Source organism: Manacus vitellinus, unplaced genomic scaffold (assembly GCF_001715985.3).
Source record: "Manacus vitellinus isolate BGI_N305 unplaced genomic scaffold, ASM171598v3 scaffold_34_pilon, whole genome shotgun sequence".
NCBI classification, from domain to species: domain Eukaryota; kingdom Metazoa; phylum Chordata; class Aves; order Passeriformes; family Pipridae; genus Manacus; species Manacus vitellinus.
Window position 1 is genome coordinate 1 of NW_021940488.1, and position 66347 is coordinate 66347.

At 39.8% G+C, this 66347-nt stretch overlaps 2 protein-coding genes across 2 annotated transcripts in view; both read right to left on the reverse strand.

Moving 5' to 3' along the window:
- Window positions 1-332: 332 nt before the first annotated feature.
- LOC115307631 (myosin-7B-like) lies at window positions 333-23275 on the reverse strand (the record flags this gene model as incomplete). Its single annotated transcript, XM_029961450.1, has 23 exons — window positions 23182-23275; window positions 22022-22125; window positions 21352-21495; window positions 19508-19664; window positions 18056-18083; window positions 17190-17283; window positions 15981-16001; window positions 15282-15374; window positions 13797-13860; window positions 13606-13704; window positions 11645-11748; window positions 11082-11220; window positions 10373-10491; window positions 9152-9301; window positions 8116-8286; window positions 6899-7078; window positions 5476-5608; window positions 3625-3692; window positions 2540-2627; window positions 2193-2310; window positions 1781-1904; window positions 969-1105; window positions 333-588 (listed from the first exon to the last, which is right to left on the reverse strand). Coding segments are annotated over exons 1-23 (2685 nt in total), but the record flags the coding sequence as incomplete, so codon positions are not given.
- Window positions 23276-47362: 24087 nt separating this feature from the next.
- The window catches only part of CIP2A (cell proliferation regulating inhibitor of protein phosphatase 2A), a 22947-nt gene continuing 3962 nt past the window's right edge, over window positions 47363-66347 (reverse strand). Inside the window, 18 exon segments of the mRNA XM_029961424.1 lie at window positions 47363-48064; window positions 49155-49294; window positions 49785-49867; window positions 51658-51771; window positions 53597-53793; window positions 54549-54659; window positions 54743-54817; window positions 57001-57193; window positions 59228-59346; window positions 60222-60321; window positions 61083-61226; window positions 62049-62206; window positions 62562-62789; window positions 63826-63901; window positions 64601-64746; window positions 64898-65020; window positions 65177-65273; window positions 65907-66047. Coding sequence (XP_029817284.1) covers window positions 47894-48064; window positions 49155-49294; window positions 49785-49867; window positions 51658-51771; window positions 53597-53793; window positions 54549-54659; window positions 54743-54817; window positions 57001-57193; window positions 59228-59346; window positions 60222-60321; window positions 61083-61226; window positions 62049-62206; window positions 62562-62789; window positions 63826-63901; window positions 64601-64746; window positions 64898-65020; window positions 65177-65273; window positions 65907-66047 — 2416 coding nt within the window. The 3' untranslated portion in view covers window positions 47363-47893.

Sequence of the window (66347 nt, forward strand, 5' to 3'; positions counted from 1 at the left end):
CCTGATCCAACGCTACAGAGCAGTATAAGGAAAATTTCCTACTCTTGGTTTCAGAAGACAAGTAATTAATGAAGCAGGATGAGACTATGGTAACATGACTAGTCATGTATGGGACAACTTCCACTTCCTGGAAGTTGGACAGTGCCTTTGTACAGAACCTCTTACCATTTGTTATATGCTAAACCATTAGATTTTCTATCCACTCTAATTTTTGGCAAGACTCTGATGAGATCAACAGCTTATTTTAATTAAATTGTACTAATACTCTGGTCCGTAAAACCTTGAGTTTCAAAGAACATCTAATAAGTATATGAATCTATGTGTCTACTCACAGCTTGGAGCTGGAGAAGCAGATCATTTTTTTCCTGAACTAAAGAAACTTGCTTTTCTTCAAGTTCCTTTCTCCGGGCTTCAGATTTTTCCAGGGCCTCCTTCAGTTTCAAGAATTCTTCCTTCATATTGGCCATCTCCTTTTCAGTTTCTGCAGTCTTCAGAAGAGGTTTGATCTTAAAGAAAAGCTTCATCCAGGGCCAGTTCTTGACAGCCATAAAAGCACGGATGTTCCACTGAATTACAAGAAGAGCATCCCTGGTTTAAGAGAAAACAAACAAAATTCCCTAAACCTCAGCCTGAATTGAAAAAGTGAGGTTTTTTTTTTTTTCAGTTTCAGTCAGTTTCGTGGCTTTGTTCTGAGCAATATTAGGAACTTGTACTAGATTCCAAGAGATACAAGAAACTTCCTCCACATTTTCAGAGACACAAAAAATTTCCAAATCTGATTTTTACCAGAGCTTCAGGCAACTAATATACAGTTTTGTTTTATGCAGTTATTTTCATCATACATCCACTTTAAGCCTTTAATTTAGGGTTATCTATAGCCTTAGGGACCATAATTAATGGCTCTATTCAACTTATAATTAAATGGTAATTACTATTGTCTGCTAAGATTTAAGGGGGTGCCTTCATACCTGCGCTCCACTATCTTCTGAAACTCAATCCTCATCAGTCTGCCGCGTGCTCTTGCCTGGATCATCGTCAAGATTTTTGCAAGTCTCTCATCCCTCATCTCTTCTAGATGGCCCAGGAGACCAGCCTTGAAGAACACCTGGTACATGCACAGATGTCATTTCACCATGACAAAGGATTTTATTTCAGAGTTACACAGACCTTACTGAAATAGTTCAGGATGGTATTTTTGTTGACACATTATAAACTATACAAGTAAGGAAGGCCAAATACTACTTGCATCAGGGACTGCATCGTACAGTTCCAGAGTTGTTTTAAAACTGGGGTTTATCTCCCCAGTTTTGAATAGGCCAAACTACTGTATTGCCACAGTACCTTTCAGCTGTGGCAGGGTTCTAAGTAGGTCAGCTGAACCACAACTTCTGACTCCCAGAAATCCCTGCTAATGGGATCATGTCAGAATTGTACATGGCCTCATTTCAAAGGCTGCAGTTGATCTTGTGGTCCATCTCTGTTTGAATGTACATATATTATATTAAATAAGCTACTGTTTTACTGAGGGGCATAGAGCATCAGCTGCTGCTGTGTCCACTTGTATTGCTGTAATAAAAGCTTTGTGGGAGCTTGACCCAGAGAAATAATGTTCCTTTAAGAACAGCTTAAAACCTACTATCACTGTGCTGCTATTTTGCTGGTTTCTTGTATTATTAAGTCTCCATTAATCGGCACCACCAGAAAGTGCATAGTGTCCTATTCTGAAAATTAAATATTAGATTTTCTCTTTACATAAACAGTGATGATCTTTTCTAGTTACCTTGGTGTGTCCAAAACGATATTGGGTATGGTCAACATCTAAAGATGCCATCAGTTTTTCAGCAGCTTTTCTGCTATCCACAAACTTGTCCTCTGGGATTGCACCTGGATTCAGAATGCGGTACCTGTTAATAACAGATGAGCAATGAGTAAAATTGGCCTAATTCTCCTTTGGTTTTTCTTTCCTCTTCCCCCAAAACTTTAAGAAAAAAAAAATAAAATCACCCAGGGTAATTTTCTACTTTGCATCTACACAGACACAAGGAAGAGCAGAATTCTGTATTCTGTGTTCAGGCAAACTGAATGGAAAATAAACTTGAAAGGAATAAAATACCTCAAATAAAAATAAGAAGACATGTTTCGCCTATTTTGAGTGATGCATTAGGATAGGAGACAGCATAGCTCTGCATTACCTTTGTTTGAAGTCAGCATAAAGCACCCTGTTTGGGAAACCCTTACGGCAAATGCGGATGCCTTCCAGGACACCATTACAGCGGAGCTGATGCAAGACAAGGAATGCATCCATTTCACCTGCAGGGGAAAACCAAGGTTAAATTAAATTGAGTTTCTCCATAGGGCTTCATCTTCACCTCCCTGAGGAAATAGGAAAATATGAGACGTCATCTCCTGAAAGAGCAATATCATTGAATAAGGTGAACAGCACAAACAGTATTTAAGTACTATCTGGTGACTTAGAAGTAAGTAATAGAATGACAGAGTTAAATATACTAAAATTCTAAGACTGTTGTGTTTTCCATACCTGGAGTTTTTGATTCATTGGGGATAATGCATCGTACAAAGTGAGGGGCTGTAGATTTTAGGTTAGTCATCAGCTTATTTAAATTTTCCTAGAACAAACACATTAAAAACACAATTAGCTTTACCAGTTTAGTGGAATTCCAATCACTTATTTCTCTCTTTGGTTTGTTGCTTGTTAGGCTTACTAAGGTCATATTTCTAAAAAATCTCCAACTAAGTTGTAAGCTTGCCAAAATTATTACAGAGAAATATGTTCAAATAAACCTAAGTAACTTTATTATAGGATTCCACTCAGTTGTGGTAAAGTCTTAAGAAGTCATATGTTTTACTTGGAAGCCCAGAAATCTCAAAAACAAGATGAGCAGCAAGCAAGATGTTGTATCATCCTGTGGAGCATTTCTGTAAAACCAGCTGCATTTTCGCCTCGTCACTTCCCCACTCATGATCCTGAAGAGTACCTCCAAACAAGATAAAGTGACGTCACAAGGGGGGGTCACTGCGTTCTTCTGTCTTAGGTTTTCCTACATTAGAGCTTCCTCAATGTTACCCATAAGAAATGGTAAAAATGATAAACCACAGGACCCATTTTTCCCCAGGCATGATCCTAGTGGCAGCTTCCACCAGGAGCACATGCCAATCCCAGCAGAAGTGGATAACTGAAGAAAGAAGAGACTATCTACCACTTTGTTCAACCACAACTGCTTTAACCCTAGGATCCAATTCCAAGCAGTAATAAAACAGACATTAGCAAATTATTCGTAATCAGTTCCTGTTCCAAAGGCAGGCATGAAGCTGTAACCTACAAAATAGGTGATAAAATTTGTTCTCAACATTTTGTGATACTTTCTCAAACAAAATAAAAAACCCACTTAATCTCATGATTGCTCAAAGATGATCAAATGCAGCAGCTCCTGACACACAAAATTTTAATAGCAATGTATTCCCTTAGCCAAGATCAATAACCCAGTCTCCAAATCAAATTCCAGCATTTGAATTTCATTTTTTTCTTGCCCATTACAATCCTTAGCATTCTTCTTCAAAGCATTGTCTTAACTGAAACCATCAGGTGAGGAGAGATAAGCAAACCTTGTGCAACGATGACACCGTTTGAAAAGAAGCACCTTTCTTGCGTTTCTTTTCTCCACCCTGGTCACCTAAGGGGAACAAAGAAACATAAAACAATCTGTATCTCAGTAAGAGATGCGGGCAGGATGTGGGAAACAGGCAGACCATTTTAATAGCACTACTCCCTTTGACTGAAAGGCATAGCTAATGACCTGATAGCTCTGATTGAGCACATCATGTGTGATACATCAGAAATTTGCAGCTCTCTGTCCATATTTAGGATTTTTGTCAAAGACCACTGCAAGTTTTCTGGATTGCATTTGCATTTCAGATCTATACCGCATTCTTGTTATGCAGAAAGTCCATAAATATGAATAAGGCAGAAAAATAACTTTTAACAAAAGTCATTTGCAGTTTGTTGAAAGCTCCATAGGGTGAGATGATGTAGAAAAAGAAAAACTTAAATAAAAATAATGCTTAAGGAAAATGTATACTGTACATTGTACTGTATAGGCACTGATTCTCACATGTCTGCTATGCAGACACTGACCTTGTGCAAGTAACATTTGTCTAGAATAGAGGGAAATAACTATTTTTAATTTTAGATAAAGTAGCTTTGCATCCCCTGAATTTTGCTTAAAGCTTGGAAGTCAAAATCACTCAGATCCTCCCAAGGAATGCTGGATTCTGACAAGCCCTTTACAAAGTTTCACAAGTTTCAAACATGACCCAAAAATGTACAGCAGTTGCTGCAGCTTTCTAAACAGTGGACCATTAGACCATTCCCAGGAGGTCTGGCATTCCGTCACCTGTCAACAATAGTCAACATAAACGGAGAAATGGAGAGTGCAACGTGCTTGATGGAATTATCCACAGCCTTTCCCCCTTCAGAAAGCGACACTGTTGAGACTGGAAAAGGCTAATCTGGACAGGCTGTTCCTTTCTCCTGACACCTAAGAAAAGCGAGGTAGGATTCTGACAGACAGGAATATCCACAGGCAAACAGGCAGTTAGTAATTTGCAAGGATTTGCTAGTGGTAGGATTTTTGTTATGTATGTTCAGGTCCATCTCATTCCATTATGAAGCCTTCAGCCTGCTTGCTTCCTCAGGAAGTGTCTTGTGATTCATGACAACAACATCTACTGAAATGAGGTGAGTAAAAAACAGGCTATAAGTGATTGCAACTTCAGGACATAGGAGCTACATCTTTGTAATGAATACCAGTTATTTACTTAAGAGCAATTTGCTGGATGTTTACTACTTGTCTTCTCACAAATAAAACAGTTCCGTGTAAAAGACAGAGATTAAATACATCCTCGGATGTATATTAGTCTTGTCAAACAAAAAAACAACAGCAAACAAAAGGAAGACATATTGCCAAAGTCTTCTACTTTGGCCAGTATGAAATGGTGTTCCTGTACCTTCAGTATCTACTTGCCACTAATCCAACAAAATATTCCAATACTCTTTCTTAAACTTGGTATTTCTTATTTACTTCAGGGTTGGGAGCAAGGACGATTATAGCATGGGAAAGAAGAGCTGTTCTTGTTCAGAGGTATTTTATGTACACAATTTTTTGTGTGACACTTGGCTGCATATCTCAACACTTGCATGCCTAAACTCCCACTGGAGTGTTCACAACACACAGATTTCCTTGCCAAAATTGCTCAGAGATATTACACATTCAAACTAGCTGACTTAATGGTCTCCTTGCTATTACTGGCAAACTCCTACAGATGCTGTGCGCATCTAACTAATTAGTCACTGCCTCATCTAACATTGAGACAATTGCATTTGAGAGAATTGCTTTGTTTCTGAAATTCAGACATCCCAAAACCCAAAGAAAACCCATGTGAGCTGTTTCTGCTTACCGCTGTCAGCGCCAACGTAGCTTTCAAACAAGCTCGCCAGGAGTTTGTTGGATGATTTTTGGAAAATACCTACTACGGTTTCATTAAGTGGGTCTTTGTTCTTCTCAAGCCATCCAATGATGTTGTAGGGAACCTACAGCAAGGCATTGAAAACAAACCAGAGGTTGCAAATGTTCCTCGCCAGAGCAGCCAGGAGCTCTTTATGGTTTGGCTTGAAGCCAGTGACTCCTTGTGAAGTGCTGTGCTTAGTGCAGTACCAGCTGCCCAGTTTTTTTATCGCTCCCCCTCCAGTTCTCTGCTTCCTAGCACCCAAACCTCTCTTTCTAATAATTACCATCAGAATCCCATGCACCCCTTCCAAACTATCTGGTCCCTACATTTCCCATGGACTCCATGTGGTTGTAGAGATACCACGTCGTCGGTGGCCCAGAAACCCTACTAATAAGTGCTGAAGTATAAACCACACAAGTAATTATTTAACTTCAAAATAGCATGCTACACTGAAATAATTAGGGTTTTCTGACAGAAATATAATGATTAAAAATCTGACTCCAGGACTTTACCACAGCTCTATTTAGTGTGAAAATATGTTCCATTATGAATAGCATAACGGAATAGAAGTTCTAAATTTCTTTGCATAATACATTAACAACTACAATAAAGACCAAGATGGGAATTATTTCTTTTAATAAATAAAAAATGAGCTTAATGCTCAATTATAATTTGAAATTAACAGCGTCAGGTAAATTCCAGCTCTACTGTGCTGAGGCTGGAATTATCATCTGTAAAAAATGTCCTGTGCCCCTCTCAAATTCTTCCTGCCTATCTGGTCTGAAAACAAAGTTTTGAAACTGGGCAAGTTTTGGCTCAGGTTTCACAGCACTGAATTACATTGTTGTTCACCCCAGCATCAGCAGACCTGTTAATTAAACCCCCACAGCAGAGTTAACCACTCTTCCTTTTGCGACTTTGACACAGTGGTCCTAGTATGAGTAAAAACTGATGTTAAATATTTTGTTTTGTTTTTTTTTTCTTTTTTAAAACCCTCCTGAAGTTAGGCAGAAATTTATCAGTTCATTTGTTCAGGAAATGAAGGTGAAGAGTTAGATGCTGTTGCTGCTGTTTAATCACTAGTCTTAATCTGACTATAGGAAAAATGAAAAGGGCAAGGCATATTTTCAGCAGAAGCACTGTTAGCCTTCCTCAGTTTTTTTCATTCTATTTGTGCATCCAAGGACCAGATGTCCTGGAGTCTAGTGGCATCTAACCGTGCTGCAATACTTGTACAGAGACAGTAGGGTACCTGCTTTTACTCCTCACTGTTCCTTTCTTCCCCTCTTCATCCTTCCCACCCTCTCTTGTTGTGTGCTATGGCCAAAGCCCACCTGGAAGACCTCTAATACAAGGCAGCAGAGGAACTTACTGCACCAGCGTAATGAAGGAGTTCAAAGTGAGCTTCGTACTTCCTCTTCTTGTCAGGTCTGGGCTTCTGTAAATTAGGTGACTTGCCAAGATGGTTGTCATAGAGTTTAGATTTGAACGTCATATCTGTAGCTTTCGGGAACATGCATTCCTCTTCAAGGATAGACAGGATTCCCAATGGCTGTGGATTGAGGAACATCTTTGTTGGAAAATGTTTAGGCTGCCTGCTTTCAGTAGCTGTGCAGTTTGTAAGTTTTATCTGATGGAATTTTAAGCCTGCAAAATTTTTTCTCATCCTGAGGAGGAAGCCTTTGCCTATTCAGTATGTCAGTTGTGCCTTAGGAGACCTTATGATGGCTTCCAGAAAGGGTTTGATTTATCTTTCAGGGCAATTGGACCAACTGCATTTTATCATTCTTGTTTCAGGAAAAGATGAACCAACCTCCTAGCGGTGGACAGATTTTTTATGAGGGACTACAATCATACACAGATATCCTGGCCCTGCAGAAGAAAGTGATTAAGTAGAACACCTAATAATCAGCCTTTCTACTCCAGCTCTTCCAAATGTCCTGATAGTGCAAAATGCAAAATTTCATGTTTCCTTTCAGATCAGCAGGGATAGATGCTGTGCCATAAAACATGGCAGAGAGATACAAAGGGAGATGTGGCTAGGGACAGCTGTGCCCACCAGGACCACACTATACTCACAAAGGAGGGAAAAGGAAAGGCATATCCCATGCTGGGGAAGTGGTGAGAGGTTTCTACCCTTTCCAGGAAAGAAAGAGCACAAAGCATTTTGTACATCAACATGTAATGTGAGAAACAGGAGTCTCACAGGGAGAGGTACAGGGCATGAGACTGAAGCATGGCATTTACCCTGAAAAGCTGACAAGTTTGATGTTAAGTATATGTGGAACAAACTAAATGGAAGAACAGCAGGGACAGAGAAAGACAAAAGTGCAAATCGGGGAAGGTTATACAGCTGTACAAATTACCAGTTACAGCTTGTGGTTACAGTTCACTCTGTAATGCAGACTTACAGAGGTAAAACTGAGTAGCCACAAATACTGATTTTCCTTTGATTCTATACTGTGTGTAGCAAGGCAAGAAACTTGTTCTGCTGTTTATCCTACTCTGTTCACTGGGCCATGAAGACATATCCAAGGGAGTATCATGATTAAAACCAATTCAGTAAGTATTCCTTAGCACTGTACATACCTTCTCAATCAAATCAATGCAGGCCTGCAGGTCCATGCCAAAATCAATGAATACCCAGTCAATGCCTTCCTTCTTATACTCCTCTTGCTCCAGGACAAACATGTGATGATTGAAAAACTGCTGCAGTTTCTCATTAGTGTAATTGATGCACAATTGCTCAAAGCTGTTAAACTGCAGAAAGAGATAAAAAAAAGAAGCATTTGCATTGCAGTTAACAGTGGAACAGCAAGAAGGAAACTGTTTACATCTAAAACCTTCTAAAGAGTAACTGGTTGAGAAACTACTGAGCATAAGACCGAAGGCAAGGGAGGAGGGAGTTCAATATCAGACAGTCAGCAGCCCACATTTGTTCACGTCTCTCAGGATGCACATGCCTTTCCTTCAGCAGCATGCCACACCAGTCCTGTAAAGCACAGCAACACATTTTTTGCTCTGCATGTATGGAGAGCAACATGTAGCAGCAACAGCATTAAGCACTTATCTTCAGGAATGGATTCCGAGAAACAAGAGCTGTGACATGCCTTTCTCACATACACTCCTGTACAACAATGATAGAACAACAGAACAACCCAGATTGGAAGGAAACCCTGTGATATGGCCTGTTGAAAACCTCCAGTGACAGGGGTTCTACCAAGCCCTGGGGAGGCTGTTTCAGTGCATGATTGTTCCCAGTGTAAAAACTTTTTCTTACGTTGATATGAAGATATATTGAGATACAAAGAGAAAGGAATATCAAACTCTATAAAAGATGCTTTCTCTAAAAAAGAAAGAATGGGAACAATACATTCTCCTAAAAATAACTCAAAGCATGTGAGATGTTGTCCCCAGGAACTACTGGTGAGTCCAGCTGTCTAAATGCTGAGTGGTTTTTACATTTGTTAATAAAAAAACCCATATAAAATCATATACACTATATGCTTTATGGCTTTCTCAGCACTTTGCCTCCTGTTCATTTAGAAAAAGGAATACCCACCCAGGAGCTATCGTTTGACATCTTTTATGTCCTTCCACCAAGTCCTCACACATTAATACTCACATCAAAGATTTCAAAGCCAGCAATATCCAGGACTCCAATGAAGAACTGTCTTGGCAGCTTAGTGTCCAAGGTCTTGTTGATACGGACCACCAGCCATTTGAACATTCGATCATACACTGCCTTAGATAAGGCGCCAACAGCATACAAAACCTAAAAGACATGTTTCAAAATACCACTGTGTGAGACAAAATCCACTGTGGAAAACAAGGATTTCAGTGCAGTAGCCTGTTTCCACGTCTGCTTACAGGTTAAATGAAATTTCACAATGGTTCTTATAATCACCAGGGCATACTTAATACAACACGCAGCTTCTCCTATTATATCTGCTGAATTTTTTTCAAATTATTGCTATGTATATATGTGTGTATACTAACGTACATAAAGTGCTCTTAAAGCACCTCTTTGGAATAAGCTGGACAGCAAGTTGCAAATGATTTATTCACTTATACTTCTGGAAGTTAGCTATCAGAAAGCTCACTTGCCAGATGCCAGCCATGATGTCCAGAGCTACTGCCAGAATAGGGGGTGAGGTCTGCGCTCAGGTTGATCACTGCCATTTGCTTCTAATTTTTGAGGGATGCAACAGCGTGAGCAATAGGAAAAGAGTGTCTAAAGTCTCTTCTTTAGCCTATGTATAACTACACCATTAGGACAGACCTCTCTGAAGCAGTTTTATAGTTTCTCAGCCTGTCTTCAAACAACAACTTTTATTGTAACCAAAATGCTGCAGTATCTTCTACAGCTGCAGCAGTGCTAACCAAGGACTTTTTTCGCCTCCCTAAATTAAGAGATACCTTTAAGTGGATATTGCCTTTAGCTGATTGAGGTCACACGGAGCTTAAAATTACATTAATAATGAATGAGTGATGAGTGAATAAATAATCCATGTCTCAACTCTTCCAGGTAACTATTCGCATCCAGAATTAGATATAAATACCCATGTGGTTTTACTGCACCTGGTTTCCTAGAGTGGCTGCTACTTACACATCAGAAAAACAATCCTATCAAAGGCAGTGCTGGCCACTATTCTTTTGTCAGTCTCTTTACCAGATTCCCTCACTTTCACTGTCTATTCCACCAAGTTTGGGGATATAAAATGAGAACAGGTACTAGAGGCTCATGTTAATATTTCTAGCAGTTTTCTGTCTCTGTAAGATCAAGCAGATGAATTCTGAAGGCTTGCAGGGCAGGTTTCCAAGTATCCTGAAAGCTTCACCTTACCTGTTCAACACTTTGACCTTTGGTCACATACTCGTTGCCAACTTTCACTCTAGGGTGCAACAAACCCTTAATCAAATCTGAGGAGTTGATTCCCATCAGGTAGGCAGCTTTGTCAGCACCTGGTCAAGAAAAACAAGGTTTCAACTGGCTTTGAACTCCTACATGGAAACATGCCTAGCCAAAAAAAAATAAAATGGAGTACATCCACTTCCAAAGAGAAATTGGATAAAGACTTTGGTCTTTTAATGATTTGTGTTAGGTGTGCCTGTACTCTCCGTTGTGGTAGAGAAGATCATCTGACTATACCCCAATTGCTGCAAGAATCACACTTAAGAAACTCTTCAAATTTAGGGAAAAGAACATATCTCTGCACTGATTGTAGATAGTTTCATGTGCAAGAGAAAGTAAAGAAGCAAGACCTGCAGACAGGAAAGAGAAAGTTAAGGCAGCAACATTTTACAGCCATTTTGTGCAAATGGTCTCCAAAAGGGAATTTGATCCTGCTGGTCTGACTGTGCATGTTCACCTTCTGCTGAGCAAGGTTACCCACCACTCATCAAGCCTGCTACAAATAAAGCAGGAGCACTCTTGATTGAGCGGGAGCTACAATGTGCAAGAACAAAGCAAACAGGCTGCTGCTTCCTCAGCACACTGCCTGATACATGCCAGAGTGTTGAAGGTGAGGAGAAATTTTAGGTGTTATTCTTACTTTCAGTGCCATCAGCCTCTGCCTGCTCTTCTCTGGGTCTTTGTTTGAATTTCATATTCCCAAAGTGCATGATGGCACCTGTGAGCTTGTAGGAACCAGACTTCTCATCGGGCACAAATCCCAAGATGTCCATGGCTTGCTGTGAAAAGGAAACATAGGTATTTTTTCACTTCCCTACTCAAAAGCAATGGTGTTTTGCAGCCCCACAATCTACCTTTGCTGGCAGATATTACTATTTTGCTGAAGAATGTTACCACCCAAAGCAGCCCCAGGAACATCTTGAAGACCCAGCAGTGGCTGGGAGTGGGGGAACAGTTCCCTTTATCCAGCATTTTATACATTAAAATTAAAAGAACGTTGTGCCCATGGGCACATGAAGTAAGGCCAGATTCAAAAGCATAATAGTCTACCAGTCTCATGACCCCACAGTCTGAATAAAATTAAGACCCATTTCTGCTTTCTCTTTAGTAGTTCCAGTGACAGAAGTTAGGCTCCTCCCAGAGATTTTCCTCCCCACATGCACCTGATCTACGGAACCCAAAGTCAAATCCATGCAGGCTTACATCTGTTGCCAACAATTCTTCTCCATCATCCAAGTTGTCCACTGTAACTACTCCTTGGGAGCAAAAGTGGTAGTCATATGGGTTGGTAGATATCAGTAGCATATCTGTAAAAGAACTGCCAAGGTCAAAACTGCCATCCATTCAGGTTAACTTCAAAGATGGAGATCAAAAAATCAACAGGAATATGCATTTTGCTCTGCACAACTGGGCTGTTTGGTTGGGGTTTTTTTCAACAACTGCAGGGCAGCAACCAACTCTCTTATTCTACTGTTTTAGTCTGAAGATGATAATTTAGAGAAAGTGAGAATAAAAAGAATATGGGAATACTGCATACACATCTATTAAGCATGTATTGTAGTATATTGAGTTTGTAATTTCCTGTATAGCCCTACTTTCTGCCTTGTGTGCCTGTAGGGGTAAAAATATCATCTAAGTAGAGAGAAGTATGAACCAAGACAAGAAGGATGTGCATAGTTTCCCCTTTTTTATAACAGACTCACAAATAGTGACTTCCATCACTCTTTGCAGAGACGCTTGCCTTTTGATAAACAAAAGTCTGAATACGGCTTGCTCTCTCTCTCCCCTTTCCTTTGCCTTCACATCAAAACCCACAACTGCAGATTTATTTTCTAGAAAGCTAGCTGGCTTCAAAACTACAGGCAGAGATCTGCTTCCTTAAATCAACAGAAAGTTTCTCCCACGTGCAGCAGACCAAGGTTTGCTATAGATTTCAATCTTTTGTATACATGCACACGTGTATACTACATGTCCAAATATGCATGTATGCATGTAAATATGTCTATCAATATATGTTTATATAAAATCTTATTGTCTATAAGGCTATCTCACTTTGCTATGTAGTCACTATGTTATATATTCATTTACCTACATTTATACTTGTCTATACTTATCGGTATTTATACTTATCCATATTTAGATATGTATATGTTTATATACAAGCACATACATTTCTTGTCTACAAAACAGAAGTCCCTGTTGCTTTCAGCCTCTTCAAGAGCCTGCAGACTTGCTCATGCTTGCCAGAAAGGTGTGTGCTGTTGTAGAGTATACAGACAGTTTATGAGAAAGAGCATATTTTCCCAGCACAGGGATTCTCACAGGAATCTCAGTGCAAAGCTTCCTTGAAATCTTTCCCGTAATGTAATTGTCATTAGTTAGGCCACATAAAGCTAAGAGTGTTAGGGACTTGACTAAGCACTGTCAGGATAATAAGACTTCAAAAGAGATCATGGTTGCTATGGCCTAGTGGGAGTTTAGAAGAGCAATAAAGTGACTCCACAATGTGTTTCATAAAATGTGTTCCTTCAGAGCACAAATTGAAGTCAGCAAACCACATCACTTAAATAACTAGGGAAGATTTTATTCAAAGCATTAGGAGACAGCAGCAGAGACCTCAGCTTCTCTCTGCCCTTCTGCAGTGGGTCTGTGGGACCGCATTTAGCCAGGGGAATCTTGAAAGGGGTAATCACCACATAATCAGCAGCAAGCAGCTTTGAACATTCTCTCCTGCTACACAACATGCTGGGATGCCAGTTTTGTCGCTTGGGGCAGAAAGAGGAAACTAACTTTTCTTCACAGACCTATAAGCAGATCTTCTCATATGTTAAAATCTGGATAATTAAAGTTTTATCACCACGAGTGCTTTTGGAGGCATAGCATTTTCCAGATGTTTTGAGACCTCGGATTACAGAAATTCAGTGTGACACTTTTTGCCTTTATACTGCTACGTTTTAAAAGTCTTAAACTTTAGAAAAATGGTCTCTGTTGCTGCCACTGGAACAGTATCTCTGAAAGATTGTATTTGACAGTGGAAGTTCAGTTTCATCAAGTAGAAGTGTAAGGGCCTTTCTGCACATGAGTTTGCCCCCAACCCCTCCTTAGCCACTGTCCATTCAGTTGAAGGTTGGTTCTTAAAGGCCTTGGATCCACATAACGCTTACCTAGTAGCTCTGGTTTCTTTCCTGACAGGATTTGGTAGAAGATGTGATAGTCTCTTTCGCCAGGTTGCTGGAAAATCACTCGGGACTTCTCCAATAGATCTAGTTGCACAAAGGAAAATTCAGTGAGAAAGGCTCTCAGAGCTTTCAGATGAGCAACTGTATTTTTAAAAAGGAGAGAGTTTTCTGCTTACAAATCTCAATATCAGCAGATGACAGCTTGCCTGTAGTTCCAAAATGGATTCGGATAAATTTACCCTAATTCACAAGAAGAATATTCTAATTAGTGCATATAATATACACAAAGGGAAACAAAGGATGCTGCTTGATGGCAATCATTTGGCCTAAAGAATCAGTTCATGCCAACTCCTTGGATTTGCACAGAAGGATTTTCAATGAGAAATATCCAGCAATGATACTGTTCTTCTCCAAGTCTAATTCTGTACCTATAGCCATGTAATCTGCTTGTGGAGAAAGGATAACAGTACACTTATCTGCCAGGCTAAGCTACAGGAAAGCACACTGCTTCCAGTTTCATGATGCAGGTTTACTGTAACACAGGACTCAGAGCAATAAGCCTGGACTTAAGGGACACAAGCTCCTTTCTTTGGCTTCTCCTCATTTGCAGTCCTAAGTTATACGCAGCTACTTATGTCAGAAGGGTGGTGTGATTTTACATGGCTTTGCTCATTACATTTGCATATTAATCCATCCCAATTCATTAAAAAATTAGTAGTTTTCATTTAGTTTCTCATATTCAAACATATAAACTTTTTAAAATAATTAATTTCTGTTCCAACTGACAAGCTCCTTGTACAATTGTGCAGCTTAATCTCTGTTCCAGCTAACAAGCTCCTTATACAGTTGTGTAGCTTACAACCACATCTTCCAATTTAATTTTTAGCTAGGTTTGTTAGGGAAGCATGAGCTCCCAACTCAGGTTGTCATCCTCATGCCATTCTTTTTGGACTTCTGAGCCAATGTCAACCAAATGTGGCAGAGGCAGAGCTCCCAAACTATTGCTGTACTGCAAGCCTAATGGAAAGGAGGAGAGGCCCAAGGTCATGTCAGCAGTGAGGGACAAGCAGTGGGAGCTTACTGAGCCAAAAAGGTAGATGTTATGAATCAAAAGTAGGAGTACTGCTGCATGTGTGGGTCTGCAGAGAGGGATGATGTCAAATGGAGCAGGGACTGTGGTGTATTTCTGATACTTAGTGATGAAGTAGTGTTATTATAGGAAGGGGGAGTGATTTAGGCTAGAAGAAAATATGGTAGGAAAATAAGGCTATGTAGCAGAGGCAGTCCTAGAGAAGATATGTCCTTCCTGTTCTGAGGGCTTCCTAAAATTTGGCTTTGCTTGTCTGCTGTTAATTTTAAACAATTTAAACATTTTAAAAAATTATTCAGGGTGGATCTTTCTTTGTTCCTTTTTATTTTTCAATCCTTTCAGTAGGTTTGATTTTAGGTGTTGGGGTTTTTTGCGTGTTTGGTTTTTTTGGTTGTTTTTTGTTGTTGCTTGTTTGCTTGTTTTTGTTAGATTCTACTTAGTCATTCTCTGTGTGGAAATCCAATCATATTACTGGGTAAAATGTGAAGCAATTTATGAAGGGCTTATGACAGAGATATTATTAACTGGCCATTGTTGAATTAGACATCACTGCATTATGTTACAGACTTACAAAACGTGAGGAATTGTCGTTTCTCAGGGTTTTGGCATTTCCAAAAGCTTCTAGGGCTGGGTTTGCTTGAATGATTTGATCCTCCAAGGTTCCCTAGGAATCAAGATTGAAATACTATTGAGAAACCTACAGGCCACAGAGTCAGCTGTCAACTATATCTCAGCCATGCATTCACTTACAGAGTGGAGCCTCTACAGCAAAGTGATTTATTTAGCTTCACCCCAGGGGTGGCACAGTGTGAATGGCATAACAGCAAGGTCATCAGGCAATTACAAGTGCTTAAAAGGTCTCAAACATTCTGCTGCTCCCTACTGTTTTGCTTTGTAGTTTTCACATCTTGTGCCATCTGCATGCAAAAGAAGTCACTGTATCTTCCCGTGTACTGTGGAGCATGTGGGGACATTGGCGTCAATGTGTGTAGGAGAGGGGCTATTGAAGACAGTGACAAGCGCTAGAATGCATTAGATTTGAAAGCACTCAGAGCTTGTAGTATTTGGGATTTGGGGGGATGAGAAAAGCTTTGACTGTCACTCGCACAGACTTCAGTTCGCTGAAGCGAATGACTTTGTCTGCCTGGGCTCCGGGGATGCTTCACTGGGGGAACCACACAAAGTGAAATGCTGAGGTTTGTGACACATCTGACAGAGCCCAGTACCATTTTGGCATGGAAAAGGTAAAATAGCAAGGCTGATGACTTACCCCGGTTTTGGTAGAGGGTTGCTGACAAAGCAGAAACACAATGGAGAGGGAAAAAAAAGAGAGAAGGTAAATATTAATATGAAGAACAACACAAAAGATAAAGATTAGCAAGGTTAGCTGTCTTGTGAGCACCAGTAGTTTTTGAAGCCTTCAAAAATCATGTGTGGTGGTTACTTTGTATTAACCATACATCACAATGGTGCAAAAAACAGATATTGAAGCTGGAAGATGTTCCATGTAGTTTATCAGCCCAGATTGCATTTTATTTTCATTATCATCACCCTTTCCCCCCCCAAATAATCCAAAATTTTGAGTGCAGCATGATCTCATTGCCTAAAACTTGTCTGTTTGAATTTACACCCTTTCATTCTTGCTATCTGGCAGCAGCCTCCTTTCCCTGTCCAGTTAGTTGGTGTTTTGGTTCATTGGTTCCTTCATCTCCAGAGCGAAACCACCATGAGCACCAACCATGTTTGCATGCAGAAAGCTGGCTCTGGACCACTCAGTCATTTGTTAAGAAAGCCTTGCAGGCCTCAGATGAATGTGGATTAGACTTTGATGGTGTGAATTATGTGTATAGACTCAAAGCCTGGCTGAAATTTTGGTCTTACAAATACAGGTCATAAAAGTCAGTTAATTCACCATGCAAGAGCACTGAGCCTTCAAGTGCAGTGAAGCTCATAGCAACACAAGATGAAAAGTAGCATGAATACAGTATTCACTGTAACCTTAGAGAGCACTTATAAGAAAAACAGCACTTATCCAAACAGAGATACAGAAAAGCTGATTGAAAAAAAAATCTTTTGTCAAAATATTCGTATTTTTTGGTGAATAAAGAAAAGCTTTCACCACAACAGACATTTTGTTGAGAAGTTATAATTCTAGTCTTTTTGAAGATTATTTTCCTTATGAAAAAAAAAATTTCTTAATCTTTACAGTCTCCCCATCTTCTGACCAGCTTTAACACAATCAGAAGCAAATTTAGCACACACAAAACCTAAAACTCCTGGAAAAAAGAGCAGCAGCAACAAGCAACTGTCCAGAAACAGGAGAGTGTTTTCTGCTCCATCTGGAGTGTGGCAAGTTCGTCTGTGCATTGCCTCTCTACCTTCAGAATAGCATGCTGTCAGTACTGCAACTTGTGAGGTTAGTTGTACACAACAAGGGAACCTTGGGAGCCTGAAATAAGACAGCCACTGGCAGACTTACGTTCTTTTTACCAGTTTCACCCAGGGCTGCCACTGTGGCAAAGTACTGGATGACACGTTTCGTGTTGACAGTCTTGCCAGCACCAGATTCTCCGCTAGAAGAAGGAGGAAGTCAACATAGGCATTGCTCAAACAGCTGTAACTCATCCTTTCAACCCCTTTCCAGCCAGCTCCTCCCCTCAAGGCTATTCTCAGAATCACTGACTCTGAAGTCTGCAGCCTGTTGTTTGGCCATTTCCGTGGAAATCACATCAAATTGACTGAATGAAGAGGTGAATTCCTATGATAGCAGTGGCTCACTCTTCATGTGACTGGGCTCAGAAGTCCAGTCCAAACCTGCTGAGATTTCTTTAAGCCTTGAAGTTTTATTGCAAACTTCCAGACTGAGTATCTGAGGTAGACCTATATACAGCTAATGAGTTAGAAAAAGTACAGCAAAGCTGCAATAATTTGCCAGCATTACCCAGGAACACATATAAACTGTGTAGAGAAACCCTCAAGTCTCCATCTTTCATGCTTGCCATTAAATGGCACACCTCTTCTCTCTGCCTTGGTCATTTCCCTCTCTTTCAATGCATCTGCATAACATTCTTAAATATATTTTGCAGCAAGAGCAACCACACTGAAAAGAAGGACTCCTCTGTGTTCTGAAGAGGGCAGCTGCAGCAGGGCTAACTCTGGAAGAAGCTTCTCTAACTGCCTACTGAGTTGTCATGGTTTCTTGGAATGAACACTGGATGGGGATCAGAAATGGGCCAACCTCCACCAAACCCTTAGTTTCTCATGGAGCTCAAGTTAACCATCAGATGGCCAAATTGCCAGTTACTCACAGCAACAGTCTCATATCAGTCAAAAAAACCCACTTACGTGATCAGCATAGACTGATTCTCCCGATCTGTGGAGGAGGGAAAAAAAGGAGACAAACTTAATAGGGTGTACAAATTGCTTATTATAATTGTAAATGAGTACTAACTACTCCAGAATCAGTCCTTCAAGGACAGTAGAGAATATTATGAAGCAGAGACAGAAAGATAAAAACTAGTGTCACCTCGAATGACCTCCTTCAGTGAAAGCCCTGCCCTTAATACTTCTCTTGAGTTTTGTTCAAATCAGTATTAAAGACCTGTGAGTCATATACATTCTCCTGTGTCGGGGAAAGTATCATAAAGAAAGTAATTTCCTGTTACCAAAACGTTTCTTCTCTTACTACTGGGCGTGTCTTTGCTCACATCTGACCCTTCTGCTCCTTAAATACCAGACCAACAAAGTAATTTTGCTGGTTTTTCACAGGCCACTCCTTACAATGCCGGAATGAAGCAAGCTATTGTCCAGGCCTAATGGCCTGATCAGAAACAAGCATTTATTAGAACACTTTGCAATGTTAATATATTATTAATTAAGTTCAGCAAATGCTAAATCATGGCAGTTTCCCAAGTCACTGCACCTCAATTCCTCTTTTCTTTTTAAAATCCCAGTCATCATGGCAGGCTACATATTGGATAGTCTTATCTGATAAAAGGGCTTTTCTTTGTAGCCACACACACATCCCCTCTGCCCAGCACTTTCTGTCCCCTCACAGCTGAGGCACTTTCCATTTTATTAAAACCAGGTAACAGCAGAATGTGTTCCAGTCAAGCCTCTTCGGGATTTACGCTGCCGCCTCGCAGGACCTGGTGTTAACACACTGCTGCTGCCCCCTGCTGATAAACTCTTTTTTTCCCAGTAACTTGAGGGTCAGGGTGAGAAAATTCCACAGGGAAATCGGAGGTTCAGTGCCACAGAACTGATGCCCAGAGCCACAGCACCTGGTGTGACAATGAGCCATGGCAAGTCTGTGCAAGTGAGGTGCCCACAGCACCCTCGTTAGCTGGCTTTCACTAACCTTGGAATGCATACATCTTGTCAGTGTTAGAATACAGAGCCTAAACTGACAGTAAGTGTATTTTTAAGGTTGGGAAAACACAGACGTTTGGGACATGGGCCCACTTCTGTTACAACTACTTCTGGATATGGATTCACCCAGACTAGACAGCTAAATTTGTGCACCTTACAGATAAATCCATGTACGGAGCTTACTGTTACCAGAAGTACCACTGGAAAAGGCAGGGAGGTTTAAGAAAAATAAGAGAGAGAGAGAGAGAGAGAGAGAGAGAGAGATACACATACAAAACAAAAATCAGCAAACTGCCAAGCCCTGTTGCTTGTAGAGTATTTTTACATTTGTTACACGCTGCAAAAGCTCTCACAAACTTCCATCCAGTACAACCCCATCAGCTAATTAAAGCAAAACCCAGTGTGAGAGCAAACAGTGCCACTTACTCCGCAGCATGTCGTGGTACGCGTTATCAGCGATGGAGAAGATGTGGGGAGGAGCCTCTGAGCGCCTCTTCCCTTTGTATGCAGCAACAACCTCCGACTTGTAGACAGGCAACCACTTGTAGGGATTTATAGTCACGCAGAATAAACCAGAATAGGTCTGGAGAGGAACACAAAATAAGAGTAGAAAAAAAAACTCCTTTCAGTGAATAAGTAAAAAGCCATAGTTAACCAAGCAGGACCTGGTGTTGCCAGCTTCTGATTTGGGTTTGGATTTCAGCCTTCGATTTGAATTTCTGAAGATACTGGTCTGCTAATTGACTTTCTAATGGCAATCGATACCAAAACTACAGATATGGAAGTTTTCAAAAGGAGAAAAGTGGTTTTGGGATGTCAACCAGAAACAGAAACATCCCTTTCAGTAAAACAAAGGAGCAGCAAATAGACCTACATTTGATTTTCTACCTTGCTACCCCACAAGAGTTGTTTCCTCCTGAAAATGGGCATTGTGATGGAAAGTTACAGTTTTCCCATTTGAAATCCATTCTTAGGAGGAGAAAAAAGCCTCCCATTATTATTTTCATGTGAGCACCTTTGGACAATTTCTGGTGGATGTTCAAAGAGAAAACAACTTCGTAGGGTTATATTCCAAAGATGCGGAGCTTTTTTCAGCTTTTGGAGAAACACATTTGGTAAAAATTTATCTTTATAGATGTTCTTTGGACTATCGACAGTCCAAGTTCACTGGGGCCTGGATATTCTGAGGAAAAATGAGCTTCCAGTTGTAACCTCAGGGAATTGGTGTCAGCAGGTACTTAGTCCAGCTTGAGGCAAAAATCTTCAAAGAAACCCAGTTGTTATATGGGCACAATCATTATGTGCACAGAGATTAATTATCTCAGTTAAATTCTAAAAGTTTCAGGTGAAATCTAGGTCTTTTCCCCTAAAAATAGCATTAGGCCTTGGCATGAGTCCTCAGTTCTGTTTTCTACAAGAAAACAATAAACCCCAACCAGAAAATGGATTAAAGCAAGATGCCAAATTTAACTTTCTACCTATACTGATCTACAAACAAAGCTGTGCTTTAGGCCATACATGTCCGTAAAGAGATTATTAGAGAAATGCAGAAAGTGTTTGACAATCAGAATTTAAATGGGAAAAAGTTGGATTTACTCTTCTGATGAACACCAAAAGTCAGAGCAGAGATTGGCTGGAAAATCAATAGATTCCTCTGACTGATTTCCAACACAATTGAATGCAGCAAGCTGAGAGCAAAATTCTGGCCCTTTAAAATTAGATTCTAATGAAGCTTGTTCTGGTGCTGACAGAAATTATGTTAATCATGTCATGGGAAAGATGCAGAACAAAGGGAAAGATCAGAACGAAACAAGACAGATGTTAGCACTGAAAATGAAGGGCATATCACTACTAAACTAAGATAGAAAGGCTCATACTTTAAAGAAGTTATGTTTGTAAAGAACTCTAAGCTTGAGGCAGTTTCTTAGCAAAGAAATCCCCATGGCTGGTGTTGACATAGATTAGTATGAGAAGATGAAAAATAAACTGGGTGTCCCCAATGCCTTGATAGAAGAAAATATGTCCCACACCACACCTCTCCTAGGCAAGCAAGCAAAACCGAGGAGCTATGCACCATCTTATTAATTTGATTTTGTCTGTATTCAGACATGTGCCAGCTCTGAGCAACTTCTTTCTTGAAAAGATGAGCAAGACCCTCAGTTCTGTGACTTATCAAAGTTGTAAAACGAATATGAAGAACACAAGACGTTCAAACATGAAGTCTGGACTTGAAATGCAGGTGGCTAAATACACCCTGTGTTGGTCCTTACGTAGATCATCCAGTTGCTGTAGCGCTTTCTCAGATTGTACAGCACAGACGCCTCGTTCAGATGGGTCAGCATAGACATGTCCTCAATCATGTCGAATTTGGGAGGGTTCATTGTCTGTACGTCATCTTCTTTTATAGTCAAGGTCTACAAAGACAAATAAGTACAGAAACACTGGAAAACACTGGGATTTTCTGTTGCTTCACACACCTTATAGGAGAAAATATATATTTCCCCCTGTAGAGGGAAGTTCTTCAGCTCAGTCCATACATAATATCATTTGTTTACACAGATATCAGAAGCATGGGGGAAGGTTGAGATGACAAAAGTAAGAAACATGATGATATGGCTGCAAAAGGAGCCATGAAATTTGGCTACAGCCTGGGTTTTACCTGTGGGGACCAAACCAGAACTGGCTGGTAGCAAACCTCCAGGCACAGACTGCCCATGGCTGTGTGGTGTTTGACGATCGACTACCCATCACTGTATCACTGTTTTTCCCTTGATGGTTTTCTGAGTGTTATCTTATCCTGATGTGGTACCACTTACTGGGGCTTCCCTTTCACAGCCCATTTCATGAAACAGGCAACTGAGCTTAAACTAAGACAGGGAAATTCTGGAACTTGCAGCTCTGGCCTTGTTAGTCACAGATCAGACAAAACCAGTTTTGTACCCTTCCATCTGTTGTCTGCACAGTCACTTTGCCTTCACTGCTTTCTGTAATTTCAGCTTCAACGTAAGCTTTCTTCTCATCAGGAACCCAACATTTCTTCTTCCCTGTGAAATTGTGGAGATTGAGGGTTTACAGGCTTGCATCAAACAGTAACGCTATGCCTACCTAAGTGAGATTTCTGGGTTACTTTTTCTGCACAAGTGACACAAAACCTCTGGGATTGCAACAGATTGGCAGTGCTGGGAAACTGCCTGATGAAGCGAAAGGAGTAGGGCTCCCAAATGTTGTCTCCCTTTGAAACTACGGCTCAGCTTCCTCTAGATCTTTCCAACACAAGGTGTCAAAATATTTCACTAATGCTGGCTAAGCCTCAGCCTCCACGGGAAATCCATAATCATTATCACCAGTGTGCAGATGGAGAAACTGAGATCTAAGCCCAAATTAAGGTGTAAGCTAAAAAGTCACACAGAGAATTTCAAATTGCGCAAGGAATTCAACCCACATTATTTGCCTGCCAGCCATCAGATTTAACCTTATTCCTTCATATTTTTTCTGAGGTTTGTGTTGAAAAACAGCAATATTAATAACCTACATTGAGTTATGTATGTGCCTTTTTAGAGTTTGGAGTAGCTGCACTAGACTTTAGGTCTTTAGTTACAGCAACTGTTGGGAATAGTGAAAGGCTAAAGTTATTGGCATATTTACACTTACTACTAAACTTCAGGGCTCATATAAACCTATTTCATGAAAAATGAATTATAAGAAATTAAAAGTTATCATCACATTGTCATACAGCCTGTAAATCAAACGAGACATCTAGTGCGGCCACAGAATCTCTCATTACTGAATGTCTGTTGTTTTTCTCTCAAAATGACAGAGATGATTCCTCTTTTAGCAGAACAGTATTGATACACCTCGCTTCTAAATCTAAATAATTACTCACTTACCATAGATTATTTTTATTTTGTACTATCTGTAGTTTTTTAATAGCTTTGCCAAATTAAGGAACCAGAACTTGGTTGGACCTCCAGCAGCAGCAGCACAGCAGTGACAAAGGAGGCTTTGCATCCTGCTTTGCTCTGCATTTCCTTAACTACACTTGGATGTAACCCTCATCCCTCTTAACCAGCCACTGGCAGCACAAAGGTATTGCAACTCACCATCGAAGGCAACGGTCTGAGCCTTCATCAGCTCCTTCTCGCTCTTTCGGAGGTAGGGAGCAGCCTCCCCAAACTCTGACATATCGACCATCATCTTGGCAAGGATTCAAGGTGGCACAGCTCACAGAGGAAAAAGAAAGGCACCTGATCCACCAAAGAAAGAGGGGGGGAAAAAACCCAAACAAATGTCTATTTTGTGAACGATCCAAGGCAATATAAAATGCTCAGCACAACATGGCAGGTGCATGATCAAAGTGATGATTAATTTGAATCACAAATACCCGGGTTTATGATTAATTTTAATCACAAATACACAGGTTTGGAGCTATACTGCACCCTTAGTTAAACCCTTCCTTGGCTCAGCGTATTTAAAGTCACTCAGACTTTGCAGGGTTCAAAAACCTCGACATGGGTCACAGTTATCTCCACAGGAGAATTTTATCTCTTCTTCATGGCACATATGGTGCTTAGGAGCAGGAGGGACCACTTGAAGCTGTGACCACTTGAAGCTGTGATTTTAAAAACTACTTAGCAGGGGCCTCTTCTGGCCCCTTTCAAAATTGCCTGGAGCAGAGGTATGCTCTCATGCCGGTCTCCCTGGAGCTGTGCCACTCAGCCACTTCAAGCACCAGCCCAGGCAGGCATTTTCTGGGAAACACGGAGCAAGACTTCACTGCTTCAAACTGAGAACTGTTGCAAGGGTGTGCGTTATGCCTTTGATGTAGCTCCAGGGACATATGCCCATGCTCTCGCTGCAGAAAGTCAGCACCGGAGCTGGAAACAGCTCTGCTCCCTGCAGGGCACTCCTCTCATTGCAGGAATCAGCATGTTAATAAAAACAGGACTAACACGGATTGGGGAGTTGCTGTGCTGGTGCAGCTTCCCAGGTTGCTGGGATCTCCGAATTCACCAGGTCTGCTCCTCCAGCAGGGCGTGACATAGAGCAAGTGTATCTGCAATATTGGTGCAAGGGCTTTGGTTTTAGATTGGTTCGAACATATTAGTCCAGCTTAATGCCTAAGCATGTTTTCTCAAATGACAAGGCCGTGGTGTTTAGGAGCCTTTTATCATGAAAGAGAGAGCAGGGGATATGGGTATCAGTGAGACTAATTTTCTGGGTTTGTACTGCCAAGTAATTAATTTGATTGTTTTGTACTCTCTAAAGTGATCAAACACATATGTTGTTTGTTTGTTTTTTTACATACACAGACATAAATACTTGCACACACACACACTGACGTAAATACTCAAAGTGCTGTCCAGAGAATGTCTAAAAGAAGTTCCACTGCTAAAAGGTGTACACACACAATTTTAGAGTTTCAGGCATTTTTTTCTTCAAAGTCAAGACACCATTCAATCACTATTCAAAGCTGTATAACTGACCCTCAGGTATAATCTCTTCCTTTATTTAAATTCTTGTGCAATATCCAGAGCAGTTGGACAATTTTTTGAGAACCCTATCAAGACAGACACTGTAGTCTTTCAAAATTTAATTCAATGTATTTCTAAGAAAATCCTGGTAGGAATAAAAACTCCTTGCTAACCAAGGCAGCTTTTTTCCAACACATTCCTCCTGGGGAACGTAAAACCCTAAGACAGCAGAGCTGCCAAAGTGTTACATCCAGCAGTACAAGCTGGATACCTTCTGTCTTTTTGCTGTAGAACAAAAATTTTCTTCTTCAGAATTAACCCTAATTTTTTGTAGACTTAGAAATAATCTTTTAAATCTTAATCTTTTTAAAGATTAAGGGCCTACATAAGCACAAGTATCTCCAATTATTTCAACATGATCTGAACTGACCAAAATTCCCAGCTGGAGACACAACTCAATACCAGCCTGGCAGAGTCTCTCTCCCTCTCTAAGTGTGTCTCAGCTCTAGTGGAGCAATGAAATTACATCAGTTCATACATTTAAACAGAACAGCATTAGAGTATATAAGTGTCATTTCACATTAAATGTGCAAATGCCAGAGGGGCCACTCCAGTGTTAATCTCTAGGACTCAGGGCAGGTTCTCACAAGTCATAATATACACTAAAGTGCTCTGAACCACTTCTGTGCAGCCTAGCTCCATTTGCAGACCTCTTAGGGACAGTTACTCAACTATCACCTTCTTGTCTCTTCCCCATCCCCCCATATTCAAGGTGAACCACTATGGCAAGTATGTTATGGTGTAAAGCAGCACTATGGCAGCTGGGAGAGAACCCCTTTTTCTTCAGCAGTCTGTGTGTTTGGAGATACGGCAGAGGTTGGAGCCCAGGCAGCGCACACCTTGTGGGTGCAGACAACTCAGTGAGGCAAATCCATCACCAGATACAAGAAATTGGAAATTTTGTTTCGTTATGGACATATTTTTAAATTGCAGAATACTCAGGAAAGACAAGGCTAAAGCTAAAGATGTTCTAGCTAACAACAAAAAGAGCCAGCCCCTGTATATCAGTTGTGGAAGAGTCTTGAAAACACCTACTCCCTGTAGAAAGCCAATACTGTTGCATGAAATTAAGTGGCATGGTGAGGACCACCGACAATTCGATGGTGCATTCAGACTCAGAAAGGAGGGACTTTGTCTTTGCTGGGACTGTTGGAAGAGAGACCGTAGTAATAGCAGCAGATAGTAACACAACGGCAACAACGTCAGGTATCACTTGGCTTTGAAGGGAGCCCAGTAATTTTCCAAGGGTTGTAACTCAGGTTGGATTAATGAATGCCTTGGACCAGCAAGCTGCTTAAAATTGCAAATTACATAAGCCATCATCTCTTGCAGATGATACAGAAGGCAGAAAAGATGACTTGCAGGTACTGCAAGTGCATTCCACCCAGATGTATAATTACAAGGGACCTGACACTTCCCTAAACAGTTACTCCAGTTGGCTAAATGAACTTGCTGGTGTTAGAGAAGAAACATGTACTTGCCATTCTAGCATTCAAGCAGCATCCTAGGATGACTAACATAGGCTAGATGTTTACTGACACTACTACTAGACCACATGAAATCCTTAGTCACACCAAAACCACGGTACAGTGTTAGAGCACAGCACCCGCACTTAAAAGTGAGAGAGGTTGGTACTCACCCTGGAGAGCACACAGAATGTGTCACAACTCCGCCTCATCCAGACTTTATATGCCCCTGTCTCAAGGTCACTGGTGATAACTGTTTAAAGGCATCAGCAGTTTTCCTCCATGCCTATATTTGTCCGCCGGGTCCCAGCTGAGGAGACAATGCCCAAGGCGGGGACACGAGTGGCTGTGCCCTGACGAAGGGGGGCAGGAATGTCAGTGGGGAGAGACACTCTCCTCACTGCTGGCTGCCCCTCACCACACCATTCTTGCTCCATGACTTCATGGAAGAAGCTTTTCCTGCTTCTGTGTTTTCACTGGGGCAAGTATTGCTTTTCCAAGTGCCTCAGAACTTAATTAACACGGGCTTGTGTGTGTGTGTGTGTGTGTAAATTAAGACTATTCAGACGTAACTCCCCCGGAATAAGAAAATCAAAGCTTCTTGCACAAGGGATAAGTGATAGGGGAATTTGGTTACATGACTCAAACTGCCTTCAAGCAACAAAGCTAGGATGTGGGTTCTCATATCCCAGTCCAGGGCTTTAAATCCCCTTCTTGGGCCCAGGAGTTTAAAAGCCAAGACTATAGGCTCAGGTTTGGCATATACAGGTATTCCCCAGAATTAAGAGTGTATTGATTCTGCCTGTAAAGTGAATCACAAATAATGAAAAAAGTAGGCATCAATTTTAGAGAGTGTTTTGCTTCAGTAAACTAATTTATGAGACCAAGTTTAGGCAATGTCTGACCTTCTTATCGTAAACTCATTTTTCCTGTAAAACAAGCACCGTAAGTAACTCAGGTCTCATTTCACTGCAACCTATAAATAGCAAAACAACTGACACAGTCAGATTGATTTGCTTTTACCAGCATGCGTAGATATATATGTTCCCTTTGGTTCTGTCATAAACTGAATATAAAAGCAAGAAGGAAAATAAATATTGTGGATAATGCTTGTTGGACACAAGGGAAGACAATATATTATTAGGGCTTTATACAAGTCAATTTCAAGGAAGTGAGGAGGGAGCTTAGCCACAGCTTCACTGAATTCCTAGATACCCACAGGAACAAGTGGTTTGGTTTTTGACCAGGCAAGAAGGAAAATGTCTGCTATACTGAGTCCGCTATTTTTAAAGCTGTTGCCCTGATGACTGGACAGGGACAGGTTGCACAGACAAAGTAGGTTTGTAAGAAACAGGAATTTATGGAAGTGATAGGCTCAAAGATAGAAGACTGATGTGGCAGGTCTGAGGATCTGAGTGCTTTAGTAACTTGGTATTTTTAGCATTTGGGGAATGCAACCAAGAGACAGAGAATTGCTACTGCTTTGCTAGAGACGTGCACCTCCAGAGCAGAGCCCTCTGCTAAAGCTGAAGTTTTCTGTCCTGCTCTGGATACACCTGTGAAAGGAACCTCTGCTCAAACTGAACATGATCAGCTTGTGTCACATTCCAGAGCTTGACTGACTGTTACACTTAAACCAGAATTGCTTCCCAGCCTGCTGCTTTAGAGGTGCTTGGTGCCCTCAGCATGGATCTATGTTGATGTCGGATCTAACTCACCGTCTTTTTGTTTATAGCTGTCAAAACAGACAACAGAGCTGGTGATTCTGACTGCTTGGGTGAACAGCGAGTGATTGTGTAAACTCAAGCAGATGCTCCTGATCATGTAGTTTGAAACAAGGTAAATTGCAAGCATCACCAAGATTTATGGACACCATTAATCTGCTGTGAAAACTGAGAATATGATTATTTTAAGTGATGAGCATATAACACACTGATACTCTCTCCCTCTCGCTCCTCTCTCACAGTGCCAGTAGCTTTGCTTCTAAACACAATATTCCCATTACCACCTACACTGCTTAGAAGAAGCCATCTTCTTACAAATATGCTGTTATCACTTACATTTTTTCTGTTCTGCAAATATTCAGCTTTCATCAGTCCTGCATGAACACTACAATCTCTCTCCCACGCCTCCCTTTTCTTTTTTTGGGGCTGCAAACAGCTGTTTCCATCACTGACTCTAATGTAATTTCAATGCTCGTGTCACTTAGAAAGGGACACAGCCAGCACTGTTTTAAACGTGATCAATTTATTTTCCTTGCTAGCCTGATGTGAATTGATACTGCACATTATTCCTGCATTTTTGGAGTTTATTTGCTTTCTTTTAATATGAAAGAGAAACTGAAGCACATTTTCCCTTGATTAAATTTGTAACAGTGACAACCAAAGACATTTGTCTCCTGCAGGGGCTACTTTTAGAAAGGTTAATGCTGGTCACTGTTTCTAGGGAAACAAGGGACTTTGATAAGGAACCCTTGTGACTAACCTATTTTTAATAACATTACATATTGGAAAGGAATGCAATAATGTTTATCAACTCTAGACACAGATAGTGTCAATATTGTGGTCTTATATGGAAAAGCTGACATTTGGGATCTGTAAAAGCCCAGTTATGAACCCTCTCTATTTTCTTAGACAAAAAGATCAACCAGTCAGCTGGGTTTTGAAAAAAGCTGACCTTTAGACTACTCTTAATGAAATGTTCACTGTAATAACCTGGCACTCCTGAAAAGCAAGATCAATGAGAGAGAAGGACACCAGTTCAAGATGCAGATGCTTGGAGAAAGCATCTTCTGAATCAGGATCCTCTGGGCTGCTCCATAAGCAAGCAGAAAGACTATCCTTAGATGCATCCTCCTTAGATGCATCTAAAAAGACTGAGAACCTATTATTTCCCTTGGGGGCTTTTTTTTGTCAGTGGTCCCCGCTGATGTTGTAGTCTCTGTTTAAAAGACAAATGGGAAAGATCCAAAATGGATCTTTGGATGCTCTTTGAAAGAAAAAGTTTATCCATGTGGGAATAGTTTTGGCAGAAGAAACATGGTAACATCATATTCAGCAGAAAAACCAGGCCTGTTCTGTACAAGTGAATGTATTTTCTCTTCTGAGGAATTATGGTTTAATTCTTCAAGCCGTTGAGGGCCCAAAGAGAGATTGGAGGGGGAGAGAAGCTTGCCTTTAAAAATAGTTGCACTCTGTTACATTTCTAAAGGAGGAGAAAATTGGTACTAAACAGTATATTGAAAGTGTGTTTATGACAGCTAGATTCCCATTATTAGAACCCGAGATTTTCAGGTTTCTGCAAGCCTTTGTGCTCCCCCTGCTGCAGTGCCTGTGCTCCGCCCTGGACACAAGCATCTGCAACCCAAAGAGGTATCGGGACACCTCTTCACCTTCTTTTCAGAATCATATTTTTAAATTGTTTCCCCCAATCAATTCTTTGCTGATAGCTCCTGTGTGATGTGATAGTAGAAAGGAAATTTAAATTTCCCTATGGAAAGCATCTGCTTTCAAACATGCCTGGGGGAAATAATTCCTAAGCCACCAAAAGTGTTTTAAGTGCTTTTTAAGCCACTGTCATCCACGATCTATTGTTATCAAAATGCAGACCTCTGAAACCCCTTCCCTTTTGAGCAGCAGGATGTCACTAGTGACTACAGAGCATTAATCCAGGAAACCACAAGAGGAGTGTGGCTGATCTCCCTGCCTTGGTAGCATGGCAGCATCTGTCCCTCAGCCTCTCATTCCATGCCAAGTGCCCAGCTCCAGGCTGCATTGGCACGTTCCCCTCCCAACCCGGGCTAGGATAATAAACATTTCAGAGCTGTCATTGCTGCCTCTCCCCTGCTGACATTCAATCATTACGGTATCTTAAGAATGTTTAAACAGGTCAGGGTTTTAATGGGAGAGCTCGGCTTCTGGGAGTGAGACTGACAGCGCTTGGCGAGCAGATTAACAGCACTGATAAATCAATCTCATACTGACTCACAGCCATAGAAAAAATAGGAAGGTGAAAAGGGAACCTAGTTAAATAAATGGTCTCATCTCTCCAGCTCTGAAGATATACCAGGGAAAGAAAAGAAGGTTTTTGTCATGGACCTTCTTACTCTTCTTTCTGCAAAAGCTGGCACCCTACCACCTCTCCCTGAAAAGTTTTCAGTCTCCAATAACCTTGAGCATCCCACCCTGCCCATCAGGTCAGAGAGCCATGGCATGTTTTCAGAACTGCGGTGCAACATTTTCCCAACTATCACAGATCCTACTTGCCATTACCGAGTTTTGGGGTTCCCACACATCCCCTGCCCCAACTGAAATTGTTCTGCATTATCCATAACCACTGCGGGGAGGCAGGGAGTTAAAAACAACAACAATGCGTGTAGGTAGTTCAGGTTAATCATTTCAGCGCTCATTAACGAAGCATTTGTTTGCACAGCACGCCATCAGAGTTGCTGTAGCCCAGACACCGATTCTATTAAACCCTTCTGAAGCTAATAGCAGAAGTATTTTAGTCTTGATCAATGCCAGGGAAAAAAAATATATAAGTGTCTCTCTAGGGTTTGTATTACACAATCTGACTTCAAAGACAGGATACTTCATTAGCTTACTTCAGGCTCTGACTAAGATGCACTCTCTCTGCTCCAGCAGCCTGAAAACCACATTTCCATTTCAATAGGCAGCACTGTCCTAAAATACTCCTAGTCCTTCAGACACAACATATTCTAGCTCCCGGTGCCAAACTCCTGCAAGACAGCTTGCCTTTCCTTGCCTTTCAACTTCAAGTATTCAGAGACTGCCTTTAAGGTATGGGCAGAGGTGGGTATAGCCCTTGCTGATCGCCTGGCTTTGCTGCTGTGGAAGCTTATTTTTTAGAGGAACTGAAGGGGAAAGAAGTGAAATATTTATGCCCTTTTAGATACAAGAGGTTTTGTGATTTTTCAATTTTTCGCTGCTGTAACTATGAGTCATAACTCGACTTTCAGTCAAGGATTGTTTGCTGTCTTGTGTTTACCTTATGCCAACTGCAAACTACACTAAGAAAATGCCGTGACAGTTTAATTGGTGAAGCAATTGTCACGGGGGACACTTTATTAACATTGCTAGTGCTGACAGAAGAAACTCTGTGTGATTGTCATGACGCTACATAGTGGGAAAGCACTGCAGGAAGGAGATTGAGGGAGTTTTACAGCATTCTGAACATGTTGCTTCTTTCCATGTAGAGATACACTGATATACAGATACACTGAGCTGGTCACCCCCACCAAAAATTCAGTCAGCAAAGCTCCTTTAAAAATTAAGGCCAGTTTTTAAAGAAAATCTATCTCTAGAGGTATTGCTTTCTGCCTGAAAAAGCACAAGTCTGTGCTTCGCACATAGTCTAATGACTTGATGCTTTTTGTCAGTTGAATTTAAACACCTCCAAAAATGGACACGACATTCTTCTCTCCAGCAGCAACGTTCTGGAGTGACTGGCTGGTGTGTGCATATAAGTGTATATATACAGAGACACACACATACATATTTATACCTCTGTGTGTATATCTAAACATATCTATACATATATAGAGATTTATAAATATGAAAACAAGTTTATTTTCTAACCTCTCCCCTCCCAGCTGTGATGCTCCACCCTTACAGCTTAATACTAAACAAAACAGACATTTCCCTTGAAGATCTGCTGAACTGACCCTGTGAATTGCTGCTGTACCACTGCCAAGCCATGGTAAACTCCACCACTACTTTGCTCCCTCCTTTCACTACACCAGGTTCCTGCTACCCTGGCTCAACACCAGCAAGACACAGAGGCTGATGCTACAGCTGAAATCCTGCCACCAACAAAAGCCCCAAAGAGCTTCAAGCTCAGCCTCTTTTCCACACAGGGAATCTCTATTTTGCTGGATAAGCACATCAAGCCTAACCCCAGGTTAGCTTCTGAAAAGGCATAGCAGGGCGAGAGGGGGAAGGGGTGAGCTGCAGCAAACTCCCACTGCTTCAGTGCTATTTGGAGAGGGCAGAGATGGGAGGGCTGACATGCCAGAAGTTACAGGAGAGAGGGTTGGGGAGGCCATGGTGAGAAAAGTCTGTGCTGGACCATGCAGAGAAACCCATTGAACCTGTTGGAAAAAGACTGCACCACATGCCTAGACCAAAATCCACTGGGAGACCATCAGTGAGATCGGCCAGGCCTTTGAGGAGGACAACTGACTTTACCAAACAGCAGCTGATATTTCTGGTGAGGTTACAGGCATAAGGCCCTTCAGAGTCACACCAGCTCCCCAGCAGCTGCTAATCTTGTTGAAACAGAACTGATTTTAATTAATTAATTAATTAATAGTTGAAATACATATTTTGTCTTTACAGGAAAAAATAACGAAGGAGATGGAACAGAAAAAAAAGGCAGCTTATATGCCTGAGTCCTGTTGTACAAAGCCCAAGTACCGGCTCAATATGCAGTTCTAGGCACTTCAGTCTTACACAATGGTCCAGAAATGAAAAGGGAAAGAAGAAAAGAAATAATGTATCTGGTATGATGATGCAAAGCTAGACTGCTGTAAAACCTCTAAACAAGAATGGGACATCTACCCTGGCTCAGTGGATGCCCCTGAAGCTTCACTTTAAATCCCAGTAGCTCAGCAGCATGAAAACACCAAACAGCTCACTTGGCAGGACCACCAGCCCGGCTGAGTAACTCACTCACTCAACAGAAAACGTCGGAATTTGATCTATGCAGCCTGTCCCACAGAAACTGCTCCCCAGCAGTCCATCTATTCAAACCTATTCACCAAAACAATAGTCTTGATTGAAGATCTGTTTACCACGCTGTGAATGCAGACAGTTATTCATCTCACCTTTTCAGATGCTGCTCTGCAGGTCTGGTGCCTGAGTCTTGCCTCTGCTAGAGGAGAGATCGAGATCTCAACAATAACTCCTGCAGGGCAACAAAATAACATTTTTATTTATATAGCTATAAAAAAAATTATATCATCTTTTAAAAATCATCCCTGATGTTTTTCTGAGAATCCAAATTTACAGTAGAAGACTAACTGCAAAATTTAACACAGAACTTTGACAAAAATGTGAGCTATCTTGGCGTATAAAAATATGCTATAAAAAAAATAGAAAAGGAAGCTTTATTTTTTAAGTTGGATTATTCTGCTGCTTGCCTGTCCTATATATAGGTCTAGTCCTGGTAGAAGCTCTGGTCCTTTTTGTACTGCAACTGGTGAACAGGGATTTCCCAGAGCAGAAAATCTCCCCTCTTGTCCTCACCCAAATGTGCACCAGAACCACCAAGAGGGAATTGCTGAGCTAAAGTGCAGATGATTTCCACTGCATTGCCAGTGTGTTCTGGATACCCACATTCATCCATTACTGACACACCTTCATACTTCAAGATTGGAGAAGTATCCATGCTCAGGAGAAAAAATATATTAAAAACACTGTGATACGGAAATTACTGACAATTTTTAGGAGAAGGAACCCAACCAAAGCAAAGGTAGGGGCTACATCCATATAAACAATGAGGCACTTAGTTCCCACTGCTTTCTCTGTGTGGAATTACAAAGCTGATTACCTTCACTATCATGAACATACTGCTTAGTCCTTCTTCTTTGCTGTTGGACCAGAAAAAAAACCCCAGGAAATAGGGCTGTAAGAATTCGACGGTGCCCTCAGGGCAAGTCCCACTCTTCTCCACGGGGAGACAGTCTTCTCACCAGCTGGGTTGTCTCTTTCATGCTTGCTTGGTTTCAAAAGTAGGAGTTTTACCTGTGTAAAAACTAATGGCAAGTCATTTCTTGCTTAACCAGTTTTTTCTGAAACGAGAACAAGAGGGACAGGTTTTAGATATTCTAAGTATAAGGAGCAATGCAATAATTGGCACAGTGGTTCAAACAGAATAGGCAGATACATTCAAAGACAATAGCAATGCCCATTATGCTTCATGTTACATTGCAGGGAAATCTGGCTCACCCTTCATTGGACACACAGCCCTGAATTTTAGCTACTTGCAGCAATCAAAAGACTATCCTGAATACACCCGAACTACTTACAGTTTTCTATCGCCACACAGGGAGTCTGTGCCTTGTCAGGTAAAAAGCATGCAAATTGGTGTTTGAGACCAATAAGTAGAATTTATTTCAATGAGAGAAAGAACCAGAGAGCAGATATCAAGTCCCATTTCCCAGAAATAGTAACCCAAATGACATTTAAGACCAGGTCCAACAGTAAGCACCAATTCTATCCCATACTCATGCAGTGTAGACAAGTCTGACTGATTTGTTCAGAGTACGCATAACATTCAATGAAAAACCACCCAAATGCTTCCTTAACCAGAAAGGACACAGTCTTTCAGTCTACAGCTTCAAGGTGTGTTTTAACGAGCGTTAAAAGAGTATGAATGTGTGCTTTTGTGCAGCCTGTGGTAAGAGGTTACAAAATGAAACAGAACCTTCCACACTCTTCCCATTCCCCATACCACAGCCTGTTTGTTAGCAGTAACAACGTGTGACATGTCACACAGGGCTGTGCTGAGCTGAGCTCCAGACCTCTGACCCTGAATCCCTGATAAAGTCTTGACATGGAAAAAAGGGCAGCCCGAGTGCCTTCACAGCAGCCAAGCTCTGGGGTTCAGCAACGCCTGCCTCATTCCAGCTCTCTCCTTTAAGTGTCTCCTACCACCATTATCAGAACCAGAAGTGAAGAGGCATCAGCAATGGAAAGATATTTTTGCACTGAGCTCTTTTGCAGGATGTGGTTCCTGTCTGACTCCCCCCGTCCAGCGCAGCAGCCAGGGCCCAGCGAGGGGAGCACACGTGTGTGCGCGGACAGCACACGTGTGTGCGCGGACACGCGCGAGGGGACCCGCCTGCCACGAAGGCTGCTGGACATGGGGTGCATTCAAAGAACAAGCCAAGTGACAACCAGCCAGCCATACCTTGACATATTCACAGCACTTAATTCTCCTCCTTTCTGTCCCTCCTCTCACCCAAGGACCAGATGGTCTAGGGGTGGGCTCGTAATCTCCCTTCACACCTGTCTCTTCCTGGACTTGGAAAAAGCATACGGCAGAAAGAGAACACCAGCAGTCCTCATTGCTTGTGGCTCCACGTTTACAGACTAAAACCCAACCATATATGGACAAGAAAGAATAATTAGCAGATACTGTTTCAGTCTTACTCCTCCTTTATCCATTAATGTCTTCAAAGACACCCCCTTCCTCCCCAAAATAAACCTGTCATTGAAAAAACAGGACGGACACTTCACCTCCATCGTTAGTACAACATGAAAAAACACACTAAGCACTGACATGTAATTCATCATTCTCAAGATTCAGCACTTGCCGTGTCTATCAGAATTTCTTTAGAGATCTCAAATACCAAAAAAGGAATCCTGCGCTTGCTAAGAGAACGTCTTCCTAGCAATAAAGGATTAGGGTCCTTAAATAAAAGCTGAAAATTCTGCGTGAACTGATGATAAGAACAAATCATTAGTATTAAAAATGCAAATACACAGAGGATGTATCATCCTCCTACACCAGCAGTATTTCTGATCAGCCAGTCTAAGTAAATCCAGCTCAGTATTTATGTACTCAACTTGAAGAAAAATACTTATTAAGGACAGAATTACAGTTAGGAATATGACAATGGTGCTGCCATTGGCCTCCAACCAAGCATCACTGATCCAGGAGATTAAGAGATTAGATAAAAAGAAACCAAACTGAACTGAAATAAGAAACATATTTAGGGTGTTCAAAAAGTCTTAATGTTATGGTATAGTGAGGACAGGCTGTGACTAAAGCATCTGTTTGTATTCCTACGAGCCTTTTTAAAGTCAATTCCACCTTCCTGGATTCATTGAATGAGTAATCACTAGCATTCATTCATTTTATCAGTTGTTTTTTTTTTTTTGCTTTTTCCCCCTTCAGGACATCCCCATTTCAAAATGTCTTGTGGAGACTGAAAGAGGAGCACCAGCTGTGGCTCCTGCACAAGATTTCTGGCCTTCTGGAAGAGCAGAGTACTGAGGAGCAGAGAGCTATTTTAAGGGTAGAGCTACTGGAGACTGCTTAGACAACCAGCAGTCACCAGCCCCCTAACGAGCCCCACACCTAGTTTGTATGACTGAAGCCTCACACAGAGCAGCTCATTCTACTCAGGTTTGGCTTTTAATATGGAGTAGAACTGGGTTAGGGCTTTTTTTCTAGAGGGAGAACACATACAAAGAAATGCTATAGAAATGCTATTTTCTGACTCCTGCCAGCATCGAGTGTTCTCTGTGGTTTTCCCTCATTCCCAGCAGCAGGCAAGGTTTCAGTGGTGTGGGGGACATTTCAAGCAGAAATATGCAGGCCACTCAACCATTAAGCCATTTAACCTTTAAAGACTAAAGCTAAGTGACACAGCTAATCCACCAGTGAAAGCCTGTGTATGCCCTGTTTCCCTCGTAAGAGTGGCATTACAGCCACTGCAGAAGACTGACAACAGGTTGCACTATCTCCAACATCATGCTGGACCTATTTAAAATTTCTCATGCTGTTCTCTATATGTAACATTAAATGCAGTCATTGCTAATAACTTGGCTTAATTATTAGCTGATTTCTTCATATACATGCAGGCAGAAGATTTCGATTATTTTTAATTATATGGAAAGTTCCAAATGTCTGTTTTATTCCATTAAGATCATTCAAAACTCTGAAAAACCTGCAAGTGCTTAGTTCTTTAAATGACAGTTTTTAATTAATTTGAACTCGGGCTAATTAAAAGATTTGCAGACTACAACAATCTAGTTCATTTTCAAAAGGCAAACTTTCGCAGCAAATACGCTCTATTTTCTGTTGAGATTAAAGATTCAGCCCCTATTTTAAGTGCAAAACCCTCTTCAGCCTTAACAGTGGAATTTATAAACGACAGCAGGAAACAGAAGTGCTCCATTGGTTTGGAGTCTAAGCTACAAAAAATACCTCTTGAGCATACCCAAATCCACAGCTCCAACTTGCATGAAAATCTGGGCATTGGAGACAGGAACAAGAGCTTTAGCCAGAGTCTTTGGTGGTAAGAACCTTGGCTTAACCCTCTCACCTATCAAATACTTTGTGTACTTCCCCTGTATAAAGAGGAAAACCAATGGCCAGCTTTGACAGCCACAGACAGACAGCCTGCAACAAAATAAGGGAATTGAGTTTGCTAGGTACTCCACGAAAACACTTGCTTCAGTGGATAAATTTCAAAGGAAGGACAAAATATTTTACTTTAAATTTGTAACCAACAAAAACAAAGCTGTGGTTGTGCTACAAATATCTCCCCACCCACAGCTATTTTGTCCTCACCAATCAATTCCAATGTCATTTGACAACAGGAAAGTGGCTCTGATGACAGCCCTACAAATCACTAGCCAGCTAGAAGCTGGACTCTGAAGCCAACTGAGTTAGGAGTAGTTTTTCTCAAATTCAGTGGCCCAGAGCCCAGGCCAGCCAGCACCTCCATAAGTTCCAAGCCAGCATCATGATATGGCATTTCCATCCTACTGCAACAACCTGCCCAGGGACACAGGAGACACCCCATTCCTGAAGGGGTTTAGGGTGCAATTGGACAAGGTGCTACACAATCTCATCCAGGCTCCCTTTCCCATCAAAGGATGGACCAGATGGTCTCCCAGGGTCCCCTTCTACCTGGGCTGTTCTGTGATCACTAGGGGCACAGAGATGAGGAAACTTTTGTGTAGAGCAAAACAAGGACTTGAGGAGGATAAAGGACATGATTCCACCGTGTATAAATTTTGCTGCTTTCACTCTGCACTTCTTTAAATGTATGAAAGTCACCAAGTCCTTGACTGGCATGAACAAAGTTGGATTTTCATCACGACACCTTCACACAGCTGCTGGCAATGAGCTTCCTTCATACACAAATATAGTTAATGTATACAGCGATTGTTGGCTTGATTTCTCCATTTAGAGTGAGTAATGCATAGAGCCATAGTAACCAGCTCCTGCCTGAGTCCTCCTTCTCTTCTGAAGTCAATTCACTTATGCATGGCTCTGTGAAGAGGAGTTTATATTTCTCCTGGTTGGAAGAGCAGGGAGATCTGGCTCTCAGTTCTGCCACATGCTGCGGATATGACATGGAATGACCTTGGCTATTGTTCTGTAAGTGGTTTTCCAGCGTGTCACATGCATCTGTTACCCACTTATCGACCCACTTGAGTCTATATAAACCAGCCAATATTCTCTCTGCTAAGCAGAGTTATTAAAAATGCAGCTTCAATGTGCAGTAATATCTCCAAACACATTTTCCAGTCAAGGTATTAATAGTTTTAAAGCATTGAGAAACCATTTTAAATGAGTTTATGGAGTTTCAGGCTTGTAGCTAGCATTCACATTAGCATTTTTCCTGCCTAAAGCATATTGAATCTGAGGACATTTAGCTTTTAATGCTTTAAAGATATGAGCATGCCAGAGCCTTTAACACAAGATAACAAAATCCAGTTTCACTTGTGTAGATCAGCTCTTGTAAGTGTTGCTACCCAAGTGCTGAAGTCCCAGATCTGATCTAAGCTTTATCCCTTCCTAAATGGGTAAAAATAAACACATCCTTTCTTGCCCTTTATGGAGACAAAAACATTGCAAAGAAGGAAGAACATGTGTACTGTGAAGAACAGAGCCACGCAGCAGAGATCACCTCAAAAGGGCATGCAGAAAGTACTACTTTAGTTGTTGAGCCCTTTATAGTAAATAGTGGTGTTTAGATACAAAATAAACGGTTCAGATGGTAGCTTAGACTGCAGACCTGTTCCAGGAAGAAGAGAAAAGTCTACCTCCTTCCCCAGAAAGCCCTAAAGAGATTAGAGACCTTTCCACAGAAGAATAATATGTAGAGTTTAAGAAAAAGCTCAAAGCTATTGTGATATTTTAATTGCTACACAGTACCTTTCTGAATGAGAGGGAAGGTGGCCACATGCATGAACTGTGGAAAGCAACTATAGCACTAAAACAGGTTTGCCCTAAATTGCTGAGCTGAACTTTACCTTGGGCTATGCACAAGTACAGAAGTTACCAGAGCCCTGCTGTCATCAGTATTAAACAGTATTAAACAATTGTTATTGCTTAATATTTCAGTCCAGCTGAGTTGTCATCCAGGCACATGTCCTTGTTAGATTTTCCTGGAACTGATGATGTTTAATGAGTCTGGGAGAAATCCAGGAAAATGTTATCACTGAAAAATAGACAGAGAATAATGCCAGACTTCAGCTACCTAATCTAAAATTTTTATCACACTTCAATGAATGGAAAATACTTCCCAAAGATTAGGACCACTCCTTCTATCTCCCCTCTAATTACTTTCTACCTTAAGTTCTGAGGAATGGAAGAGCTTTGGGGAGGTGATGGTGTAGAGGACACTGTTTTCTGTAATGCAAGCCTCATGCTTCTTAACTCGTGGGGCAAAACCCCCACTCTTACATCCTTGCTATCCATGGCTGTAGTGCTTTTTAGATTGCACACATCCCACATGATGGTAAAATTCTGACACATTTAAAACACTGATAATTTAAATACTTTTCCTCTGAGACTCACTGACAAAAGACATCAGCTTTATCTCAGAAGGATATCAAGGAAAGATAGAGGAGACTCAACAAGTGTCACCCTCCAACAAACAGTAAAGTTATCACCTGGAGAACTGTACCTCAGCACTTGCACTTGCTTGGGCTCAGCCAAATGGCTTTTCACCTCCAGCAACAGTCATTTGCAAAGCCCCTTGTGAGCAGACTTGGTAAGCTACTACAGCTTAGATCTAGCTTCTATCCTTTCTTCTCACCAACTTATGAATAAACATGACGGTATCATCAGGCCTTAAGTAGTTAGATTTATAATAAACAAGGCTTGGGAGCAGGAGGGAAAGAGGGAAGGAAAAATGTCATTTGAGTACTCCAGGCTTCAGAAATAGAACAAAAATTGGAGGCTGTGTGACCTCGCTTCAGCACCTGCGTGCGTAAGCGCTCTGCTTCCAGCGCTGTGATTAGATGCTATTTTTCCCCTGGGGGCTCTGCCTCATTCTGCATATGAGATAGGTCTGCGTGGGGAGGAAGGCAGAGTCAGGTGGCGAAGGAGACACTGCTGTCTGCATGTCCCTTTCCACTCTGTTGCAGAAGCTGCCTTCTGTATGAGTCAGAAGTGGGAAAAGAAAGAGGATTTTAAGATTCAAGTAATTGCTTGCTGCATTAGTATGCCAGGAGGCTTCACTACAACAGCAAGCAAGCCATTTACACGACTTTTAGCCAGGCAACCACCATAACTGGTTTTATTTTCTATGTAACGAGAGGTTGGAACCCTGATTTGCACAGAAATGCTGAGTGGAAGCACACGGAAATACTGCAGGTCAGGGCTGCAGGCAAAGCCACCGAGAACCAGCCTCTGGAGCTGTGGAAAGCATACCTGTGTGAAGCATTCACGTGTGAAATGCTATGTACTAACAAATGGAGGTTTTCAACCTTTGACATAAGGAGTCCCAAATTAGCAGTTTACCCTAATGCATCTTGACTCCCTGTTGGTAACACAAAGGTAATGGTATGTAGATACTGTAATGACAGGAACCATACAGATAGGAATGAGTGAGAGCGGCTACACAGTAGATATTCCACTTGCTGTTTAATAGCTACATACAGGGAAAGGTTCTTTGCACACACACAGGTGTTTGAGCACAATCTAAGCAGCAGCAGCCTCTGAGCAGTCTGGGGGAGAACAGTCACCTGGAGGGTAGCATGCATCAACCAGCCTAAAAACTGGGCAATCCAAGTATACCTTGCCTAAAAATATACAGCACTTCAGCCACAGACACTAAACAGAGTTGATGCTGTTTCCCAGCATATTCACACACACACACCTTACCAATATAAACAACTTCTGCCCTTGCTAGTGAAAGGCACGAAGGCATTTACTTGGCCTTTGCAGAACACAAGTAAAGCAACAGCACAATACCTCAAAGCATGTTCTGAGGAGCTTTTCAGAGCTGGAGTTTTTCAGTACTGAAGCAAACTCCTAAACTGACACTGAAATGAACACAATAGCTCTCCGAGGTTCCGCACTGCCTCAGAAAGCCACAACAAAAAACTTGTATTGATTCATCTCATCTCCAATATAAGCAAGAAAATTAAAGACTTCTTTTAAAACTAAATTCATTTCCAATTACTAGATGCATGATAAAAATAAACCAAAGATATTTTTCTAAGCTTTAGGCTCAAAAGATAAAAAGAGAAACAATTAAGGCACTCAATATGACACATAAGCAAGAAGAAATGGCCCCCATCCTCCAAACAAGATTAAATAAAATACATGGTAACTGAGCAGCACTGGATTTTTTTCCCCCTGGGGCTTATCAGTAGCCTCTGTGGCTTTTTAAATTACAATAGCTCTATATTTTCTTCGAAGGTTATAGGGCATCGTGGCTGTGCTGTAAAACAACTGATATTCAACACTTGAGTATCAATGTAAGCAAATAATACACCCAGATAGATTATTCTGAAGAATAACTGAGTCAAAATAACAGCTGCTTACTTACAAAATATAATACAGTGTACTATATTAATAACTTACGATATTAATTATGGTTATTATTGTTATTATATTAATAACTTACAATAATTTAATACAGTGTAAAATCCTAAAACAGATTGTTAGCTCAGTTACTCTGAAGAAAAATTTAACCAGTACAGTATTTTTTCTCTCGTGTAAAGGCTTAGCTACATATGGGTAAGTCAAGGACTAGCCATCCCTGCTATGTAGGAGATCCCACCAGTATGAGATGCTTGTTCTCCAGGCAGAGAGAAGATGTACTTTGGCCCAAGGAACAGGATCCTATGGAATTTAATTAAATGACAACTCAAAGGCCAGACGTAGAACAGAGACTCTGTAACATGAGCCAACCACATTCAAAGAAAACTGCAATCAACAGTAATACTACAGTTACCTTAGTCGAGGAAATCTGGGATCTTTCCACTCCTATATTGGGATCTGGTGACACAATCTCCCCCTTTCCTTGCACTTTCTCCTTTCCTTATTCCAGAGCATAAGCAGTGCAGAAAATGTGTCAGAAAAACAAACAAACAAAACTGTCTCCCTAAGCTTCCCACACTGCAACAAGGAATGTGCAAGCCACCTTCATCACATTTCTCCAACACTGAAGAGTCCATTTCTGATGCAGAGCTTTTAGAGGAAAAGATGTTTTCAAGCCCTGAAAACAAGCAGTGCTTTCAAAGTCCGTCTAAGCAACAAGAGTACAATGCCCAGTCCCAAGTAACCTGTCTTGTCCCTGGCTTGTTCCTTCTTTCTTAAGGAGAAAGCCCAGAGGTCTGTATCACAGACAGTACATATATCCCAGCATACTGTGTTCAGTACTGGGGTTGTGTACTGGCTGAAAGGACACTTCAGAACATTCCCAAATATGCTTCAAGGTCCTCCGTACCTTCTTCCTTTCTGCCTCCCTACACCAAATAAAGTGTTTCATTACCTTCTTTCCTCGAGGTTGTGCAAAGCTCAGCTATTAGCCCAACAGCTTTGGATTCAATTTCACAGCTGTGCACATTTGATATGAGGTTGAACACTTCCTACCGTTGTTAGGACTTCTTGCCCAGACTGTGGCCAGTTTTGTCCACACAGTCCATTTTTCAGGCTAGGCCAGAACATTCACTGCAAGACTCAAGGGAGGTGAATCCAGATACCTTTCCTCACAGACAGGTGCCTTACCCCCAGCACCATCTTTATTGTTTCTTTTTTTCCCCAGTCAGCATCAAAAATACATAAGGCTAAAAGGGGAAAGTTGCTGCCCCAATAGATTTGTTACACTGTTTTCCCTTTTTGGTGGTTTCTCCACAAGAAAGGAAGACACTGGCAGAAGAAAGCAGCACGCAGCAATGCTCTTCCACATTTCTCCTGGGAAGATGGGGTAGTGGGGCAAACACCACAAGTTCTCATAATGATACACCAGCAGTTTGCATATTTCCATTTCCAAAGACATCCTCAGTAACAAACCAAACAAAATCTGTTATCATGAGCAAAGTGGCTGCAATGTTTGCTCCAAACCTAATGCAGCTCAAAAATAATGGCTCAGGAAGACAGATTTCACATAAGGGATCCCATAACTCCTGTCTGTTTTCAGACAAAAGCTAATGGCCACAAAAAACCCCCGACCCAACCCAACTCCCACCTTCTGGACTCAAACTTGCATTTAGAGCCCAGTTAGAAAGCCATAAGGGCACATGAAGGAGACATGGAGAGTTTCAGCTCTAATGCTGAGCATGAAACACACACACAGACCCAGCTGGCTCTTCTTACTAATTCCCCTTTATAGGAATCACTCATGCTAAGACAAGATCTCCCACCAGCAGCCAAGACCATCAATCCCAGGTCAAAGGGCAAAGGTTGTGTCCAAAGGAACGCGAGATTGTTCCTTAGGAAGAGGTTAACATATTGCAACTATGAGAACTCAGGCACAGCAGATTCAAACAGAATCTGGACATAAAAATGAGTCATACTACCTTGTTGTTTCTGTTCTGAAATGGACATCTTGGAAACAGTTGCTTAATTCTTCCAAGTGACCAGAACAATCCAGACTGCCATTCAGGAGGTGGGGAAGCACCTTGCCCTGGTTGTCAGGCATGGTCCAGGACTATCAGGATATTTACATTAACAGCTGTACAGCTTTCAGTGTGGCATAATCAGCCTAACTAGTTACCCCTCATTTCTACATACTCCTAGGAAAGGAGCCAATTTAGCTTGGACTGTGGTAGAGAGAGATGGATGTGTCACTGGGGATATAAAGCTAGCAGACTGTTCCAAACCTCATCAGGCTGCAGAAGGGAAATTGGTGAGATGGAAAGGAAGCATGCTTCAGTGAGCAAATCTGAAGATTTCCAAAGTAACCAGATGGGAACGCATGGAGGAGTTTATTTATATATAAACCAACTTTGCAAGGTTGAAAGAATATTTTGTGAAATAAGTACTTGCCTAAAAATACTTGATCTTTGGCTGCTAACAATAAATTCTAAGAAAAAGGAGCTCAGAACCTCTTCTTACATCTTCACATGAACTCTTAAACCCAACCTATAAAGCTGGGTGTCACAATTTCAGTGGAGTTTGTCCCATTTTTGGCCTGCACTTATTCCAGAAAAATGCACTAGAGAATTCCTGGAGGACTAGACACGTACCTCTGAATCAAAACTGTAAGTCTAAATGAGACATAGGCCCTGACCAGCAGTCAACACTTTTGGCACTGCTGAATCTGTGGCGCAAGTGGTTTTTAGGTTTCTTTACTCAGATTTTTATGTTTTGTTTATACTGTCACTAAATAAATCCTACTGCTCACTGTGAGCACCAAGTACTTCCTGAAAAACCTATTCAAGATCATACCAGCTGTTTGTTATTTTGCTTGTTTTAAACAGGCCTACTTTCCAGCATGTATGTTTAGGATCACTTAACCACAGTAAGGCCACACTTTCAGTTTGTGAAGCTCAGAAGTCCTACCATTTGTGCAGGATATTAACTTGATCCTGAAGCTGAGAAAATTCCAGTTGAAGTTTCACAAGGTTGGGAGGAAAAGGTTTTTTGCCTACATTAAGCTGCACGTACTAACACAAATACCACAGCACAAGTATTTTGACCACATCAATAATAATAAGCAATAGCTCTGTCTTGTTTATAATAGAGATAAGCGAAGGAGGAGGACAAAGATAGCCCAGGAATTGGTTCAGGAAAAGCTTCACATCCCATCTTCTGTGTAGGCAAGGATGATCAATGGACTTAATTCAAAAGTCAGAGTACCATTCCACAGCCCAATTTATCAAAGAGGTGGGAAAGACTCCACTAATAGATTCAAACAGTACAAAAGAAAACCTTCCTAATTTCAATAAAAGACAGAGACTTCACCAGGGAAAAGCAAGTAGTAGGCACTGTCACTTGGAATCAGTGGTGAGAGAGAGGTGGAGAGATGGAGAAACAGGGGAAAGGGAAAGCCTAAAATAAACCACTAGCAGGGAAGTAGAAAAATATCAAAGAATGCAGAATAGAGACTAAAGAGGAGTGCTAACATGAAGACAACATACAACAGGATGATAAACCAAAGAGCATCAGCTCCAAACTCTTTACTATCTCATCATTTTCAATATCTACACAAAAGTGATCCAGAGAGTACAGAAAATGCACACTACAGAAAAATAAATACTGATTTTACAGTGTGACTGAAACAAGGTACAAAGCCATATAGAACCATATGATGAATGGAAAACTTTCTCCAGCTCATGTAGAATAAAAAGCAGCTACTTTCAGATAAGTAGCACTACAGTGCTCGATATTGAGACGTAAGGATGCTCTGAACTAAGACATCTCAAAGTCTCTGCTTGTAAAACAGGCAAATCGACAACCCGACGCAACACAGATAATTAAAAATCGACTCTGTTGAAGAGTTATTTGTTGTGCTGGTGCCAGGAGCTCCCTACACTGAATGAGGAAGCCTGTGGGGAAAGAAAAAAAAAGTCCAATAGCACAGGATACAGCACGTAACAGGAATGTTAAAACTGCACAGGGAACCTTATTAGAGAACTGTTTTGAACACTGATAATATCAAGATGCCTAAAAGCAAGCCCCATAACACAGGTATTTCTCTGCATGAATTAAGTGCAAAAATCTCCAGGTTTTTCTACAGTGGAGAGAGCTACATGTTTTGAACAAAACTTTAAACAGGCATCAATTTATTTGCTAGTTCCATTAGCCACTATTCATTACCGTTTGCGAAAACACTGCCAGGAAAGAACACAGAAATGCTGTCAAACTACCTTGATGTGCCCATGCACTTATTTGCTATGCAACCCTGAGTTCAGCACCACTCAGCTTAGAACAGTATATTGAAACAGCACATTTTTCCAGGGGGGTGAGGGGTGAGGGAAATAAAATCACTATTTATATACTGCGGATTCTGTCATGAAAATGTCAAAGATTAATTTATCATTTTTGGCAGACATGTACCTTATTGCTGCCTCACTCTGGGGAGCAGCTTGATATTTTTGCCCTGCCATTCCACCACTTGACAACAAAGTCAAACCAGCATTTATCAGTTTAGTTGTTAACATGCTTGACATTTCCTACTAGAATTTGTTTACTAGAGCACTTCTCGGTAGAAAAGGAGAAAAAAAAAATTCCCAAACACCTCCCCCCCCAACATTTACTTACCCTTTCCTCATGACCAAGAGACTTAAAGAGAAATGAGCCCACGTCTGTAAATTTATTTTGACACTAAAAATTTCTTAACTCATTAGACTGAAGCAAAGATGTATGGTTAATGAAGCTGTCCTTCCTAAATGAGTTTGCAAAATTCCAACAAACCCCTTTAACTCAGTAATTCTGATTATTCCTTTTTTTTTGTTTGACCATGCTGAGCAATAACTGCATTATGCAGAAAGGTAACCAAACTGCATCAGCTGTATATAAAGCTGGCAGTCATCCCTACAATTTACCTCACTTAACAGAATACATAGAACACTGAAAACACAGCAATTATTTTATTTTTTATTCCCCTGGTCTTCCAAGAGACCAGAACAATGTCTATAAATCTTCCCTGTGGATGAGTTATAAAAGCTTTATTTCAGTAACAGGTTAAAACAGATATAATTCATCTGATGTTGTGTAATTGCAACAGAATGTACAAGGTTGTGGTCAGACATGAGCTGAACAGTTTCACTAAGGCGCATCTACTACACAACTGAAAACCAAAGAGTCTCAGGTATTTTAAAATTACAAATTAGCCATTACAAATTAGATATAAATAAAGACAATAATGCTACAGAGATACTTTTTTTCCCCCCCTCTGGTAATTCTGCCAAAATACAAATACTAACGAAATACTTCTGTCAACTGCTAAAAGACGTGTTTTTCATGTCACATTTAAATTAAGGACACGAAAGTGTTCTGCCACTCAAAAACATGCATCAAATCCTAGTACTAGTCTTTCATAGGAAAGTACATTTTTAAAAAGAAAACAAAGTTACTTGAATAGTTACACTATGAACAAGATATGAAATCCTGTTGATGTTCAGCAAAAAATGACAATGCTGATAATAGTTAGCACATTGGAGGATTGCCAAAAAAGTGCAGACCTTTTTAAAAAACTAAGTGTTGTAGGATTAGCAAAGTATTATCTAGTATTTAAGAAATGTTTGTACATTCATGCTTTCCCTAATTGGTGCTGCTTGCTAAAAGGTCAGTTAGGTTTGGTATTCTACATGTTCAAATTCATGTCTCCTCATAAACACCTCCACATTTTTACTATGTGAAGCACTTGGACCAATAGGCTGATAAAAAGAGCTTTCAATGTAACATGTTCTAACTGATAAAATTCATTTTATTTTTATGTTTGTACTTTAGACATCAAAAAGCAACACTGCACAAATAATAATAATGGTATTCAGAAGAGCCAGAATTAACGAGATTAAATTATAAAAGTGCTCAGTTTATGAAGCACACTGCTTGCCAGACAGCCAAAAGAAGAATATACAGACAAAAAAAAGTCAGTGACTCCTATGTGCCTTATGTTTCCCTACATATATATTTAGTCATCTGCTGAAGTTGCATTTAGCTCCCAAAACAGACAATAATAGTTCTACCAAGACCTATTCGCTATACAGTAGCTCATTTTTTCAGACCAAAGTTTCCACAATCACCACACTTTCTTCTGAATTGATAGTTAGGCTACTTTAATTTTAGATGTTTTAAAAGTCAGATCTAAAAATCTTTACATACATTCATACATATGTATAAAACACTAAAATCTTAAAAACAGAGCCCTACAAACTGAGGTTCACTGCTTCTGCACTTAACTTGCCACCACTTAGACTATGAATCATTGCAATCATATTGGAGTGTTTGTTCAATTCTTCCTTCTGTAGTTTTACAAGTGCCTCTTTTTCTTCCAAGCGTCCTTCCAACTGGGATTTTTGAACTTCCAGAGAAGATGCCTGAAGAGACAAACAAAATGTTATCATTTCCTCCATTATCAACTGAAAATCACACACAATACCGTGAAAGCTGAGTGGTCTGGTGGTGAATTTAAGCAAGTAATTAAAAAGCAGTTTTAAAATTACAAGCTTATTTCAGAAATCTCTCTCAGCTGTATGTTTGGTGCACGTGAATGATCACAGCCACTGCCACACTGCAAAATGGGAAAGCACCAACCCCCATGTCCTATTTAAGCATCAGAAATGTTCACAGTTAAGCTGTCTACATTTCATTTCAACACTCAGACCAGTAAATATTTACTGAGAACAAGGGAAATATTTGGTATATACTGGATAATATTGCCTGGAGAGATCAGGCTTTTGCTTCCAGGAAATGGAAATACAACAAATGTGTTTGTCAGACTGCCCACTTTGCATGCAAAATGAATCTCTGCCTTGTGAGTTTACATGGAGCCTTACCTGCAGGCAAGGACATGTAGGCTGCACTGAAGTTTGGGGGATTTAGCTGTTTGTGGTTTTATTTTGTTTGTGTGCTTTTTTTAAAAAACAAAACAAAACAAAACACAAACAAACAAAAAACCCAACCAAAAACATTACCCTGTTAACTTGGCATAGCCAAACTGGTTTCTGTTTTAAAAGAAGATTATTTCTTAGAGATAAAAATATTTTTTATTAGAATTTCAAAGATTAAAAAGAAAACCAGGTGCATTTTGGTGCATGGATATGTAGTTTAATTCAGGATGTGAGAAAGGAGGGAAAGTAAGCTGATCCACATTTTATATAAGTCAAAATTACCAAAGAGGAATATGCTACACTCTCTTATTTAACATTATGCTACAGGTTTGGTGATTTTTTTCCCCGCCTTCCAAACATTACGTACTCACACATCGTGCCTCATACAGCCTCACTAGAACTAGATCCTGACTTAAAAATCAATAGTTACACAATTAAAATTGAGAGAATTTGCTCGTCCACTACTAGACTAGTATCTTTAGCTACTCTACCAGCAAAATACCCATTTACCAACTCATCAGTTAAACAGATATCTAAAATTCCGGTCTCTAGAATGCAAGCGTAAATAAGTCCTTACCTTGATACTCAGTTCTTTCCTTGCTTGCTCTGTTTTACTTAATTCCTTTCTAAGAATATCAATAGTTTGTTCCATATCTGTTTTTTCTTTCTGTTGAGTTTTCAGTTTTTCTTCCAGAACTTTTATATTCTGTTGCAAGGCTTAAGAAAATGTACACATAAAAAGATTGGTTGCCAAACTTAGAAAACAGAAAACATTGCCCTGGGAAACAAGGTGTTTTTTTAATTAATTTTTTTTTAGACTCAACATGGCTGCTAATTGAATTACTGAGGAGTGCCACCTACTGCTATATTTTAGCGGTTGCTTCCAGTCATTTGCAGAATAGTTAAATTAAGCTGTTCTAATCTGCAGTTCCTACAGAAAACAGTTATAAAGGCACACTGTAAGAAGATCCTGAAGGGACATATGTGTAGAGATTCAGTGAAGTCTGGGAAATCAACATCATGTATGCTTTGGAAAAAATTAACATTTGTATTTGTTTCATTCAACTATTAAATTACATATCCGTGGCCAACTAAGATTTACAAGTTGCTTAGCGAGATACAGCTGCTTATCTAGAGCCCATAAGAACAACATCTAGTTAATATGGATAGTTCTCCAGCTTCAGTGACCTTTTGGTAAGTGACTTACTCAATATTTTGCCATCTCTCTCCTGTAGCTGCTGCTGTAATTCTTTTCTGCGATCTTCACTTTCTACCAACTGTGCAGCAGTTCTAAAAGTGCAGAGAAACAAATTTCAATGATCAAAGAGAGAGAGAGATGCCATCATTTTCCACGTCTAAGAAGCTAGAATGATTTTCATATTATTTCCAGTCGCTATCGTGAGTTTCAAATCATAAAACCTACGAATGTGCAGGGTGTGAGCACAGATAAATCTTATTTCCTTCCCCCCACTCTCCATGGAACAGTCATTGCCCTTCTCTGATTATGGCAGAAACTATCAAAAAGGTTCATTCCTGGAGCTCAAAAACCAGAAACTGTTGCCTTTGATTAACAGCCACAAAGCATTCCAAACACTGACAGAACTGAAATTGTCATTCAACAAAATTCACTGCCGTTAGTGATTAGGGATGCTGGGGTTTTAGTAGGCTCCTGAATAGGCAATACCATTGGTAAAACTTGTTTCAGGCATTATTCAGGACATCTGTACATAAAAAACTACCATTCTGAACATCATCTCAATTGTCACCCAACAGTCAAACATGACCAGTCCATGAGATATTGCCATAGCCCATACATAGGTTTGCCTCAGACTTCCAGACTTAGTGTAATATTTAGTTTCCACACTCATTTAATATATAGGTACTGTCATCTACCAGCAGCATAGCTGTAACCTGAGCACTTTATGCTCTGTGAAGCTAATCTACTTCTTCAGTGATCAGCTAGCCTAATATCTAAGGCATATTCTATTTGTCACTTGCCTTGCCTAGATGGCATTTGCTGTCACTCTTGTTTAGTTGTTCATCCACTTTTTATCTACCAGTGTCTAAGCTGCAGCCTCTAGCAAGAGGGAGGGAACTGTATTTCCGTGGTCTCCATTTTGTTTGTGGCAGTTCAAGAACATCTCTACAATAACTGCACTTTTGACCTGCCTTTAACGAGGGTCAGCTTTCACCAGAACAGCTCCCCAATTACAATGATCTGCATGTTGAATCTAAGTGTACAAATTTATTCAGTAGCAAACTAATGTATCAGTATGATAATTTCCCATCTGAATCAGAACTCAAGGCAGTGATTTGGACTGCTCTGATTACTGACAAGGCAAGAGCCTGGAAGGATGAAGTGAACTTTGCAAGCAAAAATCAAGAAGAGCATTTTATTTCTAAACTGAATACAAGGCCTGCCTATGAGCATGTTTTAAAGGTATCTTCTGAAAATTAATGTATTAAATAAAATCTGTCAAAGAGGAGCCCTATATTCCCTTAGTTACATTGGTGAAATGTTTATCAGACCTCTACTTGAAGCCATCAAAAAAGAAAAATTATAATTAGTCCTCAAGAAGACATAAGTAATGTTAGTTTCATGGTTGAAGAATGATGTTTTATACCCCAGGCAGAACACCAACCTTCAGTATCTCTAATCTCAAATGTGTTAGTTTAGGATGGTTGGATGTTTTTTTTTCTGATCTGACAACATTAAGAGAAAACTTGCATGAAAATCTTCGGGTGATAAAAGCATTTAAAAATTCAACAACCACCAAAAAGACACCTCCTCACTCCCCCAAATGCACCCAAGAACTGGGTCATCCTCTTTCTCTTCCTACTATCACTGAAGTCTGTGGGTATTCCCTCACCACCTTCAACTAATTAAGGAGCAAACAAAATAAACCACCACAGACTCTCACTACTACAGATTCTCATCTAACATAAACATATAAAACAACCCTGAAGCTTCTCTAACTTCACTTCTCAGATGTTACTTAAAGTACAGTTGAAAAATTGAGACTAAAGTGCTATTTAGTTTTACTTTTCAATTCGCTTTAAAAAGACTAGACTGAACTTACCTGTCATTCTGCTGCTCGAGTGATTCATTTAGTTTCTTCATTGCTTCCATTTGTTTATTTAGTGAATTGCATGTAGTCTGTAGATCTTTATAATGTCTTTCAGTTGTTTCATACCTACACATGAAGTATAATTGCTTTTGAAGAGTTTTACTTTAATAGTTTGCAAAAAAACCCCAACAACTTGACATCATCTGTGCAATCATCCCACTCAAGCTACAAGCAAGGTGTTTTGGGAAAGGGGGGTGTTCAGTTGATGATTTTTTGGTAGTTAGCTGTGTGTTAGATTTTTTTTTTTGTAATGAACATACTTTGAATCATATAATCATTTGGGATGGAAAAGTTGAGTTCACTGAGTCAAACCATTAACCCAACATTGCCAAGACCACCACTAAACCGTGTCCCTAAATGTCACACCTATGCATCTTTTAGATACCTCCAGGGATGGTGACTCAGCCACTTCCCTGGGCAGCCTGTTCCAATGCTTGACTTGGAAGAAGAAAACAAACAAACAAATAAGCCAAGCTTCAGTGGATCCTTTAGATATCCTTAATTATTAATGATCAGGAAGCAACCTTCTCCCAGCAGAAAACTTAGGAACTGACAAAACATACAAATGCCTTTAGAAATTTGCAGAGCTACTCTATAACAGTTTGGGTATGACAGTCATCTTTTAAGGGACCCTGGGAGTCAGTTCATGACTTCCAGTTGTCTCATGATCCTAAAAACTGAACATACTGAAAACAATGCAGTGTGCATTTAATATAGGCTTATGAAACAGATCCCATACTCTAAGGAAACATTTTCCTATTTTCCTACCAAAAGAAAAATTCTCTCCCCTGATGTCAGTTATCCGATTGTTTTTAAGGAACAGTATATTTGAAGTATGCAAATTGTTTAGAAAGCAAGTTTTTGCTTTGTAAGGACATTGTGAGGATCAGAAAGCTTTTATTTCTACTTTGGAGAATTTAAAGCCCCAGACTGAGGCTGATTTATTTCATGTGACTTAGTCAAATACATGTTCACAAAGTGTATGGCTGCATATAATTCAAGTAAAAATGGAGGCACTTCCACAATGACCATATTATACACTTATTAAAGAAATCTCATCATGGACAAGAGTTTTATACATTTTCCTCCCTCAATGACTCCTTTATTGGCAGCATTAAGCCTTCAAAATTGCCTAATGTAATGCCTGCTCCCATTATTAAGCAAGAAATTTGCTCTCAGTTTTATCAGCTTCTTTGCCTTGCTGACACCTAGTGACAAGACCAGCTCATGAGAGTTGAAAAGTTTACACCTTTATTCTTCCAAAGCACATTCTAGTTTCTATCTTTATGTACTTCTGTGTCTCATGTGTCCCTTTTTAGCTTCAGATCCTAAAGAAAATAACACTTATAAATAATTCAGGACACACAAGGTGCCAGCTCCCTCCTTAACTCACTTTTACCTAATTTCAGTCAAATTTGCTACTGAATTGATCAAAGATACAAAGTCCTTATGCAGACATACCGTTATTGGCTGCTTCTCCACAATATTTGCAGCATATACTCAAGACTGTATAAAATCAAAGACAGACACCGAGAGCATGGTACAATGCTAACAGAAACTAAGCATTGTTAATTCTGTTTCTTAAAGAACAATACTCTCTTTTATACAAAGTTCATGCTGTTTCCTTAACTGGACCTTCAACATCCATGACTTCAGTTCTCAGTCCATTGAGAGGTGAATGTTAAACTATGTTAGATTTAACATAATAAGTTCTTGAATGACTTAAGTTCACCTCATTGACAAGCATATAGAAGAAAGAAAAAACAGTGAACTTTCCACTTAAAAACATGACTTAGCATGTTATGTTGCTCTTCCAATGTGCTTAACCCAATAAAGGACATCATCACTCTTTAAACACGAAGTATTTGTTTAGTGATCTTACACGCCTTACCTCTGAAGAAGATCAACAGAGGATTTTTTCAGTATTTCATGTTCTTCAGCAACTGTCTGCAACTTCCTGTTGTGTTGAAAGAGCTGCTCAATATCAGTCTGTGCTCGTTCAGATTCTACCTGCTGAGCTTTCAGCAAATCATTAAGTTCTTCATTTTTTCGTTCTGCATCCTTCAACATTGCAGCCAGAGTTCTTGCCTTTGAATGGAAAGAAACAACCCCCACAAATAAAAAACAAAGGAACAAAAAAACCACATGCACCATTACCAAGAATTCTTTTTCAGAAGTCACTTTGAAATAGGCACGAGGCCATAGATCTAACACTAAAATGTCATCACCTACATTAAGAGAACAAATTCTCTCACCTAACTACAAATTAATTTGTTCACTAAATTCCTTTAGCTCCTGTTATAGACAATGTGAGGGAAGAGGGAAGAACAAAGTAAATGATGACACATTTTAACTATGAATTTAGTAATCTGCAGCCCAGTGTTTACTATAACCTTTAAAGAGTAGAAATTATTCTAAGTTTTCAATGCACAGCTCTAATACATACCCCACAGAAGCAAGCTTTATTTGAAAGTTCATCTCTGACCAGTGATTAAAAGGTACAAACAGGAAACAGTTCTCCATACACCAGCACATTCTATAGAGAATTTTAGTAAGTGGCTTTATTAATTCTAAAGATTACTACCACTAACAGTTAACAAACAATAATCTGTAAAGTAGGTCAGTTTTGTTGACTTCCTTAAGAGGAAGGACATTAAAGAAAACTGTGCCAAAGAACAATTCAGAGGAAAACAGGATGTTTATGATGAAAATGAAGACTGCCCTAACTTGCAAGCATAGCTTACAGATAAGCAGCATAGTTTCCACATGCAATCACAGTTAAAACTACCAAGGCAATTATTAGTCTCACCTCTGAGTCCCAGAGGGAAGCTCCTGCTACTTACCTCAGACTCAGCCTGGGCTCTCTGACATCGGTACTGAGCCATCAGCCTATCAGCCTGAGCCAGAGCTACGGCCTTGGCTTCCAAAAGGTCTTGCAGCCTGGCTTCTTTGGACTGTATGTAGGAAGAGGATTTTTCATTAACATTTTCTGAATGTACAGACTTCAAGGTACCCACACACGCCAGGTTGTACTCACTGCTAATGCCGACAGCTTCTGTTCGTAGACGTCCATTATGTCAGAGATCCTCATGTCAGCCAACGGCTCCTTCATCTGTGGAAATGTTTTCCAGTTACTGCTACTGTAAATCTGCACCTACTTACGACAGGTAATGCATGCTGGAAGAGCTCAATAGCTTCATAAGTTCCACCTGTCTCTTAGCTTTTTAAATTCCTATTTTCACATCTGAGACTGTCTGCTCCAATACATCCATCTGACTCTTGGGGAAAGTTCATGACTAATTGAACTAGTTAGGCTTAATAGGAGTCATCTGCAGTAGACTGTCAGTCCAGCACTATAAAAAGGTAAAATCATCACTCAAATTGTTCCCTTTGGTCTAATCTTTGCTGCAGAATTAGCAGTCCCCTCATAGGACACCTAAAGTAATCTGCCCTAACATTCACAGCCATAGCTAAAACTCCTTGTTCATACTCCATAGCTTTCTGGCCCAGGAAAGTTGTTCTGACAGGATACTATCCAGAACAGAACTTACTATGTTAACCCAATGACTTACTAGACAAAATTCACCATATATGGCACAACAAATCCTAAGTGTTGATTAAAATATATGCCTGAGTCAAGTGAGAATGCTACTTTGGGATTTTGGGATATTTTATCTTAGGAAGTGCTACTAAACACCACTTTTGAGCAGCTGTTGATATATGCTGATGTATGACCAAGTGCAAACTATGCCAGCTGTTTATACATTGAACACCTACTGAAAGGTTACCATTTCTACAATATTTTGAACCATTATGTAAGAACTTTTTTGCATATTAACAGGAGGCCCTATGTAGCTCCAGTTTTCAGCTCATTTTTCTGTCCTTAAAGTACAAAACAAGTAGTTTATTTTCCTACTTGCAAACTTAAAATATCCAAAAGGACATAGAGATGATTACCATAAGATGGTAAGTTCCTTTCATTCTCTCTGTACAGTAATACAACGAAAAGTGTTCTCTCAATTATGTTTTTACATACATTTGAGCTTCACACAACATAAAAAGCACACATAGAAATGAAGTACTGGATATTTAAAGTGAATGTGTATATTGATTTTTAAGGGAAAGTTCTACTAATTAGAAGGTCTAAGGAAAGCATCACTCAACAATTCATCAACAACTTTCTTCCCTAAAAAAAAATGGAATCAGCTTTATGAACTGTCACAACACTGGAAGCTTCTGCTCTAGTAGCTGTTTAGGCACCTGTAGCTGCTTTGATTTACATTAATATAAACACAGCAATGCACCCACAGACTGTCACGCGCAGTCCTGGAAAGGACGATCAATGGGAGCATCCAGTGGAAGAGTAAAAAATAAGTCAATGAAGACTCATTTGAGCTTTTTCATTATTATTCTGGCAGCTCACTGGAACTGGTAGCTCATCGAGTTCCAGTTTTATCACTTACAACAAAGAGAAGAGAGTTGCAAAGCTAAGGCTGGAGGCAATCCCACTAATACAGATGTCAAGCTGTTATCAAGAAACTTTCTATTCATTTTCCCAATTTGCATACTGTTCTTTCAAGCCAAAAGGAAACAGAATCAACAACCCATCACTCAGTCTGAAGCAGCTACAAAGCAGCTAACTTGCTTTGAACAGAAAATAGAAAGAGGAGATACATTCAGTATCTGATAGCACGGCCCACAAAGCCGCACACAGTATGTGGTGCTCGTTTGAGTGTCTCACTCTTGGTGCACGTTGCTGCAGAGGGAAGTAAAAACTGTCTTCTGAAATAATAACAGTGCCTTTCCAAGAAGGCCATAAAAACTGAACTGCAAATGCTAGAGTCAGCTACAGCCAACAAAAGGAAAATGTTGGTAGGTGTGTTTAGGCGTACAAGAGGTGCACCACACTTTTCTAAAGCAGCATAGCATCTCCTTTTGATTGCAGGCTATTTCTCAGGAAGCAGAGGGAGGAGGCTCCTTGTATGTGTCCCGGTAAGTCCAGGCAGCTGGATTATATTTGACTCCTGCCTTCACATCTGACAGCTAAGAAGAGCATAGGTAACCCCACTGGAGAAAGGGACCACAGTAAGGAGTCTGAGCTTCTGATGTAGCTCAAAGTAACATCACTGAATGTTGCTCAGGAGCTCAGTAAAAGGAGCACATTCTAAGCAGACAGCAATCTAAACCAAACTCACCTGATACACACATGGCAGACTGACACTTGGATTTTAATTTCCATCCCTCCTAGTAAAAAGAGTGGCAAATATTTAACAAGGGTATACAAATTCTACCAACCTCTAGTCCAGAGTGAAGTTTTTGTATTAATTCCTGAATATTTGAAGCTGTGGATTCATCACTTGAAGGACGGGATGAAGAACACCTCACTGAAGTAATGTTGGTCACAGGTGCCTGCATTTGGATTCTTTTTGCTGCATGTTCTGTTTCTTGTTGTCTGTAGGCATTATTTGCTGCAATACTTTCACCAAGCCTGTATAAACATAAAGGCTATTACTGACACAATCTGCATTGCAAGGACTGAAGAGGAGAACAATTTCATAACAAAATTAACTTCTCTTTAATGGAAAACAGATTAGAGTCACGTTTGCGTTATCACAGAACATTAAGATGTGTATCAGACATGTGCCCAAACTGTCCAAAGACACAGAGAGTAGGAAAAAAAAAAAAAAAGTATTATGGCTAACCTTTACAGAAAAATGCAGAATCTCATCAGAAAGGGCATGGTGCCCAGCTCTTTTCGAGCAGAACAGATCATGCCTCTTATGAGCCTGTGAAACAGGTTATTTTATCTGTTATTCAACTTAACTAGGCCACTGTTTGTCTCAATGAAGACAGAGAAGGTATTAAGGAAGAATTTTTATTGGGTATAAAAATAAGAAGATTGAATCATGAAAAAGCAGAATGCTGCCAATAAACCTTAGTTTTCCCTTGTCTGTGATTCTATTTTACAATGCTATATTGCATGCAGCACAGTGAATTTTCTAAGTTTTAACCAAAATTTAAGTATGCAGATAAAAGTGCAATCTGTTAAAATTTGTATAGGGAAGAGAACTCAAGAGCTCAGAAAAAAGTAATTACAGTACCTATAATCCAGTGTCTGTATGCAATTTGTGGTTGGTATTTTCAAGGCAGCTACTAATGACAAGTTCCAAGTAAAAAAGAATGATAAATCAAAACAGTTGATTTTAGAGGCACCAGTTAAAACTTTTTTCCTCTTGATAAATTCCTTAATTACTAAGCTATTCCAGCCACTTCATTGAAGTGCTGTCTCAATTGCTTCCTAAGTGAACCCAAAGCCTATTTTTAACCTGCATTTATAGACATATTATTTGGCTATTCCATTGTATAACTCCAGACATATTTGATTGCACAGATCCTTCATTATTCCAGCCAGACTATTTGTTACTGGCCATTATGAAGATGTTTCCTAGATCAACCAAATCATGTAATTATAGAACAATTAAGGTTGAAAGGGGCCCATCAACAGACCACCTAGTTCAACTCTTCTGCTCTAAGTAGGTTGCACAGGACTGTAGTATTCATAAAAACAGCACTGATGTTTTCAGGGTGAACACAATTTTAGACTCTTATTACTGTGTTCTTATCACTGGCCTATTTCTGGGTTATGATGGAAACAGTTAGATTTCCTGGGGTGTGGGAGGATTTTCATTTGTTTTCTGAACCAAAAAAACCACAGCAAGGCAAATTGCCATGATTTGGTTGGGTCATCTTCCTTTACTTTTCCTCCCATATAAGTAGTAATTCAATCACTGTTCCAAGATAAGTTGGTTATGCTACAAAATCTTTCACTTGAGAAAAGCAGCTCAAATGCCAAAGAGGCATCTGATTTGGAAGTTCTTTCAAACAATTTCCGTTTTTGTTTTTAAAAAGCTCTAACAAAAAAGGAAGACGTTTCAGATTAGTTTCCTAGGTTGCAAAGACTGATACAATTTAAAACCTTTTTTTTTTTAAATTTTATTACATCTACAGAAATAAGGACTATCAAATAGAGTTTGTCAATATTTTTCCCTTATTTAGGTCACCTTAAATACTTAAATACCTGAACCATATACCTACCATCTGACTGTGTCTTACCCTAATCTGCTCTTTCTTGGAAGCTACTGCAAAAGGGTGAGCAAAACTACAGGAACTGAAGAATTACACCTCTGACAAAGTTCAGTAGAGAGAGAAATCTGACAGTCAGAATATTAGATGTACCCTAAGTAAAAAGTTCCAAGCACAGACTTCAGGCAAATGAATACTGGGGGAGTCAGTCAGTCACTACCATGCTCCCTAGGATCTGATGTAAAATGAATGCCATCAGCATTTAGACTCTTCCTCTCGCTTCCAAGATCACTACTGTTTCATAACTGCACAAAAGGAAAAGATAGTTATTCTAAAGTTTCTGTCTCTGATGAGCTGAAAATAGTACTCCAAAAACCATGAATATCACTAAGCTCATAAAAATGTGAAATCTAACCAGACTCTCCAGAAATAGACTTACACTATGGCAGGAAAATCTGGTAAGGGTGCAGCCTCAAACAGTATTCCAAGTCCCACTTGGACTTGCTCTCTATGGTTTGATGTTAAAGCAAATGTCAAAGGCGTAATCAAGCGTTGATCCTAAAAAAGACAGTTTGGTCAAAACAAAATGTAGCAGTCAACAACAACAAAACCTCTCCTACCAAACACAAACTACCAAAACATCACAATATCAAGGCCCATGAGCACAGAAATGTTTTACTCAAAACTTAAGCTACCTCCTTAAAGTTTGCCCTTCTAAGTTTCTGAGCCTGAAGTCAATGGAAGACAAGTGATTTTAAAAATAGTTTACACCTCTGAGTATTTAAAAACAAGTTTTCCCATTAAAGTCAACAGAACAGGTAAAGAGACTACTTAATTCCCTCAAGTTTTAAAGTGCTTGATTTTCAACATAAAGTGTGACAAGCTAAAGTTTTATAAATATTTATTGAGAACTGTAAAACTCATTCTTACCCATTAAACTACACAACTCCCATTCCTGAAAGAAAAATCTCCAAAAGAACAAGAAGTGTTTGATTGTCTGGATTGCTTTTCCATCATTATTAAGGCATCATCTGACCAACAGGTATCAGAAACTGTTTTGACCATGCAAAGCCCCAAAGTAACGTACATATTTAATAGTAACCAACACCACTAATAATTATATTGTTGTGATAGTTTTTTTTCTACTTTGTTCCACTTAAACTGCAGTCCTAACACAGTCTTAAAAGGATAATTCTTGCCAGAGAGCTAAAGTATGATCTCACATGCATTACTGAAATAAATGATTGAAGGAGAAGCAAACTACTCTTATTTTAGAAGAATTAACACTGAAACAACCTTTAAGAATTGTGCACTGGGGATTATATTTTCCTAGAAGTTTCATCACTTCAGAGAGAAGCATGCAAAACATTCAGAACTGTAGTGCAGTGACACTTTCCTTCAGATACATTTCATGAGACATTTTAAAATCATACCTGTAAAATTTTGTAGAAGCTGACCTCCATACCAGGTACATCCTGCTTCAATCTGCTCATGAGCTCAAGTGTTTTCAAAATAATATCAGCAGCAAGTTTGCTTTTAAGACATCCAAGCAGAAAAGCAAATTGGGTGGAAATAAAAGCAAGATTTGTCAAATCAGCACTGACAAATAAATTCAGTCAATTTAAAAAAAAAATTAATAAGTACCTTCACAAAGAAATTAAATATGTCTAGCAAGGCAACAATGCCAAAACCAAAGAGACCACATTGAGTTCCTTGGACATGCTCCTAAGCTTCTCCAGCATGTCAAGGATGGCAACAGTGAAGACCAAAAAAATCACTTCCAAGGCAAAAGTGAGGAAAGTTTAATTGTAGGTCCAATTATATTTCACTGGGCTTTGGCTGTGTAATTCTTAGTTAAATCAACATTCAGGTTCATGACACGGAGCTGAAGGAACATGTATTTCATTTTCAGTGCAATAATTTCCTCCAATAGTAATGTGTGATATTTTTGAACTCTGATTGCATAAAATCAAAACAAGAAATTACATACCATGAGCCAGTTCTAGTAAGCCTCTACTTGGACAAGCTTGAACTACTGCATGAGGTTTAAGGTCACTGTTCCACATATGTGGATCTCCAGCTTATGCCAACTGAATGTTTAAGCTAGGTTTTACTTACTGAACTGACCAGCAACATTACCTTCTCTTCCCACAAAAATATTCAGTTGTATTTAATACTAGTATTGATTTGTATGCATTTAAGTGGTACTTTCAACTATCATCTACTTTCCATTGGTATCACAACTCTCATACAAGTCTTGCTAAATTAGATTTTAGATAAACATGTGTGCTCACCACATTTTAGAGTCCACTGCTTTCGTCCCAAAGCCAGTATCAATCCCACTGTAAGTAAACTGGTGTTCTATTAGACACGTGCATTGGCTGGCAGTGAGTACCTTCGAGACATGCATTTTCAGTGTGTCATCTCTACAGAGCAGTAGACAGAGTTAAGAATAAATTCAATATACCAATGCTTAGGTATTGGCACCAAAAGGCAACATTTTCTAATACTAAAGGACACAAAAGCTAGTGCATCAAAGCACAGGAGCCTCCAAAAATTCTTTTAAAACTCAACTAAACAAGTCACTTAAATCATGCTTAACTCACAACCCAAGTAAGCTTCAGTTTTCAATTAACACATACACTTACAAGGGAAACCACAATAAAATCAATGGCATAAGGAAACATAGTGAATAAGAGGCAGTGACCAGGCAGTCCCTAGAAGGGAGTTAGCAAAGAGACTTCTTCACAGAACTCAAGCTTAGATGCAGGACTACATCCTGCAGTTATGTCCTCCTTACTAAACTTACTGTGAACACTAAGGACTCAATGAGGAGCGTAAAACTATCATTCCACACTATTTTTCCTTGTTTCACTCATCTAAATTTACGTCATATTTGTCTGCAAGCTGAACTTGACTCAGCCAGGCAACAGTACTATACTGATCAAGATGGCTAACCAAACCCCCATTGCAATTTCAACAGAGAACACTCTTCTTTGTTTTTGATCTGCAAAGTGCTTCTGAACTTTGCAATAGCCACAACGTTTTATCCTGCACCACTGTATTACAAAGTAATTTCACAGCAGTTAGAAAACTACTTAAGATCTACCAAGACAACAGTCTTAAGTAAAATTAGGGCAGTTATTGTCATTAGAAGCCATTACAGTGACCCAAGATGGACGTATCGTGTAACATCTTAGAGAAGATCATGGTGGAGGAATAACAAATTAGCTGCCAATAGACACATAAAAAGGATATTTGTCAGGACATTAATAGCCTTGACCATTCTTTCACACTTTTTCTTCACTAATAGCTCATCCACAATCTGTTCTGGCATCTGAAGATGATCAAGAAGAACAGGCAGCAAAAGATCCACGAAGTGTTCAGCTGAGACGCTGTTCCCATTGTTAATAACATCCTGTAATAAAGATATTTTATTTTGTGTCAATATTTAAAAGTACAGCACAAGGAAGACAAGCTTACTCTTCTACTTCCTAGAAAGCAATTCTGATAGTTATCTATCTACCTCATGACTTCATGAACCGCCATATTTTCCACTTACAACACTGACATATTTCTAAAATACAGCATGTCTTTAAAAGAACAGTTGTTTTACAAAGTATGTTTATTTCAACACAATTTCTTTACAAAGAAGTTTTCTTCAGGTATTTTTTTACGTGCTATTTCTCAAGTCAAATTCCAATAGTTGTTTAAATGTAATTTAAAAATAGAGCTCTACAAAGCTCTTTAAACTCAATTATCAGTCTTGGTACCTCAAAAATCTCTCTGAACAGTTGCAGTGATAGTACTGAACAGTCTTCAGAGCCTTCCAATGGCTGGTTTGACAAGTGCACCAATGCAACAGATGGTTCAAAAGTCTTTGAGCGAGTCACAAATCTGGTGCTCCCAGAGACCGGGAAGCCAGACGGTTCCAGTATTGCCTGCCGCAGGGTATGACGCAGTTCCGCCACGGAACAGAAGGCAAGCAGCAGCTCCAAGATCTGCGTGAAGTGAATAAGAGTTCAAATGCTGTTAAGTCAAGAACTTACACAGAAATTGCGACTCCCATAGCGCAAGTCTAAAGAGGTTTGTAAGTTCTATGCAACTCCTTTTAGCATTCTGAAGTTTTCTGAAGAATAGTTTTCCTTCCTTAAAGCCAAGCCAGTAGCAGAAACACAGTTTATTTTATTGGGGAAGGCTTGTACAGTACTGAGTGTATTGCTTTCCCTTCTTTCTTAAAGAGTATGACTGCTAGCTAGCGATTTGGTAAGCAGGAGAAATGCATCTACACTCAGAATGAAGAAAGCTATGGAAGTGAAAACATTCTGAGACATGAACAGATGCACCCGTCTGCTCCTTCTCTAAATAAACCCAATAAACAACAACAATCACACAGAAATATTAGCATTTATTATTAACTAGGATGTGTAACACATTCATAAATAAAAGCTTAAGATGTGTTTCACAGATGTGTTCAGCCCCAAAATTTTCATATTTTAGCCTTAGCAATAGATAGCCAATGGTTCATTTATGTAAGGTGGTAGTGAGACAAACCTGAATGGAAGAGTATACTGCTTAAACAGACGTAGCATCAATTTGTTCAACTAAGGTGAGAACATTTACTCTTAAATCTTTGAAATTAGCATCAGGGTTCCCTGATCATCAGTTGAAGTCTGAGTAGTATTAATTCAAGTTTTAGACACTGAAGTGGGTACACATTGCATTTCTGATAGATCCCAAAATTTCTTATTAGCTGAAGCACAGAAGGTGGTTTTGTTGGCTCTTTTCTTTTATGTCTGTTGCCTGAAAGCAGACACACATAATCTGGCAAAAAAAAAAAAGCCATTACAAATTCCACCTGACAGCCTTTTGAACAACTAGAAAATATAAACTTGGTGAATATTCCAGGTCATTGAAGAGTCCTGAAGTCAATGTATTTCACTATCGACCCTTGTACACAAGGAACCTACTTAGGAAGAAGAGGAACTAGATTAGGAGTTGTACCCTCTTAGCCTTTAACTGAAAAAGCATAAATACCTTAGATGATGAATCAGGATCCCTTCCATGAAGAAGATCTAATACTTGACCAAGGCAAGAGGTAAAGTGCTCGTATCTACAGCATGCATAGAGGAGAAAAACATATAAAAATAAAATTGAAATTTCACCACAGACATTTATACTGAGTGGTGAATGCAAGTGCCCTATTCCCCTTCTTACTCCCAGACACTTCAAGTACAGTTACAGTTTTGATAATGTAAATTCTATTTGAAATAGAATAAGCTTTAAAAGTATTCTAAGAATGAAAGCATATTCCTTAAAATAAGCCAAGATTTTTCATCTCTTTTTATGGCTTGATTCAGATTGAAAATCAGCAACTAAATTCTGCTAGCTGAATTTGCACAACCACTAGTCAACCTCTCCACAGAACTGCTCTATAACACCCCCAGTCATGTAAAATTATTACTTCTTACAATCTCTACCATACTATTCCACTTCAAGATGATATAGCAGTGTAAAAGGCAAGATCAAGTTGTCTGACTACCAATACTGTCCAGACAAAGAATTACAGAATACACTATTCAATATTCCTTAAGTGACAATGAAAAAAGCAGACTTCAATTCACACTTCTGTGTGAAACCATAACCCAACAACCCTTTAGGTTCAGATACAGCAGTTATAATCAACTATTCAAAAAGCATCTAGGGATTTTTTCCCTCCAATGTTTGGTTCAGAATTCAAAGAGCATACAGCAAAGAAACTGAACTAGATCTTAGGAAAAAAAACTTATTCTTTTAGGAAATTAAGCCATACCTAGTAAGATAATCTGCAACTTTGGGGTTCTTCATAAGATCCATGAGTAGATCAACAGAGTATTTTCTTGTTAGAGTACCATCTCCATTTACAACAATATTGAATATTAACTGAAATGTCTGATGGATATTTCGAGCATGAAACAGCTGAAAGGAAGAAGAAAGTTATGTACAGGCGCATACTTTGCAGGGTCTCTTGCTTATTAAAACTAGTTGGAATTAGAATTTAATTTGGCCAGTGTGGCAATTAGTTTTATCTACAATTTAAGAATAGAATAGACTTCAAAGTATCACTTACTTTTTCTCCTACTTCTTCATTTAGGGTAAGGCTTGATAATACTGAAAGTGCAAACACAACCATAGTCAAACTGCTGTGGGCCAGGAAGCTTATTAAGGTACGATAGAAACTCTTCACATTATTCTAAAGCAAAAAGGAGAAACATAGGTATTATGAAACCTCCAAATTTACAGATTTTATGTATTTATAAATAAGCCATACAAATCATGAATAAAACAAAAAAATAAGTAACTCTTGCCCTTAAGCCAAAGAATCATGACATAAAAAAAGAACTCTTACCAAAGATTTTATCTGACTTTGAATAGACAAGTTGTGACGACAGAGATTTGCCAGGAGTCCCAAACATGGTATTGTTAACTCATCTTCAGTGGATTGACTTAAAAGAAAAGTCCAAAAGATGTTTTTATTAAAGTATCTAGAATTTAATTACAAGAAATTGTAGAGTGGGAGACTGGGGGACTGGGTGGTTGGAGGACTTTTTAATTTTTTGGGTTTTGAGGGGAGCTTGTTTTTTAATTAGATACCATTCTACCAAGCAAAGCAAAATTCAGATTGTAATCCCCACAGTGTGGGCAGTTTTTAACTGGGTACACCTGAAAAAAGCCCCAAAGTATCAGAGATTAATGCTATCAAAGGTCATTTATTGCATATACTTCTAATACTCACTAGATTTCTCACAAGGACACTTGAATAAAGTTTTTATTAAGTCTGTTCCTAGTGACAAGCACGAATTTTCCCCCGGCTCTTCTCTTTGTTAGCTTCCTGCTCCCAGAGGTGTAGGGGTGGGCTAAGAGGCCAATTATTATTCCATCACCCAAAGTCCCACAACCACTGCATTAAACAATCTGAAACAACATGGTTTTCAGAGAAAAGTCTGTTAACTTCAGAGAAATAAATGCCACAGCTCACTCTGGAGACCAGGTTAGTACAATATGCTGTATGCCTTCAGAAAGTTTAGAAACTCGGCTTGCTATTTCCCTTAAGAGAAGACAACCGAGTACACACTTACACGTGGTGCATTAGAAATGAAATTAATTCATCGATGTTGGTGCCAGCACAGAAGACTGGAACGTTGTAGGTCAGCCTCTGCAGCAACTGAATACCCTGAGGAAATAAACAGCTATTCACATGTCTTTCCTATAGCATCTCACTGAGGAGCGTTACAAGTTACAAAAGATAAAACCAAAAGGACAAATAACAAGACACCACAACTGAATTAGTTTTCAGACTCTAATGCTAACATAACAATTACACAAGCTGCTGCAAGCACGTCCTACTGCGCTGATGTACTTATTGAAGCCCAAAGAGATTAGTAAGGTTTTATTTTGACAGAGGAGTTACCTTTTCAGACCATCCAATTCTCCCCTTTGCCTCACCAGCAAGTTCTCCACCGTCAGTGAGAACGGGGTTTTGTCCTATTCAGAGGTCTAGAAGTCTCATCAAAATCCAA